The sequence below is a fragment of the Bombina bombina genome, chromosome 3, assembly GCF_027579735.1.
Source record: "Bombina bombina isolate aBomBom1 chromosome 3, aBomBom1.pri, whole genome shotgun sequence".
NCBI lineage: Eukaryota > Metazoa > Chordata > Amphibia > Anura > Bombinatoridae > Bombina > Bombina bombina.
The window spans coordinates 421,197,364-421,269,452 of record NC_069501.1 but is presented as its reverse complement, the minus strand read 5'-3'; positions in this window follow the sequence as shown (position 1 = coordinate 421,269,452).

Below are 72,089 nucleotides of genomic sequence, written 5' to 3'. Positions count from 1 at the left end.
ATATTAATTAAATACATCTAAATAATATAACTCTTATTAACTAAATTAATCCTATTTAAAACTAAATACTTACCTTTAAAATAAACCCTAATATAGCTACAATATAAATAATAATTATATTGTAGCTATCTTAGGATTTATTTTTATTTTACAGACAACTTTCAATTTATTTTAACTAGGTACAATAGCTATTAAATAGTTATTAACTATTTAATAGCTACCTAGCTAAAATAAAGATAAATTAACCTTTAAAATAAAAACTAACCTAAGTTACAATTACACCTAACACTACACTATACTTAAATACATTATTCCAATTTAATAACTATTTAATAACTATTCTAACTAGCTAAAATAAATACAAAGTTACCTGTAAAATAAATATAAATCCTAAGATAGCTACAATGTAATTATTAATTATATTGTAGCTATCTTAGGGTTTATTTTACAGGTAAGTATTTAGTTTTAAATAGGAATAATGTATTTAAGTATAGTGTAGTGTTAGGTGTAATTGTAACTTAGGTTAGTTTTTATTTTACAGGTACATTTCTCTTTATTTTAGCTAGGTAAGCTATTAAATAGTTAATAACTATTTAATAGCTATTGTACCTAGTTAAAATAAATTGAAAGTTGCCTGTAAAATAAAAATAAATCCTAAAATAGCTACAATATAATTATTATTTATATTGTAGCTATATTAGGGTTTATTTTAAAGGTAAGTATTTAGTTTTAAATAGGATTAATTTAGTTAATAAGAGTAATATTATTTAGATTTATTAAATTAATATTTAAGTTAGGGGGGCGTTAGGGTTAGTGTTAGACTTAGGTTTAGGGGTTAATAATTTTATTACAGTGGCGGCGGTGTAGTGGGGGGCAGGATAGGGGTTAATTAATTTATTATAGGTGACGACGGTGTAGGGGGGGCAGATTAGGGGTTAATAAATGTAATATAGGTTGCGGCGGGTTCAGGGAGCGGCGGTTTAGGGGTTAAACTATTTATTTAGTTGCGGCGAGGTGCGGGATCAGCAGGATAGGGGTTAATAATTGTATTATAGAGGGCGACGGTATAGGGGGGGCAGGATAGGGGTTACTAGGTATAATGTAGGTGGCAGCGGTGTCTGGGAGCGGCGGTTTAGGGGTTAATACATTTATAAGAGTTGCGGCAGAGTCTAGGAGCGGCGGTTTAGGGGTTAGCAACTTTATTGAGTTGCGGGAGGCTCCGGGGGCGCCGGTATAGGGATAGAACAGTGTAGTTTAGTGTGGGTGCTTAGTGACAGGCTAGCAATAAAGCTGGGAAAAAGCCGAAGAGCAGCGAGATCGGATGAGTGATAACTCTCACAGTCCGCTGCTCATCGCCCCGCGGCTTTTTGACAGCTTTATTTGATAACTTAGGCGAACGTATTCAAGGTCCGCGGGGGCGAAGGTAGGCGAGCTTAGGCGGGCGTATTGGGCCGGCGAAGGCAGAAAAGTAGACGGCTTGATAACTACCCCCCATAGACTATATTCACTTTTGTTCAGTTATATTGTTATATCTAATCATTCATGTGCTTGCTAGTTTTATTTTGCAAAACCCTGGTAATACTTATATAGCGCCTGCAGTCAAAAGAAAAAAAAAAGACCTCTTTTCTCTTTCTTTCTTTTTCTATCCTTTTTCCCCTCTTTTTTTACTTTCTTTCCCCTTTCACTCTGTGAAAATTCTCTCCACCTCTCCTTTTCCTTTCAGTACATATTATACATATATATCAAGTGAAGAAGATAAGTAAAATAGCAGGAAGTTTACCTAAATATAAAGGATAGTAATTAGTAACTATATATATCAGTTTTTTTCTTTTGCCTTATCTCTTTTACCCAGCTTATGTTATGTTGTCACCACAATTGTATTAAACATTTATTTGTTAACAATAAACATCATATATTCTCTATTTCTTTTCCTCTTCTTTTTTCTTCCCCACTCTCTTCATCTCTCTCTTCTTTTCTCTTTTCCCTTTTTCTTTTTATAGCAGACACAGTCTCTATGTCCCAGTGCTAACCAACTTTAAATAACAATTAGTCAAAAATGGTAAAGGACACCTTTATATTTACAAATAGTACCTGGCCCCAGTCCGTGGGGATATGTTGTGGTTTTAAATCAAAGGAGGATCACTGGTCACAGTGTAAACCCGGGACCCCCCCTCGCAGCATCGGTGGGGGGAGGAAACACCGGCAATGAGAAGTTAAGGTGATCCGTCCTCCAGCCTTCTTCTCTGGGTCCGGAGTGGCAAGCTGCCTAGGGCTATCTCACTGTTGACTCGCCCGGAATGAAGAATGCTTCCACGCCGTGACAATGATAGAGCTCTCAGGAGCCAGTGAGAGAAGAGGATCCGGTTCGCAGCTCACCACTCAGATTCGGCCCCACTGTGTGACCAGGAGTCTACAGTCGCGTCTTCCACCAATCGGCTGGGAAAGAAAAGAGGACCAGACGAGTTCCGCTCCTCCGCGCAGAGCCAGAGCAGTACGTAGGAGAGAAGGCAGCTTATGCCTCAGAGACCGGAACCACCCGATCAGGACTTCTCTCAGACCCGGTCACCACCGGTCCGCCTTGACCATTCTCAAAGAACTGCAGGGAAGTACCTCCAGGCACTCGCCTTCCGGCAGATGAAATCCAGGTGAGTTAGGTAGCCATCGTCTGTAACAGGCTTAATTCGTAAAGTCTCAGTTCCTGCTACTCACATAGCATTAGAAGTGCCGGTATACTATCGAAAGGGATATTAGACTGCAGAATGATGTGCAGTATCAGGCCAGTTCTCCTCTCGCCACGGCCCCGCAAGGAGTATGTTGTTTTTCCACAAAACCCTCGCCTTTACCCATGGATAGCATAAGGATAGAGTCTATATTGAGGCTGTTCCATTGAGGGTTATGTCGTGTCATCCGACCATGTACCCGTTTGCAAGTTTCAGTGTGTTGACTTGACACTATTCAGAGAACCGGTAGCCGGGTGTAAATTACTTGGATAAGCTGCCCAAGGTCTAGGGTGTTCAGCACACTTTCCCGCTGCCAATAGTTTGTCAAGGAATATGGAGCAGGTGTTCACCTGACCTTACACCTGCACTCCTCCCACCGGAACTCCTAGCATCTTTTCCCCTTTCTATTGTATATCAAGGTTAGTAAACAGTAAACAGTATTGTAAAGTTACCAAATTTGCAAACTCCAGTCTCTTCTAGTAATTGTGGGTGTATGATAAATAACTATTTCTATATGCAGAGCTAACTTTTTGGAGGTAACAAGAGATGTAGTGATCCAAATATATGTGTAAAGACTTTCCTCTTGTCACCACTCAACCAAAACTACAACTGCTCTGTCTCATATGTAACCCTTAGCGTATCTAAGATGGGGCTTTTCAAACCCATGAATTGTAGATTTATAATAGGAGCAGCCTAGACAATATGTATGTATATAGATACAAATCCATCATCCTAAATACTCAGGCTAAAAGTGGGTTAGCTTTACTGAAGGTAAATAACATTAGTAGAGTGCACAATTGACACTGAATTAAATGTATATATATCAGACAAATAACAGGCATAGTAGGTTGGACACCATTATCAAACTTGATCGTTCTCATTAAGGTGCCCTAATCTTAAAATCCTGCAAGATTAGTCCAGACTGCAATGACAAAGTCTAAGCACTGGGAATTCCTGTATTGGAAGAAAAATAAGATTACCCAACGCCTATTTTTATAGTGGTCGTAGGTATGTCTCTTATCACTTGTACTTGTGTAGGGACGTTAAGTTGCTGTCTAACAGACCCTGTTACTGCATCCTGGGGTTCTAGTGGTTGCCATGCGGTGCTTTCATCCATAATTCCGACAGTGAGCTGGTAGATTAGAGTACCCAATATGTCTCTGGGCTTAAGTGGCTGCGCGGGCGTTGCTGGTGTTGGAAGCGTAGTGAAGAGATCTAAATGTACCTTTCTCTGCTCTATCAGACTGGCCGCGTCTTCTGGAGGTAGAGTTATGAGAGATCTGAAGGTATTCACAGAAATGGGCTGCGTTGTGTCAGTGCATCTTGCGGTAAATGCTTGAACATCAGTATGTTGTGTTTCCTGAAGTCGCTCCACTGACGTCTCCTCTCGTGCGGTATGGGTGCAGAAGCTATCTGTACTTGTGCCTAGTGAACGTATACTGATTAATAGCTGGTTGTGTCTAAGATCCATTGACTGTCCCAGGCGTTTGAGAAGGACTGCTGCCATAACGAGATCTTCCTCTAAATTCTCCTGCTCGCAGTCTTTTAGGTTATGGCTTGATATTAGAGACATTGTGAGGGTCACTGATGTTCTCTCTTGTGGGTGTCAAAGCTGAATAGCCGAGTAGATTCACAGCCTCAGTTTTACCTAAGTAGCCGGGGTGAGGGTGATGCGGAGGTCCGTGTGTTAGGCCTCCATCAAATATCTAACTGTTTATAATCACTCCTCCGAATTGCAGCGCAGCAGTAAAAAAGTATATTTCTGTTGGGGGAAGTTTTAGAAGACAGATTATATGATTGTTCTGGGTGGATTGTAAATACTGTAGTTCCATAGATAATTGTTGGATTAGGGATTCATCCTTCTGATATAATATTAAGTCAAAAGCTTTCATTGTTTTATAGTAACTATCTTAACTATCTTGGGCATTATTCTTTTTTTTAGAAAATACTTAGCTGATAAAAAGCATTTATATATATATATATATATATATATATATATATATATATATATATATATATATATATTTCCACAAGCAACTAGGGACATCAGGGAAATGCAGGGGAAAATGTACAGATTTGGCAAACATTAAGGAAAAATCTTGGCATCCTTTGTGAAAGTTCTAAAAACAGTTAAAGGGACACTGAACCCAAAATTTTTCTTCCATGATTCAGATAGAGCATGCAATTTTAAGCAACTTTCTAATTTACTTCTATTATCAATTTTTCTTCATTCTCTTGCTATCTTTATTTGAAAAATAAGACATCTAAGCTAAGGAGCCAGCAAATGTTTGGTTCAGAACCATGGACAGCACTTGTTTATTGGTGCTGTCCAATAAGCAAAGAAAACCCAGGTTGTTCACCAAAAATGGGCCGGCATCTAAACTTACATTCTTGCTTTTCAAATAAACATACCAAGAGAATGAAGAAAATTTGATAATAGAAGTAAATTAGAAAGTTGCTTAAAATTGCATGCTCTATCTGAATCATGAAAGAAAAAAAAATTGGGTTCAGTGTCGCTTTAAACAAATTTTATTTTTAAATTAAAAAAGGGATAATTTCAAATAATAAGGAAATTGTTGAGGAGTTTATGAAGTATTACTCTCTTCTCTACTCTTCTGAAGTTAGTAATAATTCCTAAAAATAATATTTTCTTTCTTATCACTTCCCAAAATTACTCAGTCACACCAATCGGATCTAAATGTGGCAATTTCTGTAGATGAAGTGATTAAAACCATTTCTAGAATGATTATTTTAATGCACCTGGACCGGATGGCCTACCTATGGAATGGTATAAACTGTTACTGAATCAAACTGTTAAAATACTTACATAATTATACAGGGAGTGCAGAATTATTAGGCAAGTTGTATTTTTGAGGATTAATTTTATTATTGAACAACAACCATGTTCTCAATGAACCCAAAAAACTCATTAATATCAAAGCTGAATAGTTTTGGAAGTAGTTTTTAGTTTGTTTTTAGTTATAGCTATTTTAGGGGGATATCTGTGTGTGCAGGTGACTATTACTGTGCATAATTATTAAGCAACTTAACAAAAAAACAAATATATACCCATTTCAATTATTTATTTTTACCAGTGAAACCAATATAACATCTCAACATTCACAAATATACATTTCTGACATTCAAAAACAAAACAAAAACAAATCAGTGACCAATATAGCCACCTTTCTTTGCAAGGACACTCAAAAGCCTGCCATCCATGGATTCTGTCAGTGTTTTGATCTGTTCACCATCAACATTGCGTGCAGCAGCAACCACAGCCTCCCAGACACTGTTCAGAGAGGTGTACTGTTTTCCCTCCTTGTAAATCTCACATTTGATGATGGACCACAAGGAGGCCATGTCATTAGATTTTCTTCTTTTATACCCTTTCTTGCCAGCCACGCTGTGGAGTACTTGGACGCGTGTGATGGAGCATTGACCTGCATGAAAATCATGTTTTTCTTGAAGGATGCAGACTTCTTCCTGTACCACTGCTTGAAGAAGGTGTCTTCCAGAAACTGGCAGTAGGACTGGGAGTTGAGCTTGACTCCATCCTCAACCCGAAAAGGCCCCACAAGCTCATCTTTGATGATACCAGCCCAAACCAGTACTCCACCTCCACCTTGCTGGCGTCTGAGTCGGACTGGAGCTCTCTGCCCTTTACCATCCAGCCACGGGCCCATCCATCTGGCCCATAAAGACTCACTCTCATTTCATCAGTCCATAAAACCTTAGAAAAATCAGTCTTGAGATATTTCTTGCCCCAGTCTTGACGTTTCAGCTTGTGTGTCTTGTTCAGTGGTGGTCGTCTTTCAGCCTTTCTTACCTTGGCCATGTCTCTGAGTATTGCACACTTTGTGCTTTTGGGCACTCCAGTGATGTTGCAGCTCTGAAATATGGCCAAACTGGTGGCAAGTGGCATCTTGGCAGCTGCACGCTTGACCTTTCTCAGTTCATGTGCAGTTATTTTGCGCCTTGGTTTTTCCACACGCTTCTTGCGACCCTGTTGACTATTTTGAATGAAACGCTTGATTGTTCGATGATCACGCTTCAGAAGCTTTGCAATTTTAAGAGTGCTGCATCCCTCTGCAAGATATCTCACTATTTTTGACTTTTCTGAGCCTGTCAAGTCCTTCTTTTGACCCATTTTGCCAAAGGAAAGGAAGTTGCCTAATAATTATGCACACCTGATATAGGGTGTTGATGTCATTAGACCACACCCCTTCTCATTACAGAGATGCACATCACTTAATATGCTTAATTGGTAGTAGGCTTTCGAGCCTATACAGCTTGGAGCAAGACAACATGCATAAAGAGGATGATGTGGTCAAAATACTCATTTGCCTAATAATTCTGCACTCCCTGTATAATGCCTTATTATTTTAGATAAATCCCCCTTCACAGCCCTTTTTGGCAGAACTCATTATTGTCCTGCTCAAGGCTGGCAGTGATCATTTAAATGTTAAATCTTACCTTTACCTCTTTTTAATGAAGATTATAAGATTCTTGCCAAGATCGTATCATATAGGTAAAAGTGTATCTTCCTAACTTAATCCATAAGGACCAAGCAGGTTTTGTACATTCATGATCTTCTGTTAGAAATCTTTGTAAAGTTTTATATATGTTAATCATTTTTGGACTTTAAAGAAAAAGCAAGTTAGAGATTGTGATCTGTCAAATGCTTTACTTTTAGCACGTAATGCTGAGAAGGCCTTTAATAGGGTGGAATGGCCCTATTTACCATATTTTCACAATTGTATTAGTAGTATGTACTGTAATCCTTCTGCATTTTTGTCAGTTAATTGGGTAGACTAAACTTTTTTTATCTAGAAAGGAGAACAAGAGAGGGTTGCCCACTGTTGCAGCTTTTATTTAACATGGCTTTGGAGCCCCTAGCCATTAATCTTTATAAGGCATCCATTTGAATGGTATTAATTATCAACTCTCTCTCTCTCTATGCAGATCATATACTGTTGTTCATACAGGATCCAGAGATACATTTGAAAAACATTTTGGTTTGTTATCTGGATACAATGTGAACAGCAACAATTCAGAAGTGTTATGCTTAAAGGGCCATAATACCCAAATGTTTAAACACGTGAAAGTGATGCAACATAGCTGTAAAAAGCTGACTAGAAAATATCTCCTGAACATCTCTATGTAAAAAAGAAAGATATTTTACCTCAAAAGTTCCTCAGTAGCCACCTTCTATTGTAAAGGATTTCTAAGCAGCATTTTAGTGTGTCTGTCCTAGGACAGCTTAGGGGATGAGCCTCGTGAACAGGTAAATCAGGTAAAGGAAGCTTACTATGAAATCTCATGAGAGTTAAGTCAAATCTCATGAGATCACAGTAAGAGTTCATGACCTCAGCACTGCTGATGCTGATTGGCTGCTGTTCATTTCTTCATTTTATTTTTATTTTTACCTGCAGCTGGGAGCAGTTGAAGTATAACTTTTTACACAGAACTTACTCTGCTGAGCTGAGGAGATTGTGAGGTAAAATATCTTCCTTTTTTACATAGAGATGCTCAGGTGATATTTTCCTGACAGCTTTTTACAGTTATACTGCATCAGTTTCAAGTGATTTAGCATATGAGTATTATGTCCCTTTAATAAGAACAAAGGAAAAATAATCATTAATTTCTCCTATGTAGAAATAAGTAACTACTTGACTTATTTGGGTATAAATATTTTGACCAATCCAAATCTTGGTATAAACTGAATTCTGAACAGGTAATTAATTCTATAGAACAAGATCTTAAAGGGACACTCAAGTCAAAATAAACTTTTATGATTCAGAAAGAGCGTGAAGTTTTAAGACACTTTACTATTTACTTAATTTTGCACAATTTATTAATATTTACATTTACTGGGGAACAAGATCTTCCTGAGCATGTGCACAAGCTCACAGAGTATACACATATTAGTCTGTGATTGGTGCATTTCTGTCACATGATACAGGTGGGCCGGAAAATGGGAGAAAAAATAAATTTGTCAGAAAAAAATTCATTATTTTTTTTTAAATTCAGAGTAGGTGTTATTGCATTGTCTTTTTATTATGTATTTGTTAATTATGCAATTCTACTGCATTGAGTGGTTCTTTAAGCAATGTGCAAATCTTCCAGTTTCTTTGTTTCGCAAATCCCACCTTATTAAAATGATGGCCCTTTCCAAATTGCTATATTCCTTGAAAATGCTGCATGCTTTGAAGATATTAATCAAATAAACAAGTTGTCTAACTCCCTTATATGGTGGGAAAAAAGTTTGCATTAGCCTAATTAAATTAAATTCTACCTTTTTATAGAGGTGGAATTGGTATACCAGATATTCACTATTATAATCTTGAATCTCTAGCTAATTTTGCTATTGATTGGTTTTTTTTTGATTGATCCTTAGAAAATTTGTTATTGGTGAACCTATCCTTGTCATTTTTAGTTAAATTGAATTGGAAAGATATTCCACCCTCTTTTAGTAAAAATATTATGTATGAAGGTAGTTGAAAAGCCTGGAATGAGATACATAACATGTATGTTTTTTCCCATCAATACTCAATTTATTTGCCTATTATAAGGAAACCTAAGTCTCTTCCCAGGCTAACTACACAGACTTTTTAATATTGGGAATGTGTTAATTTAAAGAAAATAGGGGCCTTTATAAATCCTGTGTGAAGGTCTTTAAAGTCTATTTCATAAATTCAACATAAATACAAGATCCCAGATTCATTCTACTATTCATACTTACAGGTAATTCATTATATGACAGTTCTAAAAAAAATCTCCCTACCAGTGGGAGCCACATCCTCTTGATACATCCTTTTCTTTTTTTAGTAAATGGGAAATATATTTCTTCTGAAATTTATAAAGCTCTATTAGACAAGTTTTTCTAATGCTTTGACAAATATGGTGAAGGGATGGCAGAAGAAATCTGGGTAACTTCTAGAGAAGGAAGATATTGAGAAAGCCTTAAACTTGTTTGTTAGACTACATTTGTTTCTTATTTAAGGAATCTGAAATTAAATTGTTGGATAGATTCTGTGTTACCCCCAAAAGAGCTATAAAATGGTCTAATTGTGAAAATAAATTTAGTGTGTCATTTGATCAACCCTTCATTGAAACATTACTTTTAAACATGTCCCAAGGTTAATCAACTTTGGGCTAAAATTATTTTCGGGGTATCCAAAATAATAAAAACGAGAATTTATATTGAATTTCTTAATATCATTTACCTGGATTCTAATTAGATAGATAAGCAGAAGGCTTCATTTTTAGCTATGGTAATATTGGTATCTAGGAAATGTAATATGAGAGAATGGCTCACTCCATGGATTCCTGGGTTTCAAAGAAATCAGCTTAGTTATCTCTGATTGACTAATTAATTATAAGAGTCTGGATATTTCTACCCTCAAATAGATTATTTTGCCTGTATTAGGCTGTAATTAATTTCACTTACACTTGGGCCAAGAATTAGATATAAATCCTATCCTATAAAGAATGCAGGTTAATTGTTTTCTCTAATTTTATACTATATAGATTTTTTACTTTTTAATAATGAGATATTGATGAGATATGTGCAAGTGTAACTTATTTTCCTGTTTTTTGTATATGGAATTTCTAATAAATAAAATTAAAAAAAGAAAGAATTGTGAGAGACATTCAGACATACCCTGGGAACTCTCCTGTTCAGCCCTAGGAACTTCCCTGTCACTCCCACTTTCTGAAGCTGTCAGTTTTTGAGCAAATTCAAACCGCAATGATATTTGTAAAATATACACAGGAATATACAAAGTATGATCCTAATTTGTGATAGTAACACAGCAATTTCAAAAACAATCAACATTTGTAAAAACACTGCTGTATCTAAATCTAGCTCTAAATGTATTAAAATACAAAAGAGAAAGTTCAAAGCATAAATGTAATAATACTAAAAGGACATAATCTGAAGTGTAAAGTAATATAAAATACAAAGAACTAATAGTAAGTGTAACTAAATGCTCATGTCATGCAGTTCTAAATTGCACTAGGCTTGTCTCTCTAGACTCTTGTGAATGAACTCTCAGTGCTGAAGGATCATATTAGATCATCACATCTGAGTGGAGAGCTTTATTGCAGGTATCTCTCATCTCTTTGGGAATTCCAGGATCCGTCCTTTTTCTTATAGCATTCAGTGAGCCCCTGTGAAGTCTGCACTATAATTTCTCTCCAAGCAAGATAATCTTTTATCATCAGGCCCTAAAAGAGAGAGTGGTATTTCAAATTGCACATAAAAGCAATACTTAATCAACAAGTGACAAGCATAAACAGGAGCGCCAAATGGCCAAGCACAGTACGATCAGGTTTAATAGATAATAAAACATCAGTGAATGCACTCACATGATAAATTGCACCAAGACTGCACGGTGCAAATCGAGCAGGCTGAAATCTCATAGTCATCCAGCAGACTGGTCTCCCACAACACACAAAATGCGTGATTCGTAATCCTCCAGCACACTTGGCTATGTGATGAGAGATAACGATGAGCATATAGCAAGTCTAAATCAAACTTTCATTTATTAAAAACAATAAAATACAAGTGACGTGTTTCTCAGCGTGAACAGCTGTTTTATTAGATAAGCTTGACGAAACGGCCGTTCATGCTGAGAAATTCTTTCTTTGTATTTTATTGTTTTTAATAAATGAAAGTTTGATTTTAAGACTTGGTATATGCTCATTGATATCCCTCATCACATAGCCAAGTCTGTTGGAGGATCGCGGATCACGCAGTTGGTTTGTTTCAGGAAACCAGTCTGCTGGAGGACTGTGAAATTCCAGCCTGCTCGATTTGCACCATGCAGTCTTGGTGCAATTTAACATTTGAGTGCATTAACTGATGTTTTATTATCTACCAATCCTGTAATTAGCCACGTGGCGCCCTTTTTTCACACTCTGAATTAGGAAACATCTGATTGAGACAGTTATTGTCAAATTATTATTGCCATTATAGTTGATTTTTCATTTATTTTTTATGAGGGCGCCCCCTAGCTTGGTATGAGTTAATCAACAAATACAATGAGAGCAATAATACTGATCACCTTTGAAAGTATAGGACATGCTATATAGGTATCAGATGTATTTAAATGCTTTGGTGAGACATTTTAAGCAACAACTTCTAATATCTGACATAGGAGCTCTCTCACTAATAATAAAGACCTCACAGCTCTACTGGACTAAACTGACAACATGATCCATATGTATAAGAACAAATAATTAAAAATAATGTCGGCACAAGAAATAAAAACAAATGTAAAATGTATTATTTTTAATACAATACAGAAAAAATATACTTTGATGTCTGTAAGTAGACAATGCATTAATGCATTATTGCAACCTTTGTCAACATGGTATGTCTCCATTTATAGCATTACTGAGTAAAAATAATAATGTTGCTCTTGATTGAGCTACATTTTATTCAACTTTATATACACATTTGCATAAACAGCTGCAGACTAGTTTAAATAGAATATATGCAAATGAATATGATTGCAAAAGTAGTCACATTTAAACCTTATTTGATACACTTTACGCAAATTATGGCCAATTTAGCATATACAAAACAAAAGCCAAACTACATCTACAAAATCAAGGAACAATGTAATAATATCTAAGACAAGTAAAATCAAGTATTGATATTTTTATTCTTTCTGGTGAAAAAAAATACAAACCTATGAAAATAATTTATTTTGTTTTCCTAAGAGATATTTTTTATTTAACCTTTTCCTAACGTTGGGATTTAGCGCCGTTAGGACGGCATGGAACGTCCTAGCCGTTTGGCTGTACTGAAGTCAACCGTGCTTACTGAATGGGATCGGGTCATGGTAGGCACTTCTAGCATTGTAGGCTCGCCCCTCTGACCCAATTCCATCATTGAAATCTTGCGATCGCGTGATTTCATTTGTTTACATCGAACGTTGTTCCGATGTAGACATATTAAACCCGGCATGAAAGGTTTAAGGGGCATGTCACCCATATACTAAATCATTTGACAATGATAAAGCATATCAATAAAATGCTGACTCGAATATATCACATAAACATCTCTATGTAAATGTGAGTTTCTTCAGCTCACCAGAGAGAGTGCTCTGTGTGCTCTTTTCATTCGGTACGGATGTGCAGGGAAGAAATTTTCATTTCAAATGAAAATTTCATAATGAATATTTGAGAACATTTGTGGCCTAAATATTCGTTCACTGCACTATTCATTTTTCATTTTGTTTAAAACAAAATGAAAATTGAATTTTTGTTAAACATTTACATTATTTTTTTCGCTAAAACAAATGTAAATGTTTCGAGGCTACAGGTGACAAGTTAACCTGTAGCTACATACTTACTTTTAAAGTATAAAATACTTACCTTAACTTCCTCTGGAGAGAGCGCTAACCCAATCCTCTTCTTGCCAGAGCCCTGGGCACACTAACCGTATTCAGATACTGGGTGCCAAGCACACTAATCCTGCTGTTAATGTGTTAGCAATTTAAAGGAAACAAAACAATACTGGCAAATTTCATAAGTAGTTTTTTAATTTTCTTTAAATTTTGTTGCATTAATTATGATGTTCATTTTCCAATTTTTGTTACGAATACACTTTCGTCAATGAATTCACATTCCTACCATTCAGCTACCTGCTTTACTGTGATCTTGTAAAAGTTTACAATAATATGCAAGATTTTATAGTAAACTTACTTAAACTGAAAAGGGAACTCAATTGACTGTGCCTGCACATGCCAGATGCACACTATCTTGTAAGTCCTGGGAATAGCATCCTGATTGGATGATTTTATTTCCTTTACAACTAGATGTGGCTATGTAGAAAGAAACTTTAGAATTAAAACACCTTTCTTATTTTTGTTAATGTTAGTTTGTAGTCAGATTTTTATGCATATGCCACACAAATTTAAAGGGATTCATCATTTGGGTAAGTATTGAATAATATACCTAATTTTTAATTATAAATTTAAATTTAGTCTACATAAATATATATATATATATATATATATATATATATAGAGAGAGAGAGAGATAGATAGATAGATAGATAGATGATAGATAGATAGATAGATAGATAGATAGATATAGATATTGTATATATAGTGATTAACCACTACCTTATAAGGTCACTCCAGCCCCAAAATACCAGGCAATCCCTCTCTGACCATGGAACATTGCAAACCCAGATGCTCATTTCAGTCTTAATTGAGTTTCATCAGTGAGGTGCAGCCATATTCCTGTAAGCACATAGGGCAAAGAGTCCATATCTGGTTTGCCCTTTTCCCCTTAAAGTGAATGTAAAGTTTGATGATAAAGTGCCCAGTTTTTAAAAATTCGATTAAAAACAAGGGCACTTTATTTAATCAAAATTTACATTTCACTGGTGTTGTGAAAATACTTACCTTTTAAATTTGACAGCCGCTCCAGCATCCCCCGGTTGTTGCAAGCCTCTTCCAAAGTCAGAAATGATGGATCGGTCATCCTCCAATCACGACTCCCCCCCCGGGGAATCAGTGTATGATTCAACGCCGAGATTGGAGGAAGCCAGATTCCTCATTTTAGACCAAGGAAGAGGCTTTGCGACGGGCGAAGGAAGCTAGAGCGGCTGTCAAGTTTAAAAGGTAAGTATTTTCACAACACGAGTTAAACGTAAAATTTGATGAATTAAAGTGCCCCTGTTTTTAATCGAATTTTTAAAAATGTTTGTTCCTGAGAATGTGCTTCTTTTTCTGTATGTATTTAGTCTCCTTAAAGTGAATGTAAATTTTGATGAACCAGTGCCTGGATTTAAAAATCCTATTAAAAACAGGAGCACTTTCATTCATCAAACTTTACATTTTACTGGTTTTGTTAAAATACTTACCTTTTCTTCTTGAAAGCCGCTTGTCTATGAACCATACACTTATCAGTAACATACTTCTATACCTCAATACTCTAATTCTCAGACAAACCACAAATCAGAATAACAATTTCCCTTTCCTCAATCACTCTACCCACTTTCCTACTATTACACCACACATTTACTGGCAAAGATAATAAATCATACTTCAAAATACACTTCACCTCACATAAAACCATGGCACCACAAACCTCACAGGCTTGCTATTATCTCTCACACATATCTTGTACCACCTTAAAACATTCTCAGCAGCATAAAAAAAAATCATATATCCAGCCAGATTATTCTTCATACTCATTTTCGCACACATACTCATACAGTGAGGGAAAAAATATTTGACCCCCTGCTGATTTTGTACGTTTGCCCACTGCCAAAAAAATGATCAGTTTAAAATTGTAATGGTAGGTTTTTTTGAACAGTGATAGAATAACAACAACAAAAATCAAGAAAAACGCATTAAATTGATTTGCATTTTAATAAGTGGAATAAGTATTTGATCCCCTATTGATCAGCAATATTTCTGGCTCCCAGGTGTCTTTTATACAGGTAACAAGCTGAGATTTGGAGCACTCTCTTAAAGGGAGTGCCCCTAATATCAGGTTGTTACCTGTATAAAAGACACCTGTCCACAGAAGCAATCAATCAAATAGATTCCAAACTCTCCACCATGGCCAAGACCAAAGAGCTGTCTAAGGATGTCAGGGACAAGATTGTAGACCTACACAAGGCTGGAATAGGCTACAAGACCATCACCAATCAGCTTGGTGAGAAGGCGACAACAGTTGGTGGTGAAATTATTCACAAAGGGAAGAAACACAAAATAAATGTCAATCTCCCTTGGTCTGGGGCTCCATGCAAGATCTCACCTCATGGAGTTTCAATGATCATGAGAATAGTGAGGAATCAGCCCAGAACTACACAAGAGAATCTTGTCAATGATCTCAAAGCAGCTGGGACCATAGTCACCAAGAAAACAATTGGCAACACACTGAGCCATGAAGGACTAAAATCCTGCAGTGCCCACAAGGTCCCCCTGCTCAAGAAAGCACATGTACAGGCCCGTCTGAAGTTTGCCAATGAACATCTGAATGATTCACAGGAGAACTGGGTGAAAGTGTTGTGGTCAGATGAGACAAAAATTGAGCTCTTTGGCATTAACTCAACTCACCATGTTTGGAGGAGGAGATATGCTGCCTATGACCCCAAGAATACCATCCCCACCATCAAACATGGAGGTAAAAACATTATACTTTGGAGGTGTTTTTCTGCTAAGGGACAGAACAACTGCACCACATCAAAGAGACTATGGATGGGGCCATGTACCATCAAATATTTGGTGAGAACCTCCTTGCCTCAGCCAGGGCATTGAAAATGGGTCGTGGATGGGTATTCCAGTATGACAATGACCCAAAACACACGGCCAAGGCAACAAAGGAGTGGCTCAAGAAGAAGCACATTAAGGTCCTGGATTGGCCTTGCCATTCTCCAGACCTTAATTCCATAGAAAATCTGTGGAGGGAGCTGAAGGTTCAAGTTGCCAAACGTCAGCCTCGAAACCTTAAAGACTTGGAGAGGATCTGCAAAGAGGAGTGAGACAAAATCCCTCCTTAAATGTGTGCAAACCTGGTGACCAACTACAAAAAACATCTGACCTCTGTGATTGCCAACAAGGGTTTAGCCACCAAGTACTAAGTCATGTTTTGCAAAGGGGTCAAATATTTATTTCACTTATTAAAATGCAAATCAATTTATATGCATTTTTCTGGATTTTTTTTGTTATTCTGTCTCTCACTGTTCAAATAACCCTACCATTAAAATAATAGAATGATAATTTCTTTGTCAGTGGGCACAGATAAAAAAGATTCAAACTCTGTTTAATTCCTTCCATCTTTTTCTCTTACTTTCACAACTTTCACACAACTCGGTTTTTCTTATACGTCAACTCCAAAAAAATACAAAAACCATATGCACAATCTTCTTCAAATAGAACACAGGCACAGGAAAAATATAATTCAAATAAAGCAGAAATTTTAATCAAAACAGCCTTTATAATAAAACTATTCTACTCTATACGAAGTGTCCTAAGAGATCAGAAATTAAACTTAACTCCCCAAACCGCAATCCTTTCCTACTTAACAGCCCACCCTCACAGTTCTTTCCCTATCCACTCTTCAAAAAATTACATGGAAATTTATCCCAATTGACATGAAAAACTCTTGCCATACAAAACCCCTCAATATGTACTTTCACTCTTCTCATGCTTTCCTGTGTCTTACAAACAATCGTTACATCATCAATACATCCTAACACTTTCACATTCCTTCTACCACTATCAGGTACATCCATTCCTCTAATCACCTTATCCATTCTCAAACTCTGCAACAATGGTTTCACACAGAAAAAAACAAAAAGGGGCAGTGGGCAACCCTGCCTAACACCAGCTGCAATCTCAATCTCTGCAGTCAAAAAGCCATTCATAACAACTTTACTTGCAATTTACTTACAATATATAAACATTTTATCCATCTAACAGGCAATCCCAATCTTGTCAACACACCAAACATAAATTCATGTGCTGTTGGGTAGCGGATCTGACGTCAGCAGCCCTGACGTGCGCGCCTGACGTGCGTGTGCAGTGAGTGTGGTGTGTAGGCTCACGAGCCTCCAGGAGTTCAACACAGCGTAGCTTGCCAGTGCCAGCAGCCCACTGGGTCAGCTTCTACACGGCAGGAGGAGCACCCAGCCGGGCGGAAGTTTTACAGCGCTGTCACGACCCAAGCATCTCTGGCCGGCTCACCCCTGCACTTCAGTTCAGCGAGGACGACGCAGCTCGTGGCGGCCTGGTCTCGCCTGAGTGAGTCCGCGGGAGTAAGGAGTGGAGAAGCGGCGAGGTAGTCGTTCAAAGCACACTGCCGTGTGCTTGATCCGGTAACTCTAAATTGGCCTTGAACAAGTCCCCTGGCCAAGGACAGTTTTTTTTACTGACTGCTAAACAGGACCCTTGTTTCTTAAACATATTAATGACCCTCCTGCAAGTAGTGACTGCCAGTATGCTGTAGCACAGGATCTGGGTTAAGAAGGTTATAAAGCACTTAGGAGGACTTTCTCTATACCAGTAAATGTGCATTTTGGGGAATAACTTTTTTTCTTATCCTATGCAACATCCAATAATTTATGTTCCCCTGGTGTGTAAATCTGGGTGTGTAAGAGGGTAGGTGAAGATTGTTTGCATTGCCTTAAAAAAATCGGCAAGAACAAGAAAAAGAAAAAAGGAGAGAGGAAATAAGGGAAGGATAAAATTTATAACATAACAACTTTATAACCTGGGAATAGATTAACTGTGTTATTACTAAGCCCTACCCCAAAAGTCTACACATCCCAGTGAAGTCAGTAAGGATATCCAGGACTTTGCTGATTGTGTCTTAACAGCCACCTAATAAAATTCACATTCCTTCCCCCACCTGGCATTCCACAGTAGTAAAAGTGGGTTTCTATTCCTTCCCTGCATGACATAAGAGGCTAATCGAGTCTGGGCCCTAGAGAAGGTGGGTGAAGGTAATTGGTCATCTTCGTATATTTATATACAAATCAACCGCACATTAAAGGCTCTTGACCTGGTTCAGGAAGTCAGGAAGCGGTAAGAACTTATGGACTTAAGTCCCCCCTCAGGGAAAATGTCACCCCAGTGAAGCTAGCCTTAAACCAGCAGGTGTGCTTTTGAATAAAAGAAGATAGGGGGAAGGAATGGTTTTTGTACTGGACAAATGGTTGCTCAAAGCAGTGCTTCAGCTATTGTATTTATTTTTTTTTCTGTTGCAGTAATGATCAAAATGTAATATTTGCCATCTGAAATTGAATGAGTTTCAAAGTTATGACGTTCTATATTTTACCTGTCCAAATTATTGTAAAATATTTTGTGTGAAATAAGGGCTGACAGCTACACAGAAAATATTGCTACTGGTCATACAAATATTGATTTAGGTCACCCACCTTGGTGGGTATACCCAGAGTTATCTTTCTTATGTGGAGGATGTATTACTACTCTGTTAAAGGCAGACATAGATACATCTCATTTGATATTTCTTTTGATTAATCCTAGGCTGTCTTTCATATTAAGATTGAGTGTGTGCTAAAACCCTGAAGCCAGGAAAAAGTTAACTAGTTAATTAGTTGGTGCTGTTTTTTTTTTTTTTTTTTTGTTTTCTATGTTTTTTAAGGTAATGTCTGTATATTCTGTGAACACTCTTATTTACAAAAAGAAGTCTTTCTAATAACGTTAAATTTTTACTCTAGTTTGGGGATCATAGAAATTTAGGTCACTAAAATTGTGTCCCTCTGACTATCAAATTTTCTAGTTGGGTGATTGTATTAACTAAGATCCTCTTGAGTTAAAGAGACTAGCTAACGTCCTAGAGCTGATATTTAAAGTAAATTGCTAATCTCCTACATATACACTCTGGTTCAGGCTATAGAATACTGAGGCGAGGGAGGAAGAAGGAAATAAAAAGGGAACGAGATAACTAATTAAAGGTAGAATTTTTTCTGTCTAGTTTAGTTTACAGAGTTTTTTTTCTCACATCACATATACATTCTTATAAATGCACTAATTCCCACTTGAGGATCGTCCTTAATTTGCACCTCACATCTACACTTCTTAAATTCACCCTTCCCCTTTTTTTTTTTTTTTTTTAATTTCCCCTTATCACCCTCAAACAAGACACAGCTTATACTGCACATAATAACTTTTTTTTTTTTTTTTAATCTTTTACACTTCCCCATATTCTTCACCCCCTTAGCACTTTTTTTTGCACTTTACATGGAGAAATTCGTACATATAGCTAAAAATAAATCACCCATGATGCCACCAAAAAAAGACAAACTCAAAGCTAAATCCCAGACCTCGCTATCTCAAGATAGTATAACAGAGGAACATGTTACTCTCCAGACAAATCTAGATGTTCAACAGTTGGTAGAACAGTTTTCACTATCAATGTTACCCCACCTAGAGTTGATCAGACAAGATGTAGCAGCACTGTCACTGGAAGTAAGGCAGTTCAATAATAGGTTAGATGAAGCAGAGGCTAGAATCTCTGAAATTGAAGACAGACTGAACACACGAGAGCAAGACTCGAAGCATTATGATTATACAATTAAAAAACGACAGGATAGACTGGACGATCTAGAAGATCGTTCCAGACGCAACAATTTGAGAATAGTAGGTGTTCCTGAAACCCAAGAATTTGCTGACCTCAATAATTTTATGGATGAAATATTACCAAATCTATTAGAGATGCCTACTAGTCGAACTAAAATACTGATTGAAAGAATCCATAGAATAGGCCCCGAAAAAAAAAGACCAGATGGCACCATACTAAATAGATCCATAATCGTGAAATTTTCGCATTTTCAAGATAAAGTTGCCATTATGAGTTACTATAGGAAAAAGAAAGCTACAGTTCTTGTAAATGATAAAAAAATCTTTCTTTTTCAAGATTATTCAACTGAGACTTCTAATCGCAGAAAGGAAATGGCTCCGTTTTGTTCTAAATTAATAGAAAAAGGTTTTAATGCTTTTCTTTTATATCCAGCTAAGATCAAAGTGTTGAAGTCTGGAGAATGGCATGTTTTGTCCAACAGGGCGGAAGCTAATTCCTTTCTGGATAATATCTAGGAGAAACTAGAGATAATTGAATAGGAATTAACTATATTTGATCTTAGATAAATTCTCTGATGTAAGAAATGGCAACACCGAAAAGTCATAACGATTGGGTCTTAAAAAGTTTTTTTATTCGAAATAAATGAGGGCTTATCCTCTTTTCCATTCTTATTCCCTTTTTTTTTTTTTTTTTTTTTCTCCCCCTTTTTTTTCCTCCTCTTCCTAGCCTTTCCCACATCTTTTTTTGAAAAGCCGGTGGTTAAAATATGAGTGAGACAGTGATTAATTTGGTTTCATGGAACGTTCGCGGAATAACAACACCCATTAAGCGAAAAGCTATTTTGAAACACCTAAAGGGGTGCAGGGCGCAAATTGCTTTTTTACAAGAAACATATGTGGTAGCCAATGAAGCTCTTAAACTTAAGTCAGGCTGGGTTGGTGAAGTAGTGGCGACTTCGGGTATCAAAAGAAAGAGGGGAGTAGCAATATTGTTCCATAAAAATTTAGACTACAAAATAACACATAAATTTATTGACGAAGAAGGTAGACTGATTATAGTACAGGTAGTTATAGCCAATCATAAATATACGCTATGTAATATCTACGCTCCAAACAACGGAGACAAAGAATTCTGGCAGAACTTAACAAGGAGATTAACAAACTATTTAGATGATGGTCTGATTATAGCAGGTGATTTAAATCTAATTACACAATACCCCCTGGATCGCTCACAAAATAATAATAAAAATAAAAGTTATAAGGCTGAGACAAAAATTTAAAAAAACTTTGAATCTGGTGGACATCTGGAGATTGCAAAATCCCGATGTAAAAGAATACACTTGTGAATCTAAAACCCACAAAACTTTCTCACGTATTGATTACTTTTTAATAGACAAAAAATTAGCAGGCAGGACACCAAGGGCAGAAATTTCTGCAATCATTTTGTCAGACCACGCCCCTATTATATTACAATTACAAACTGACTTGATAAAAAGATCTTATCTTTCGTTTAGCTTCCCAAAATATCTTACTAATAACTCTAAATTCAAAATTTGGCTAAATGAAAAATGGAAAGAATATATTTATATTAACCAAAACTCGGTTCAAAACCCTGAAATTGTATGGCAAGCTTCTAAAGCGGTGTTGCGGGGAGAAGTAAAGGCATATTTGTGCCATATAAAAAAAAAGAATAGTGAGCGCAACACACAACTTGCTAACCAATTAGTTAACGCATACAATGCTTACTTAAGGGATCTGTCAAGTGGAGGATGGAGTGCATACCAGCAAGCAAAGAGGGAAAGGGAAATTTTTTTACATCAGAACGCAGCCTCAGAAGTTGTAAAAACAAATGCAAAATATTATAGACATGGGGGGAAAATGGGCAAATGACTTTCTAACTTGGTTAAAGCAACTAAGGGTTCGAGAACTATTTTGTCAATAAAAAGTGATAAGAAAAGACTAACCCAACTTAATGATATTAGCGCGGAATTCTTAAAATACTATAAGCAAATCTTTTCATCCTCCGTAAGTAATGAGGATAATAAGATAAAGTTCTGGGAAGCATGTAATCTACCAAACCTTGGGGAGGAAGAGTTAACAGAACTAAATAATCCAATTTCGCAGGAGGAAGTTGAGAAAACAATCAATAATCTAGCCTGGAATAAAGCTGCAGGGCCGGATGCGCTCCCAAACGAATATTATAAAATCTTACAAAATAATATTGTAAAATATTTGGTTGACCTATTTAATTACTTTTATATTAAAGGTGCAGCTCCATCTAAAGAATTTACTAGGTCAACAATTATTTTAATCCCCAAAAAAGGTAAAGATCCCGAATCTCTGGACGCTTACCGCCCAATTTCATTGCTCAATTCCGATTACAAGATATTAACAGCAATTATAGCAGCAAGACTCCAGAAATTACTACCAAGGTTAATACACAGTGACCAAACTGGATTTATAAAGGGTAGGTCCTCATTTACCAACTTAAGGAAATTGCTCCTGACAGTAGACTACTATAATGCTCAGGCTAAGGATAACACATATCAGCGGGATGATAAGGCAGTGATTGCCATAGACGCCGAAAAAGCTTTCGACGCGATAGAGTGGCAGCACCTCTTTAACTCGTTAGCTAGCTTTGGCCTAATAGGTAATTTCCTCAAATTTATTTTTAAACTTTATGATAACCCATTCTCAGCCTTAGTGGTAAATGGCCTATTATCCGAGAATTTCCAATTGAACAGAGGGACCAGGCAAGGATGTCCGTTATCACCCCTGCTGTTTAATTTATGTATAGAACCATTAGCAACAGTGTTGAGGAATAACCTGCAAGGTATTAAAGTGGGCTCTAAAGAGTTTAGAATATCCCTCTACGCGGACGACCTACTAGTCTTCATCAGTAAAGCAGATGAAAATATCCCAAAACTCATGAAAATTCTTGACAGTTTTAGTACGTTTTCTGGATGCAAGGTAAATTCACAAAAATCGGAAATATTATGGATTCAAAAGTCAGGTAACTGTAAAAGTGAATGTCCATTTAAGGAAGTTGAGAGTTTGAGGTATTTAGGGATTAATGTTAATATCTCACCAGAAAAATGGTATGAGGAAAATTTTGTAGGGCTTATTATCAAAGTGGAAAACGACTTATCCAGATGGTTAAACTTCCCGCTTACATTGGCAGGAAAAATAAACCTGGTTAAAATGACTATTCTCCCTAAATTCCTATATATAATGCAAAATATGCCTTTGTTTATAAAATCTTGTGATCTGAAAAGAATGAACAAAGCCTTTAAGATCTTTTTGTGGGGGAAAGAAAAAGTTAAATTATCCTTAAATAAACTTGTCCTTGAGAGAGACTCGGCGGGATTTGGCTTTCCCTGTCTCCAAAAATATAATTGGGCTTGCCTGGTTAAAATTATTCCAGACTGGCTAGTAGACGTGGGACACTTTCAAATAAAGGAGTTAGAACAGGACTTTTTCTTGCCCTTTTCCCTCAAAGCGCTCATCCATTTAAACATGTCTAAATTACCTACTATGATGAAAAAAATGTGTACCTTTAAAAACCCTATTATTGCATGGCATAAGATATGTAAATTTATAAAAGCTGATCACAGCTATTCTAAATATCTACCCATCATAGGTAATCCTGAATTCACAGAAGGTATAAACAATAAGATCTTTAAAAACTGGCAGGTTAAGGGTCTGATCCACTTTGATCAATGTATTAACCGGGAGTTTGGAAATCTTTTTTCATTTGAAAATATAAAAACTAAATTTCAAATTGATAATAAAGACTTTTTTGGATACCTACAAGTCAGACACTTTCTGAATACTAAGAAAACTAGTTTTGATGATGAAGGCTGGGAAGGCTTGCATACAGGGATTGCCCTCTTCCGTGCTGGTGTGCACTCCATCTCCTACTGGTATAAACTGCTACTGCAGAAAGAAGGAGAGAAGCATCTTACTGGCCTGGCACAAAGGTGGTCAGCTGACATACCAGGGATTGACACTGAAGCAATTAGTAAAAGTTTTTTGAGGGCTTGGCAAGCTACCCCGTTACTAGCTTGGAGAGAGGCACAATTAAAATTGATTAATCGCACATATGTAACGCCCCACGCATTAAATCTTTGGAATAAAAATCAACGCTATGCCTGCTGGAGATGTAACTTCCCAATGGCCAATTTGATCCACTGTATCTGGAGCTGTCCAAAGGTTGCATCCTTTTGGGCTAAAATCTCATTTTGGCTCTCAAAAATTTTCAGGCACCAGTTTCACCTTAAACTAGATGATATTATTCTGTTATATGATAAGTCACTTTTAATACCCAATTTGAACATAATGTTTGTAAATTTCACAATTCTGTGTGCTAGGAACACTATTTTTGCTTCTTGGAAATCAAAGAGTTCTCCTAGCTTTGTGCAATTTATAAATAATATGCACTTGAAACTAACCATTGAACAATACGATACTTCGATCGATTCAGAACAGGAGATTAAAAAATTTCTCAATAAATGGAATAATTTCCTACAAAGTTTACCTACGGGCATACAAAAACAATATATATTTCCGTTCCGTAATTCAGTTCCTGTTCTGGAAGCTTGCCTTAGAGGCAAACTTTCTATTTGAGGTTATGTACTGTATTGGAGCTGTGGGAGGGGGCCGGGAGGAGGAGGAGGAAGTGTGTGCCTTCCTTTTTTTTCCCTTTTTTTTTTTTTTTTTTTTTCTTTCTTTTTATTGTATACCATGTGTGGTACTTCTTGTGATTGTAACTATGTTTCAATAAAAAATAAAAATGATGTTAAAAAAGAGGAGAGGAGGGGAGGAAAAGAAGAAAAAGCTAGAGTAGAGGAAAGGTGATTCAAGCTAAGATAATGGCTCAGTAGTAGAATGGGCTTTTGTATTATTATTTTTTATCTCGTTGATGCGGAGCTGCGTCTCCATGAGAGTTATAATATGTTTCGGAGCTGTGCCTCCACAATCTATGCTCACATATGTGTTGATTATTTTGTTTTGTTTGATTTGTTTTTGTTCTTTTTATGTATTGTCGGAAAAACTAATAAATAAATATTTAAAAAAAAAATAAAAAAATTCATGTGCTACCCAATCAGAATAATTTTCAAAATCTAATTTAGCCACTGCTATTGACTGTTTACACTCACCAGCATACAACAACATATCCCTCAAAAATTCTTATTTATCTGCAATAACTCTCCAAGGCACAAATTCCTATACCCCACACATTTTCTGATTAAAATAAAAATAAAAGGGCCCTAAGACAATTTAGCTTTAGAGAAGGGCTCAGGAAGTCCACACTCCTGCACATATATGAAGTCTTTCTTTAGGGCACTGAGATGCTGAAATATGCTGTCTCTCCTTTCCATACATTTAATACTACGGACATTCAAAGAAGCCAATCTCAGGTACAAAAAAGAACAAAGCATATACAAAGGACACAAGAAACAAAGTCTCAAGCCACATCTGTTCTACCACTCACCTTACACTTTGTGAAGGAAGTGCTCCCAAGTTATGCTGTTTGTCAGAAGATGAGGTCAAGGAAACTCCCAAAACTTCCTGAAGATTAGTGATATCCTCAACATAAAAAAAATAAGCTAAGGAAGGAGAAATAAAATCTTTAGATACAAAGTCCTCCAAATTAGAATCTTCAGCACTTCAGCAAAAAATAAGATGAAAAATCAAAGTGAAAAATGAAAAATGAAAAAGACAAGGTGATAAAGTGTACTATTAAAAAGAGCAAGCCCCTGAAGTAACTGGGCAGTGAAAATAGTAGATTTATGACTCCATACTTCTTGAAAAATAAATACAATTAGACCCAAAACAGAACAAGTGTACAAACAATATTGATGAGTTAGTAAAACACAGCTGAATAACGATCCTCCTGTGAAAAAATAAAGATAGAGAAGAATATGTAGAAAATTTACAGGTAGTAACAACAATTGAAATAAGGCTTACCAGATCAAGGTCTACGCATTTCGGCCTATGCAAGGCCTTTATCAAGACTTGTCAAGACTAGTCTTTCACTGCCCAGTTACTTCAGGGGCTTGCTCTTTTTAATAGTACACTTTATCACCTTGTCTTTTTCATTTTTCATTTTTCACTTTGATTTTTCATCTTATTTTTTCATCATTTTTTCACCTGTTTGTCATTTTTTGTCATTTTTTGAGCATTTAATTTAGACACTCTCATCACAGGATATTTACCACAGAATCTGCATTATAGGATTTTTTCCACAGGATCATTTTTTCACAGGATCACTTTTTATTTAGTTTAATAGTTTTTATTGAGCATAAAGGAAAATTACAACATACAATAAAGGATAATACAGAGGCCCAGACTGTTTCATGTTTACACTTATTATACATTACAATCAGCGTTGTTATATTGAGTTAGTGGTCTGTATCTTTTTGTCCTTTCTGGTTTTTCCAAAGCTCATTTTTCAATTTTTATTGTGAACATTAACATAATAATAAGTTATAACTTAACAGGTTAACTATTCATTAGTTGTTCATATAACAATTCTTAGATAACTATTTTGATAAGTCTTCTATAGGTACAAAATGTTAATATCAAGAAAAAAGTATCAGTAAAGGTATATATGTGGGAGGAGGGAGATAGAGAGGAAGAAGATGGGATTGGGGGGGGAAAGAGGAGGAAAGGAATGGAGTAGGAGGGTCGAGGAGGAGGAGGAGGAGAGAAGGGAGGGGAAGGGGGGGAGGAGAAAAAAAAAAACAAAAAAAAACAAAAAAAAAAAACGGGGAATTGGGGTAGAAAATTATTCCGTCTAAGGGGGTATAGGTTGTTTAACCATGGCAGGTGGCTATAGATGGATTCCATAGTTCCATCATTGCCTCATGTAGTTCCATTGTACCGTTTTTCATATGTTGATATCTTTCTATCTGAAGCATGGAGGAGACCTGCTCTTTCCAGTGCTCAAGTGAAGGAACTACATTTGATTTCCATCTTTGTGGTATAAGGAGTTTAGCGCTATTTAACATAATATATAGTAGGAGTTTTTTAGGTTTACTACGAATTTTAGGGATGTCTAGATAGATAAGGGTGCCTGGGTCTTTTTGTAATTGGATGTTGAGTTTGGTGTCTATTTCGGAGAATATCCCAGACCAGAAACTCTCCATTTCCCTACATGACCACCAAATATGTACTAAGTCTGCCTCTTCCCCACAGCCCCTCCAACATCTGCCGCTACTCTTTTTGTATATATGACGTATTCTGGCTGGTGTAAGGTACCACCTCGCCAGTAATTTAAAATTCATTTCCATTATGTTAGAGGAAATTGTGGCTTCTTTATTGCATTGTAGGGCATGATCCCATGCCTCTTGGCTGATATCTCTTTCTAGGTCTTTAGCCCATTTGTGGGTGAAGGAAGGATATGCTTTGCCGCTGTTGGTCAGGAGCATGTTGTACAATTTAGATATAGTATGTCTGGGTTGGATTTGTTGGGAACATAAATTTTCGAATCTGGTTAGGGGGCGGTTGAATTCTTCTCTTTTCTTATGTGTTTGAACAAAGTGTGCTAATTGTGTATAAGCGAACCATGGTGGGGGAGGACCCCCTCCAGAGCTCGCCAAGTTTTCCCTTTGTATCAGTTTGCCTCCTTCTAGTATACTTTTTAGGGTGAGTTCTTGTATGTGTGGGGAGGGGTTGATCGGGGGGGGAAAGCCTATGGTCGGTAAGTCAGGGTTGTTCCTGTATGGCGTCATTGGGGAGAGCGTGGTGGAGAGGTGGTTGGACGTTTTAAGGAGTTTGTCCCATAATAGGAACAGCTCGCTCCACAGCGGGTATTTTGAGATTTCTAAGGGTCTTAGTTTTGGAGTGATCCAAGCCCATATTCCCATATTTTCTGAGTTTAGAATTGTTCTATCAAGTTGGATCCACCATTTATCTGTTGAGTTATAACACCACTCCACCAGGCGTTGCAGAATTGTTGCGTGTCTGTAGGTTTCTATGTTTGGTACCCCTAGTCCCCCTCTGTGTCTAGGGAGGAACATAGTAGCTTTTGGGATGCGAGGCCTAATTTTTTGCCAAATGTATTGTCCTATGATCTCTTGAAGGTTTGGTATGTAGTGTCTGGGTAATGGAGAAGGTAGTGTTTGTAATACATACAGAATGCGAGGTAAGATGGTCATTTTTACTACTTGAACTCTACCCAACCATGAGATCTGTTTGTTGCTCCAGCTGGATAAATCAGCTGTGATTTGTTCTTGTAGTGGTTTGTAGTTGTGTGTGAATAGGTCTTTTGGGTCTGCCGTCAGATGTATGCCGAGGTATTTCATTTTGTGAGGTTGGACGACCAGGGGACTGTTAGATTTTATTTTGAGTATAGTTTCCAAGGGTGCATTAATGTTTAAAATTTCCGATTTGGAAGCATTTAGATGGAAATTAGAGAATCTACCATATACGCTAAATTCGTCAAGTAGTGTTGTCAAAGAGGTCTCTGGGTTAGTTAGCATAAACAAAATATCGTCGGCGTATAATGCCATTTTATGTTCTGAGTCATTAATTTTGATGCCACTAATCTGGGGGTTTTGCCTAACTTTATGAGCTAATGCTTCCACGGAAAGGGCGAATAGGATTGGGGACAAAGGGCACCCCTGCCTTGTTCCGTTGGTGATCTGGAAGGGATCTGACAGGATGTCGTTAACTCTCACCTTGGCTGTGGGATTAGAGTACAGTGCGAATATCTTGGAAATAAATTTGCTGCTAATGTTCATATGTTTTAGAACAGAGCCGAGAAAGCCCCAATTGACCCTGTCAAAGGCCTTCTCGGCATCTGTGGAGACCAAAATCGTAGGGATCTGTTTGTTTCGTGCATATGAGATTAGTTGGAGTATCCTTAACGTGTTGTCTTTTGCTTCGCGACCTGGTACAAAGCCTACTTGATCAGGGTTCACTAGCTTGGGGAGTATCCTATTAAGTCTGTCCGCAAGTATTTTAGCATAAATTTTTACGTCCGCGTTAAGTAGGGAGATTGGTCTAAAATTTTCAGGTTTTGTGGGCGGTTTACCCGGTTTGGGCAAGACCGTGATGTATGCTTCAAGCATATGCTTGGAGAAGCCGCCCACTTCATCAATGACATTAAATAATTGTGTGAGATGGGGTGTTAGGTCAGCAGAGTACATTCTGTAATATTTACTGCCGAAGCCATCAGGTCCGGGACTCTTTCCTACTGGGGTGTGTTTTATTGCTAGTAAGACTTCCTCGCATGTGATAGGGTGGTCAAGCGATGCAGAATCTGTTGAGTCTAAGTGGGGAAGTTCCAAGTCAGAGACATATTTATGTACATCGGGAGATCCCTGATACCTATGGTCTTGATTCCTAACATCTGAAGGTCTGGCAATGTTGTATAGAGTTTCATAATATTTTCTAAAGGTTTCTGCTATACTAAAGCTGTCAGTCTTAGTGTGTCCTTTTTGTCTGTTAAAGTGAGGATATATGATTTTAAGTGTTTACGCTTGAGGGATCTAGCGAGTAAGCGGCCTGCTTTGTTCCCATATGTATAAAAGTGCTGTTTAAGTGCTAGAGATTGCTTTTGCTGGTCTAGATGTAGAAAGTCCCTAACCTTTGTGCGGGCTTGTGATAATAGGTCTAGAAGGGTTGTATCCTCCGGTTTCTGTTTATGAGCTCTTTCTGCCTCTGATAGACTGTGTAGCAAATCATTATATTTTTCTCTGTGTAATTTGCGTATTCTGGCTTTGTGTTTAATCAGAATCCCCCTGATCACACATTTGTGTGCTTCCCACCTGTTCACTTCTGAGGTCACGTTAATTTTGTTAATTTGGAAATATTCTGGGATGGCTTTTTCTAGGTCTATTCTGACCAGAGGGTCGTCCAATAAATGATCATCTAGTCGCCATTGGAATGGGGCAAGAGGTGTTTCTGGCCATTCTACCACGCACAAGACTGGTGCGTGGTCTGACCAGGTGATAGGTAGAATTTTAGACATTTTTATTGTGGATAATATTAGTGGGTCCGCAGAGAAATAATCTAATCGGGAGTACACCCCATGGGGGTGAGAAAAAAAGGTGTAGTCTTTTCTAGTCGGGTTAGATAGCCTCCATACGTCATGGACAGCCAAGTCTCTGAGGAGATGGTTAATGCACTTGAGGTCTCTTTTAGGTATAGTAGAACTGCCCCCTGATGTATCTAGTTTAGGGTCCATAGGAGTGTTAAAGTCCCCACCCATAATGAGTGGGCCTTTCTTCTGGTCCATTATGTGATTAGTTAGGTGTCTCATGAATGTCTTTTGGTCTTTGTTAGGAAAATAGGTGTTTACAATTGTGATAGGGCGTCCGTATAGTAGCCCATGGATAATAATAAATCTGCCCTCCTGGTCTTTGTCTGTGTGTATCAATTGAAATGGTATAGATCTTTTAATTAAAATACCTACACCGTTCTTTTTATTAGGGCCAGAGGCAAAGAAGGCAGTGGGGTAGTCTTTGTTGTGCCACTTTGGTTCGTGGCCTTTCCTAAAATGGGATTCTTGCAAAAGGACAATATCCCCACCTACTCTATTGAGGTCTTTCAATACAATGTTACGTTTCGTGGGGCTATTTAAACCCTTAGCATTAATGGTTATGAATTTAATGGTTTTACATGCCATTATTGGGGGAAAAAAAAAAAAAAAGAGAAAAAAAGGGGGAGAGGGAGGAAGAAGTGGTTGAGGAAAGGTGGGTGTGGGGGGTAGGAGAGGTTAAATGTAAGTTAGTGTGGTGGAAAAATGAATAGGTGGTAGAAGGGGTATCTGAGAGAGAGAGTAAGAGGGGAAAAGTTTCTATAGGTTTAGTAGTAAAGAGTGTTTCTCGTAACCTTCCTACTGAGAGGTGAGTGCGGTTACTAGTGAAAAGGGAGAGGAAAGAGCCTTGTCTCCTAGGGGTCGTTGAGGGGTATATATCTTGTGTTATAAACAGTATAGTTCCCGGTCTATGGGGTCCATATAGAAAAGGTCAATCTGATTTGAAATGGTTCTTTTTGGTTTGTAGCATAGAGAGCCAGCCGGTTGTTTAGCATGTTAGTCTAGGGGTGTAGTTTTCTAAGTGTCATGATATTTCTGGCGTTGTGTGGAAGCATAAATTGTTGGTTGTGTGTTATCAGAAATGGTTAAATCGATGTCTAGTATTGTTCTAGAGGTTAGCAGGATGAAGATGAGGATATATTACAGAGAGAAAAAGATGGCAAACCTAATTAAACCGATTAACTTGTCATAAGTAAACAAACAATAAGTATGATAATATATTATATAGAATCATATGCTATCATCGACAGAAGATGGAAAGGTGAATTGTTAAACAACTCTGGTATGCTTGAGATTAGATATAAGGTTGGTACATTCTGTATGCACAGTGCGTATATGCTGTTCCATTAGCTAGTTATGCAATATGTGCATATCTTATTATTCCATTACCAACATAATCCCAGCTGCCTTTTAAGATGGGATGAAATATCAATTCAAACTGGTGAACAAATCAAATCATCAACGGTTACAAATAAAATATTACAATTTAGAAAACCAACAACTCATGAATCTAATAAGAGTTGACATCGTTATGTGACTGTGAAGAATACCTATATATCATGAGTGAGTAAACATTGCTATCTAAAACAGATTAAGTTAGTAACATAAACATAGTTATTTTGGTAGACTACTTTTAATCTGGAATGAGTTTAAGTAATCTAAGGCCTACACAGTGCATGTAAACTGACATTTACTATTTTGTGACAATTATTGAAAGGAAAAAGTCCAGTTTGGGGTGATACGAGTAAGCCCCGATGTCCTTTAAAGAAAACACAAAGTTTCACATTCTAGTCTCTATCTTTTATACAGCCACCTAAGGCATGAGCTGTTAAGTCTTTTCCAAAGGAGGTAGTGGATGTTAAAGTGGTTATTTAAACAGTATACGATACCTCATCTAGGCGGGGGAGCAGAAGGTTGGTTATCATCTGATTGAGAGGAGAGAGTGTTTCTAGAGTCGTCTGCTTCTGTATCTGGGAAAGAGATCTTTAGGCCAAATTTTTCATTAAGCCTATGAAGGTCATCTGGGCCACGATAAATTGTCGTTTCCCCATTTTTTGTGGTAATTAAACTTACTGGGAACCCCCAGCGGTATTGAATACCTTCTGCTCGGAGAGTATCTGTAATAAATCTCAGGTCTCGGCGTTTCTGAAGGGTGGCAGGGCTTATGTCAGAGAATATTTGAATCTTGATGCCTGCATATGTAACAGGGGATTTAACTCTTGCGCTCTTCAGTACTTCTTCTTTGTCAAGGAAATTCAGGAAGCGGACTATGATGTCTCTTGGTGGAGCTTTCCCCGCTGGTTTAGGCCTAAGGGCCCTATGCGCCCTTTCTAGGATCATATCTGGTGCAGATGGAGTGCCCTTAATGGTACAAAATAAATCTTGCAGACAGCCAGATATGGCAGATGGGATGATGGATTCAGGGATCCCCCTGACTCTCAAATTGTTTCGTCTGTTTCTGTTGTCGAGGTCTTCGATTTTGTCTAATAAAAAGTTAATATTTTCTTCATGGTTGTGTATTTGTTTTGTAGATTGTTGTACATCATCACATAACAAAGTCTGTATATTTTCCAATTTGGCGACTTTTTGTTTTATTTGAGAGATGTCTTTTCGCAGTTCACCAAACAAGCCCCTGACCTCCTTCAGCACTTCTTTAATATCATCCTTGGATGATAGGTTTTTAAGATCTTCTTTTGTTATAAAGGGGCTATTATTGTGTGATGTGTCCTGCATTGAGGCCTGAGCTTGTGCCTCAGAGGAATCAGGACCTTTTTCAGTTTGAGGTTCCACTGTTTTTAAATATTGATTAAGGGTGGTATTTTTCAGTGGTTTTTCCATTCTAGGTGCCCGTTTACAGGGCATTCCAAATCACCCCTGTTTTGACCGGAGATCCCCTGTTTTAAGAGTCAAAGCAGGTTTAGGGTGCTTCAGCTTAAAGTGTACGTGCCGCACCAAATATAGGCTGTGTCTGATGTGAGACAAAGTTTGGTTTAATGTTCATAAAGCCTATCTTTGCGCCTTATTCTATTTTTGTAGGGCTGTGAGTGTTAATAGAAGGTGGGAGCTGTATGTACTTTACCTCCGGCCTCCTTGTATTCTTGTCTTGCCTTTAATTTGATAGATTGCTGGCCCCCACCGGAGTAGTACTCACTTTCTGAATCAAGGGCCCAGTGTGTCGAGAGGCTGCCGCTTTGAATTCGTATGCTGCAGGTCAAATCAATGCTTTGATGTTTGTCCGGTCGGGTGATAGTCCACAACCGGAGCTACGCAGTAACTGCGTAGTAGGTCTTGCTGCTTAGATCTGGGCCTGCATCGTAATGGCGTCTGCCGGTTCCGGGTCTTATTGCGGTAAGCTTTTATACAGTCGAGTTCAATTAGTGTGTCGGCTGACAGCTCAGTCGGGTAATAGTCCTTATCACAAGCGATGGCAGGATCACATGAGGGTTATGTGATCTAAGGCAGCTGCGTGTAGAGTAGATGATCTGGGCCGTTACAAATGCCTCCTTGCTCGCATCTCGCACGCTGTTGTCTAAATTCCGAATCAGATCTATCTCTGATACTCAGGGATGTTCTAGATGGTATGAGAGCAATTTAAGTTACCGGGAACTTGGTGTTTAATCCCCTTTAGGAGAAACTTGGCTACGGAGCCTAGTTAGTGTGCGGCCATTTCCCTGCTTGGCCAGGCTCCGCCCCGCCACAGGATCACTTTTTATCTATTTATTGTTCACTAAAGGTTTTTTGATATCACCGATTTGGATTATTTATAAATGGACTGTTGAATCTATATATGGACTGTTGAATTTATTTTTGGACTCACTTTATTGGACTTGTACACCCATTCTCTTACTCACACTGTTTGAGTACTGTGTATTCCACTGTATATAGTATAAATCAGACTTACCCATTGTAATTTATTTTTATTATTGTGCATTTTTAACCTATTGTGTCCTTTATTGTGTACATGGATCCATGATTTTTTAATTTATGTATTAATATTTGATTTTATGTATTAAATATAATTATTTATTTTACTTCTTAGCAGTCTCAATACCTTAGCATCCATAGGATTGGCGCCTAGGTCTTACCCATACAGAGGTAAAAAGTATATTTATATAACAGTGTTGATTATGCAAAACTGGGGAATGGTAAATAAAGGGATGATCTATTTTTTTTGAACAATAACATTTTTGGTGTTTACTATCCCTTTAACAAATTATTCAAATCTATTTTGTGACCTTCAAGTTTGATAGAAGACTTGCACATCTAAGTTACTTTGTGTGACATAACAATAACAGCAGTGAACACAGCTTTTGTATAGTTATTAATATGATCTATGAAAATAACTACAGGACCTAGTGAAGTATGTTACATATTAATTAAAAAAGAAATTGACATTTTATTTAACATATATACAGACAAAAAAAGTTATCATAGATTGGATCAATAAAGAAATGGGTATATAACTTCCATTCCTAATTAGTCATTATGTTTGGATCCAACTAAAAATAAAAACAATAAGGCTACAAACGGGGCTGTGTGCCCTGGATAGAGTCCTGCAAGGATAGGGAGAAATCTCAGGAGTAAAAGGGGGATAAGGTGTAAGCAGTCATGCAGTATACACAGACTATGCACTCAAAGGCGTCCTCCTGCCTGCGTACTGCTGGGATTTAACATACAAGTATACACAGTATCACCAAATCTCCTCTTTATCTTTAATCATATAATAAAGAATATGACTCTGTAGCAATAGATCCCTATTCCTCAATCAAATGATGATTTGTTTGTTAATATGTGGTACAATATATGACAATGTATCACACCGTGAGTGGCTGTCTATGTAATAGTCCTCATATATTCCATACAGATAGAACGTAAGGGGTAGAACTCTGAACACTCCTTATCTATATTTATGGCTAATGTATCTGGACATACAGGCCATACCCTTTATACACACACACACACACACAAAATAATATGTAAAATTCAATTAGAAAACAAGCCGTTCATAGTTCCCACAATGTAGGACCCTTCTCTCAGGCCATGCCACCGATGCATTTCGTCACTCGTACGTGATTTCGTCAAGTCATAGAGCCGACCCAGCCATTCAGTCCGCTTGATATATTCTTTGGTTACCATGGTAATAACCTAGTATACCGAAGTGGTAACCGTGTACTCTTTATGGCGATCATATTTGTAGGAACATGTTCTAAATTATTATGAGGCATTATCACATATTTATTTTCACAGGTTTACAGTAAAACATGTTGCATTCTCAGAACGACTATGTCAAGATATATTTGTTATTTTTCAAAAGCACTGAGTAGAAAACCCTTGAGCCCAGAACACAACACAGAACCATCTAAAAAATAATTTAGATTGGAAAGAATGGTATTCGGGGTCCCAAAATCCATATATATTTAAACTAATGCTTATACAATGACATTCTATAAAATGCCCCATAAGAAAAGTTGAAAAAGGTCGGATACACAGTATTTCAAATTCATTACCTGAAACACCTGCCTTAGGGCAATGCTCTTTTAACATTACTAAATGGACATATTCAAGATATACAATAAAAGTCCATTTGGGTACTAGCGTATATAATTCACTTGACTAATATCAAAGTTAATCAAATTCCAAATAAATATCTGCAGGAGCACCATAATTAACTTTTTTCTAAGAGTACTTTAGTATCCATTTGTATATATAAGAAAGGGAGGGTAGGGGACGCTCCCTGAACATACATTGGACAGATTATCTGATATCAGGATCCATAGGGGACCATTTTAATATAATATTGTGCATACACCCTACAAATTCCCTGACTGTTTTTTTGTTAATATCAAAGTACATTAGTGTATATTTTGACCAATAGCGGTATGTGTTTACATATTCCCCTATCATCCCCAGTATATATATTGGCTTCAATATAGCCTTTGTCAAATCTGATGCTTAAGGTGTATATTTAAATATTACTATATGTATATTTCATGAATAAATGTTATTTATTTTGTATTTCAAAGTATTATCTATATTATCACTACCTCTGTTTCATTATACTTATATATAAATATCGTAATATAAGTTTAGGGTATTATATATATATATAGATATATATATATATATATATATATATATATATATATATATATATATAATCTCTCATTCACAATATATTAAGAATTATTTATGAGTTGTAATCATCCTTATATTTAGTACTGTTATGTCACCTAAACATTCCAAATTAAATTAAATTAGATACTGCAGGGATTGTTTGCCACATCGTAAATAGTAAGGGGGTACTGTATTTATTAGTATAAAAAAAGATAGATTATTAGACAATAAAATTTATGTTGAAACATACCAGCCACTGATAGTATATGGTGGTTGTAATGCTTAAATTTGTAGAGAAAGCTCTTATAGGAAATTGCTTCATTTAGACCTTTTGGGGATGCAGACTGTAGTTCATGTATCCATCTGCATTCTTTTTGCAAAAGCATTTTATTATGTCCCCCCTTCTACCTTTCAATTTTAGTTGTTCAATTGCAAAAAAATACACTTCATATTTGTTATCTTTATGTACTGTGTTCATATGTTTTGCCACTGGTACATTTCGGTTCCATTTAATGTCACCCATGTGTTCAAGTACTCTTGTACGTAGTTCTCTAGACGTTTCGCCCACATAGATCAGGGGACATTTACACATGGCAACATATATAACTCTCTTAGTTCTACAGTTCATAAAGTCAGTTATTTGGTATCGATTGTTTTTGGATGTTCAAAATATTTTTGAGGGGACATATTCTTACATGCCTGACAACGTCCACATTTGTGGAAACCTTTTGTTTCCTGCAGCCAAGTCCTTGGCTTTATTTGGGAAAACATTACTTTTTGTCAGGATATCTTTTAGATTCTGGGATCTCCCGTTTGTTATCGTGGGTTTGTCTGTAATTACTGCTATAAGATCCGACTCCTCTTGTAATACGTGGCAATGTTTTTGGAAGATGTTACGAATTACACTATTTTTCTCGTCAAAAGTACCTATGATTCTGATTTTATTTGGGGTAGTTAGTCTATCATCATCTTTTCTTTCTTGTAACAAGACTGGTCTCTCTAATATTTTGGCTCATTGATAAACCTTTTTAAGACACCAATTCGCATAACCTCTTTCTTTAAATCTCTTACATAGTTCTTTTGCTTCAGACTCAAAATCTTCTTCAGTACTACAGTCACGTCTTGCTCTCAGGTACTGTCCAAAAGGCATACCCATCCTCTGGCTTTTTGGATGGTAGCTGTCCCAATTAAGGAGACTATTTGTTGATGGCTCTTTTTTGAACAACTTCGTGTTTAGGGACCCATCTAACTCTTTTCTTATTTCAAGATCTAGAAATGAGATACTAATCTCTTCAATAGTAGAAGTATAGTGCATTCCATGGGCGTTATCATTAAGCCAACATAGTTTGTGAAGTCCTCTTTCGTGCCTGTCCAAAGGATTAGTACATCATTGATGTAGTGAATGTATAAATCCATGAATCTCATAAATGGATTTATATCTTGATTAAGGATAAAAGTATGTTCGATCCACCCCAAGAACAAATTTGCATATGTAGGGGCACAGCATGTGCCCGTTGCTGTGCCCTTCTTTTGCAAATATACTTTATTATCAAACCAAAAATAATTGTGCCTTAGCACAAAATCAAGTAGGTCTATGATAAAATCATCCTGTTCACTCCCTATTTACAGTTTGTTGAAAAAATTGTACAGCCTGTCTCCCCAATGTGTGAGAGATATTAGAGTATAGGCTTTCAAGTATGTTACAACCAAGAGCAACGTTGATGTCTCCTACACTGCCAGACATGACAGCTCTTCGGCGCCAGATACGTTGTCCCCCACTTGATTAAAAATGTCATTGTAACTAGGGTTACCATGTTGCCGCTTTAAGGGAGGGCACATGAAAAATACATTATTTTTATTATTATTATGATAATTTTTTTTGTTTAGCACCTCAGTGTCCGGGGCTGTTTACAGAAAAGTTTAAATAATGTTCCATTATTCGAATCCTAACATCTGTATTTTTTATATGTGTCCTCCCTTAAAGCGGTAATATGGTAACCCTAATTGTAACCAATGGAGCAAATAGTGCATAGACAACAGCACACACAGAAAACATATCTACATTTGTTATATGCACTTAGCAGTACAATACAAGACAGAAATAACAAATAACATTAACTATAGCATAAAAGGGCACAATTTCACATATTTATTTATCCAAATTTTATATAGTTCTCACATGAAGCTACAAATTTGAGACAATATACAAATTGTTATGGCTTTCACACATTTAAAATGATTTTTATAAGGTTTTACAGATTTTTTAACTGGTAGCAATTGTTGTTAAATATACTTTCGTAGTATTAAAATAGTAAATGCTGTGTAATAACGTTCTCTTTTAATTACTGCCCAGCTGCAGGTAAAAAAAAAAAGGAAGAAATGAACAGTAGCCAATCAGCATCAGCAGTGCTCAGGTCATGAACTATTTTACTATGATCTCATTAAATTTTATTTAACTCTCATGAGATTTCATAGTAAACTTCCTTAAAGTGAATAGGGAAACATGAGAGTGCATGAGGCATGCTCCCTTGCAGGTCCCGGGACAGGCATACTGATTTGCTGCTTAAGTCCTTTACAATGGGGTATGAATACTTAGGACATTTTGAGGTAAAATATCTTCCTTTTTTACTTAGAGATGTTCAGGTAAAGTTATCTAGTAAGCTTTTTACAGCTATGCTGCATCACTTTCCCTTTCAAGTGTTTCAACATTTTGGTATCATGGCCCTTTTAAATAGCATATTCTTTCTGAATAATGAAAAAAATGTGACTCTACTATCTCTTTAAATATTTTTTTTTTATTGTGTAAATTATGTTCATCATTCATTTTCACAAATATGTCCCTGGACTAAATGTGCCATTTGCTAAATGGACTCCATCTATAATTTTGTAATAGTATTTCTAATGCTTTCTTTAAATATAATATTCGAATTATGCAATATTCGAAATAAAAACGTTCAAATTGATATATTTGTATCTTTTATGTATCAATTTACTAAATTCCCTACCACATGAACTATTGAACTTCTGAATAGTATTTGTTAATTTGAATTTTACATTCAAAATTTCATATGTGGACATTCAATCTAATTATGAACATTCAAAATCGAATAGCATTTGATTATAAAAAATGTAAGAATATTCGTTCTTGTAAATCGAATTTCTACAATAACATTAGTTCTAACATTCAAATTTGAATAACATATTTGACCGTCTCTAGCCACAACAAATACCTACAGCTTTATTTTACTTTTTTTGGGCCAATGAGATAGATTCATAGATGTTCATGTGGCAGCCAAGAGACCATTTTTAACTGCGATAGTGTTAATTGAGCCTCGCTTTACCTATCTTTTTGAGCATGGTTTAAACAATTCAAGACCATGCTTGAAACAAAATAAATTCAAATGTTTATGAGTGCAGAATATTTAAGAATTTTTGCCTAAACCTTGACCCAGCATGGGGAATTCATAAAGACTCTCCCTTGTGTCACAGATGTGCTTTGGTATTTTGAAAACTCACTATGTTATGGTGTTTCTATTTGTTTTTTCCATTTTGCTTTTTACTTATTAAAAGTTTTCTTTTATACATATTTTAGAGAGGACTTTTTCCCATTTTATTGAATTTGTTGTTTAATGTTTTAAAGGCATATTTGTGCTGCAAGTATCCTTCATACTGGAACATTTTCTATGTGACAGGAAGTGAATGTAGAGCGATAGATGGGGCTCCGTTGATTATAATGGAGCAGAACACAAAATTTGTGAATGTGATGAGGGACCAGTTAGAAACCTCTTTTAGTTGAGCAACTTTTTAATTATAATATTTCAGAAATTCTTTCCTCTATATATTAGTTTAACAAATGGGTTTTATTGAATCTAGGCCGATAACTGGTTAATTAGAACACATGGGTCTTCAAGCTATGATTTTTGATCCCACAAGCCTGTATTATTTATCTATATAGCTCACTGACTGGGATAAACTAAATATAAAACTACTCTGTAATTCTATATTTAATACAATAGTTCATAATCAAGGTCCTAGATGAAATCAATTAAACTATTGCTCAAGCCTCAGATATTGATTATCTTGCAAATCATTTTGATAATCTTGTACCCAGGCACCATTACTGTTACTCCTTTCTGGGATAAAAGTCCCTGTTATGTTGCTTTATAATGTCTCCCTAGAGATGCATCATATTTTTGTTTGGTTTAAAGGATGAAACATCATTTTGAATATCACCCCAAAGATCAGGAAACTAGATCTTGGTGGGTCCACTTCCTCTTAAATATGTATTCTCAAACACACATATGGTTACAATATGAAGCAGGATCAAGGCTCTCCACATAGGTATAAGCTATCTAGTGAAATTAATTAGTTATAAACTACAGTAAGCATAATAAAAAGGACTTATAATTATGATTGTATTTAACCCCTGCAACCAAATTTTAAACAAAATGGAAAAAAAATTTCCTTGCTGATAAACCGTGGCCTCTCTTGGACCACCATCCCATTATATTGTTAACAGGGGGAATTACAGAGAATTGGTTCAAAAAGTGCCACCGTTGGACTATTAATCAAAGATAAATCTAATCTATATATATTGCTCCTGTGTTTATTTTAATACAAGGCCTAAATATAGATACCTTCTGAGATATGGTTTACTTTTTAATATTTGATGTGAGCTCCAAGAATGTCCTTTCCAAAATGACAGAGGATTTATTTGTGGATGAGAGGTCTGTTAAGTTTCAATTACAATATCTATATTTCTTTTGTATGTTTCATAAAATTTCAATAGAAATGGGGGGCGGAGTCGGCCACAACCAAGATGGTAGTTTAAGCCCGGAGCTCCGTTCAGAGGAAACAGCCTATGCGAAAAGTCTACAGCTTTGGATGTCAATTCGATGCTTATAATAAGCCAGGACAATTACATACCAACCACGGCCTCGGATGTTTTTGTGGAGGTAAATGCAGACACATCATTATTATCAGATCACCGCCCTGGGCCTATTCCCCACACGACGACTGACTCAATACTACGCAGCACGAACACGCAGACGGGCTTCCTCTCCGCTTGCTCGCATAAGTGTTAGCCGATATTATCAGGTACAGACCCCCTAGGCTTTTCACACAGTTTCTACACTGAGCTAGGAATAAGACCACAAATAAAAGGATGAGTTGGCAGTACGAGGCTGAAAAACGACGCCCCGTGCAATCATAAAAGTGCCTTATAACATCAATGTGTCGTTCGTTTTTATGATACATGAATAGTTAAGGGACTGAAAATTAAAAACTGACACTATCTGGGGATTTACCCGCAAAACTTGCTGAACTCTTTAATCTGTATTAATAACATGTGGGCATATAACGTATGGAACCCTAATGGCCTCTGTGATGGCATCAAAAAGAAACATTAGGATAAATAAAAATAATAAAATGGAGACATACAAGAATAACCCAGTGAGCTCATACTTTAACCCCTCAGAAACTCAAACACGAGACTCAACAAGTCCTACCAATAAGGAGAAGAATGCTCAAACACCTGTATCAGCAGAACCCACTGTGACTGATATGACACAGATACCCTCACATATACTATCAGCTCTTGCTCCAACTAAGGATATTGCAGACACCATTAGAGCATGCTTGAGGGAAGAGGTAGCTGAGTTAAAACAGGATGTCCACACCCTGGGGTTCAGGGTGGAATTCCTGGAGAATCAGGGTGAGCTGGTCACTGACGAGATCTCCTGTATGCATAATCTTATAGATCAGCAATCTGAACTCATATCCTCTCTCCAAGACAAAATGGAGGATATTGAAAATCGAAGTCGAAGAAAGAATATCAGGATCCGCGGGGTCCCTGAAACAGTATTGCCCAAAGAATACCCAGTGTACCTACCTGCCCTGTTTGTTCATCTAATAGGATCTACCAATGCTGAAAACATGAAATGATCTACCAATGCTGAAAACATGAAATGGGATTGGGAACACTGTGCATTGAGACCACGACCTCCAGAGAGTGCTACGCCAAGGGACATAATAATAATAAAGTTTAAAAACGTTCTTGAAAAAGAGGAACTTATGGCGGCTGCAAGAAAAAATCAACCCATCAGATTTAGAGGTACAGTCCTACAATTTTATGCTGACCTTTCTCTACGTACCCTACAAAGGCGAAAGGAACTGACACCCTTGACAACACTATTAAGGAATAAAAAAAATTCATACAGATGGGGTTTCCCATTCCACCTAGCTATCATTCATGAACACAGACAACTCTTCTGTTAAAACATTGCTGAAATAGGCTCCTTGTGTGAAGCCTTAGGCCTAGAGATGCCAGAACTACTGATTACATCAGAACATACACAGACGGCTACCAAGAATAACTTAGAAAAGTCCAAAAGAACATGGGAATCGATCCCCCCAAGGAAAAAAGGGAAAGCAACTCCCACAAATGAAAGAGTGAACAATAGTATACAGAATAAAACTGCTTCCTCACAGAAGCAGATGCCTCAAAATGGTTCACCATCTACTGGACATTAAAATGGACGCTTGGGTAATGTACTAGAATTGATTATGTCGGGTATATGCAGCCTTAAAACACAAACTTTGCATGTAAGTATTTATCCTATTTATATGTTTAATCCTTATCCTCCATAGGGTCAACATAGTTTCCTAAGCTATTTAGATGGACTTTGAATTTTTAGTACTTGGTCTTGAATGTAATATATCAAACAAACTGACTTTGATAGCCAAACAATTTATCAGAGTTCTTAAATATGTTTCCTCCCCTCCGTTAACAGTGTTATTAAAGATACTTATTACAGCATTGTCCCCCCACATATTGCTGTTGTGAAAGTAGTGAATTGTTAAATAAAGTGTATAATCTATAGCAATAGTATCTTATCTTGCACATACTCGAAGATTATAATACTGATAGGTAATTTGTTGTATTGTATTAGTTGTACTTTTATTCTTTGTTTTTAAAGTGAGTGTTCTTTATATTCTACTCCTCTACACAAACGCTTATTGGGAACACAATGCTTACTTCAAATGCCCAGTCAATCACTATTACCCAAAATGTTAAGGGATTTAATTCCCCACAGAAAAGAAGGGCGGCCCTTCTCGACTTGACGAATAAGAAAGCAGATATTTTATTACTACAGGAGACACATTTTAGACCACAGAAGGAACCCAGATACTTGTCCCCAACATTCCAGACACATTGTCATAGCTCTCTCAATTCTAGACAAAATGGGGTAAGTATACTATTTAGGAAGGGGGTTCCATTTCAAGAGATAGGAACAGATAGAGATAAAGAGGGAAGATACTTAGCGGTTCAAGGTTTACTGTACAGTAGCTTGGTTACCATAATAAACATTTATGCGCCTACTCCGACACAAAAGCTCTTTTTCAAAAATCTACATAATAGAATACTGGACTTTGCTAAAGGAATGGTTTTTGTGGGGGGTTATTTTAACCTTCCCCTTAATCCAGTTGTAGACTCATCCTCATCCCAAATACCACACAAAACCCTCAAATATATATGTTAAAGCTTAGCAGACCTACATTTACACGATACGTGGCAATATTTACATCCTAATGTAAGAGACTATTAATTTTTTTCAAACCCATACAGGTCATACTCTCATTTAGATTATCTCCTCACAGATCAGTCAGGATTACAGCACATTACCAAATCATCAATATCCCATACAGCATGGTCAGACCATTCTGCTGTGGTCCTGACCTTGAACTCGCCAACTAAACCGAACTCTTCCACTTTCTTTGGAGGTTGGACGAGATGCTATTAAATGACCCTGCCGTAGTTCAATCCATAACAGAATCACTGACTGAATTTTTTGTTCTCAATAAGACCCCTGATGTTAGTCAATTTTCGATATGGGAGGCACATAAATGTTTTGCCAGAGGTCACTTGATAAAGCTGAAATCCCAAAAAGTCAAAAAGAGGAAGGAAAAATACAACCTTTTAACTGATTCACTTTCTAGAGTAGAACATCTACATAAATTGCATCCTAATGATGACAAACTCCTGGCACAACTTACAGACATCAGGACATCCTTACAAGACCTTTTAAACCAGAAAGCACAACAAACAATTAAATTTAAACCTAAATAGGACATTTTTTCTAGAAAGTAACAAAGCAGGAAAACTACTAGCTAGAGCCCTTAAGAAATATTCATTATCTTCCTATATACAAAAACTAAAACTTCCTAATGGGGTAGAGGCCCGCTTCACAGAAGAAATTGCCAGAACCCTAACCGATTACTATACAAATTTGTATAATATACCTAATAAATCCTCTGATACCAAATTTGGAGAGCAGTGTAGGAACTATATTCAGGAGGCAGACCTTCCGTCCCTTTCCCAGGAAATGAGAGATCAATTAGATATGCCCTTTACAGGAGAAGAAATTAAAGAAGCTATAAAACAGCTGAAAAATGGGAAAAGTCCCGGCCCAGGCGGCTTTTCAGCGAAATACTATAAAATATTTGGAAATATCCTAGGCCCCCAACTTCTATCCATTTTTGAACAAATAGATAATGGCCAATCATTTCCCTCCACCTTGTTAGAGGCACGAATCACAGTTCTCCCTAAGCAAGGTAAAAATCCGGAAGACCCAGCAAGCTATCGCCCAATATCTCTTTTAAATTTAGATATCAAAATTTACGCCAAGATTCTAGCCACGAGACTTAATAAATATTTACCACAATTAATACACTTGAACCAAACAGGCTTCATCCCAGGGAGGGAGGCACGTGATAATATGAATAAAGTTATACAATTAATCGAATTTGCAAAACACACCAATACCAAGGCTATAATCATGGCCATGGATGCTGAAAAAATCTTTGATAGGTTAGATTGGCATTTTATAAGGAACACACTGCACTCATTTGGCTTTAGTCAACTGTACATTCAACGCATCTTTGCCCTATACTCTAACTCTTCAGCAAATATTAAATTTAATAACTCAATTTCCCCAAAATGTTTTATTCATAATGGTATGAGGCAGGGGTGTCCCCTCTCACTGCTACTGTTTGCTCTGGCAATAGAAGTCTTAGCCGCCCACATTTGGATGAACCCCTTGATTAAAGGCCTTCATATAGATAAAGAACAATATAAAATATAATTATATGCAGATGACGTCTTGTTTTCCATCACCTCTCCATCTCAATCGATCCCCATAATTATGCAAGACTTGGCAAGGTATGGCCTCTACTCCAATTTTACTATTAACCACTCTAAATCAGAAATCCTAGGATTAGGAATAGACCAGCAGACCCTCAACTGTTTACATAGTAAATATACATTAACCATTCAAAAAGACTCCATCAAATATCTGGGTACCTATCTCTCTCCTGACCGTACTATACTTCAAAAACACAACTATGATAGACTCTTATCAGAGACTAAAACTGAACTGGCTAGATGGAGCCACAAGTCACTCTCATGGCTTGGAAGGATTTCAGCAATAAAAATTACCATTCTCCCTAGGATATTATATATATTTAACACTCTTCCAATCCCTCTACCCCAAACCTATTTCAATAATCTGCAAAATACACTGAACAGTTATATTTGGGCTGGGAAACATCCAAGAGTAGCAAGATCAACTATATATCGCTCTAAACGCAGTGGGGGCCTGGGAGTACCCTGCTTGGCTAAGTACAGAACAGCATTGATTCTCCATAGAATCAAAGACTGGAGTTGTAGCGCCCAAATAAAAGAATGGGTTCAACTGGGACATGAGATCTTACAAGTACCCCAATTAGGAGCATCATGTTGGTTACCCAGAAATAGTTGGCCTGGAACAAAAAATTCCTAACCCATAAGACTTAGTCTTCCAAACATGGTTGAAAACTCTTAGTCTCAAAGAACGGATCTCTACATCGCCCTCCCCTCTCACCTCAGTCATCTTAGACCAATCGCTTCCTTTCAGTGACAGTACAAAACACTTGGCAATATCAACTCTCAGAGATACTATACCCTACTTCCTGATAACTAATGATAATTCTCTAAAGGACATAAAAGATCTACTTGATTACGATTAGGGAATATTCGCGCAATGGTTTAGCTATTTACAACTACACCACATCCTTTCCACACATCCCCAAAAGAGAAATTTAACTTGACAACGTACGGCCTTTGAGTCCCTATGCACAGGCTTGTCCAACATCAAGGGATCACTCTCCTTAATCTATACAATTTTAATCTCACCCACACCTAATCAATTGCCACAATACACTAAGAGCTGGGGAAACGATTTATTATCCCCACCCTCTGCTAAAGATTGGGATGCAATATTTCAGAAGACTGCTGGGGCTTCTATCTCAGCAAACATATTAGAAACAAACTACAAGCTACTTATGAGATGGTACTTGACCCCCCACAGGTTGGGGTCAATATACTCTAATACCTCAGACAGATGTTGGAGGGGGTGTGGCGTAAAGGGAAGTTTGATTCATGTATGGTGGTCATGCCCCCTATTGGTTCCATTTTGGACAAAGGTAATACTACAAATTAATAGAATAATATATATAAATATTGCACTTGATCCTGCAATAGTCTTGCTTTATAAACCCATTCCCAAACTTACCAAAACACAACAAAATAAACTGTTGATACTATTAAATAGTGCTAAACAGGTAATCCCCAGACACTGGAAATCAAAAGACATTCATTCAATAGCTGAATGGCAAAGACAAATCAGATCCACCTTCTCTCTAGAAAAACTTTACTATCAGATGATAGATCAATTAGATATATATTTCAGCATGGCAGAAATGATAGGCATTGCAATATAATCTGTTTGCATGAGTGAGATCATTGAGGAGAATTAATGCCCTACACAGATAGGAGGAGTTTACACTTTGTAACATATGACTTTTTGACACTAAAGGACACTGGGCATTGTAAATATAGGACACTCACATGTTTAATAGCTTCTTGTTACTGACATTTATTGTAAAAACTCAGAAGATGGTTCAGACATAGTATTGTGTATTAATGAATCTGATTTTCTCTTCAAGTTCTTAGTTGAAAAAATCAATGAACAGTCATGGTACGACATCATTGCCTTATATTATATGACCCACAATATGTGGGATACTGATTGCTATTTTGTTTTTCTTTCTATGATGTCTTGTACTTGTATGATTATCAATAAATAAAAAAATAAAAACATTTAAAAAAAACTATATTTAACTCCTGCCTCTTTAGAATATTTTATAAAATGTAAATATACAATTTAATTACAGTCAAACTAAAAAGTTCCTTAAATCATACCATCATCCTAACATCCAGCTATATATATGTGTAGAGAGGATTTTTTTGTTTCTTAAAACAGTCATTGAAACAAACAGTATATGGATTGTAAAGCCCTGCACGTTTTTACTTATTACTTAAAATGTTCCATTAGACCACTAAGTGCTATCAAAACTTCCTACAGAGAAGAACCATGAAAAAAATTGGATTTTTTAAGATAACTATGCACAATGAATCCTAAACGTAACTGAATTTTCTACTTTGTACCTTGCAGGCCCTGCTTCTCCTATCATTTTATCATTGTTACTAAATGAACTGTGAGGTTTCTGCAAAAAGCAAATACAAAACATTTATACTGCTCATGTAGTTGCCATTGAGAGTTATAGATAAGAGATTTCTTTATGATTGCAAATACCAGTGCAGCAAGCTGATACATTCTCAGTAAGATTATTGCATCCAAGTGATATGGAACAGAAACTTCATTTACTAAGACTAAAAATAATTTCAGCTTCTGACATTGTAAATGAAAATTGAATGTGTGAATATTGCCTCTCAGCACACATTTCTACTTTCAAATTGACTGCAGGTTCATATCATCAAATGAACCACATTTCCTTCTATTCAATAGATCACAGGTTTAAAAGAATTTGACTTTATATTTTGAAATAAATGTTTTGGCCACTTTGAAACACAAATTTTCCTGTGTATTTTTCACCCTTATAATTTTGTGTTTTGTAAGATTATTGACTAACTTAAAATATCAAAAGATGTCCTTCAGAAAAGTTAAGGGTTCAGGAATAAGTGGGTACAATTTTATAGAGATTAGCAACAAAAATATTCATTCCATTCTATATTACCTGTTTCTGTGCTCTATATAAATATTCGAGTTATAGATTAGATATCAGGCTGTAGCAAAGTGGCTTATTTAAGTACCATTTTTCTATCAACATTACAATGCTGCCATATGCCTGTGGTGATGTACAAGTAGTATATCACTGTGCTTGTTATGGTCCAAAAATATCAGGCGGGGATGCGAGAAACTGAAAACCTTTTGGCTAGAGGTGTTAAAGAAAATAGAAACTAAACTGAACGTATCTATTCCTAACTCAACAGACATTTTAATTTTCCACAACCTCCCAAAGATCAAGGATAAAGGCAAACAACATCTGTTATTTCTGATGCTAAATGGTGCTAAAGTTTGAATCCACAGAAAGTGGAAATCTGACAAAGTTTCTACTATACTGGAATGGGAAAACCAGGTGAACTGGATTCTCTAGATGGAAAGATACCGCTTCATGCAGGAAAACAGGATAGCAATGCACGGATATAGCCTTGAACTCTGGAAATCAGATAGTGACTGAGGTCTCCTTAAAGCACACATCAATGATATCTGTTTTTTTTTTTGTTGTTTTTTCTTCTCTCTCTCCCCCTCCCGCCCCCTATCCTTCCTTTCTCAAGCAACTGGTTAATAGCTCTCCCATGTCGCCCACACATAAGACACAATGCATCAAGGTTTTTTATTATGAATACAGTTTAAGATGTTTTATTATTGTTTTTTGTTTACAATGTTAAGAAAACGAAAAGATAAGAGAAATTTGTTGAGTCAAGTCTTAGGAGAAAGACTGTATAAAGATAATGTCGATCTTGATTTACTCTATATCAGCATTTGGACTAAGAACTCCGATGGAGCAAAATAATACATTTCAATGTAAAATTATTTGTATGTCCATTCTCCATTTTGTTATTTGAATATATTAATAAAGCTCATTTAAAAAGGAAAAAAATAAATAAATAGGCCCAAGTAACAAAAAACAAGAATTTGCGAAGCACTGTAAAAGTCAAAGCATCCTTTATTAGTATATGGAAGAAAATAATATAAAAACACCACTAGCAAGTGGATAAACCAGGTAACATACCACGCCACTGGCAAAATTCACATCTCTGGATGCTCACCCAGCATTTCCAGATGCTTGGTTTACATCCAATGATTCAGGCATTGTGATTGGCTGATTGAAAGCCGTCATGTATGGCTGTAAGTGTGGGATTCAGGCATTAAGCAGCCTTTATGTGGCTCCTTGGCCTATCACTATTTGACCAAATGCTGTAACTAACTTTTCATTTTCTGCTTTTAATCTAAATGTATGTGTCTGAGTGAGTGCTGACAATGGTGCATCTTTGTGCGTGACGCTATCTATATATATTTATGATTATGTGATATATATGTGGGAATATAGCTGCATCACAACCAACCCATTATTGCATTTTTACCACCATTGCATGAACCCCAACATTTTCTTGCCAAATAAAATCACCAACACCAATTAACAAGATCTGCAGGAAATGCAGGAAAACAGAAATAATGCCCATGACATGTAGAAATGACCTTTAGCAATCTCACTCTTAAAATATTTATTTTTATTTAATACTTGCATTTTCATGATTTTAAGTTACAGTAATTTCATCTTAAAGGGACAGTCTACTTGAAAATGTTTTTTGTTTAAAAAGATAGATAATCCCTTTATTAACCATTCCACAGTTTTGCACAGCCAAAATGGTTATATTAATACACTTTTTACCTCTGTGATTACCTTTTATCTAAGCCTCTTCAGATTGTCCCCTTATCTCAGTTCTTTTGACAGACTTGCATTTTAGTCAATCAGGGTTGACTTATAAATACTTTACAGGAGTGAGCATAAAGTTATCTATATGGGTTACATGAACTACACTGTCTAACTGTGAAAAACTAAAAATGCATGGTAAGAGGCAGCCTTCAAGGACTTAGAAATCAGCATATGAGCCTACCTAGGTTTAGCTTTCAAAAAAAAAAAATACAAAGACCTCAAAGAAAATTTGATGATAAAAGAAAATTGGAAAGTTGTTTAAAATTGCATGTCCTATCTGAATCATGAAAGTTTAATTTTGACTAGTCTGTCCCTTAAATAAATGGGATTTCTATCAGCAGTTGTATGTTTGGGATAAGGATTTAACAATGTGCTCTTCCGCCTTGTTTATTGGTAATTAAGATCTATTGCACGGTTTTAACATTAAACAGTAATCACAAAAATCGAGTTTTTAAAAAACCTAATTTACATTAAAACTAGGCATGAGCATTATTTTCATTAGAAATGCAGATTTGTAACAGAAATACATATATTAATTTCCTTTTCACGGATGTCTGAACAAATGCATGAACTAATTTGTTAGTATATATTTGTTTCCTTTAAATTAGCTTTAAAAGGTAAAATACCTATAGCGGGCTGGGGAGCTGCAATAATCCCGACCCTTCTTCACCGTGCGGATAGGACGCTTAGCGCAGTGGATCCCAGAGTGCGGCCCTGGGCTCTGTAAAGAAGGGTCGGGATTAGCACGGTTTTCCCAGTGTGCAATAGGTAAATATAAAACTACAGGTGACACTTTTTCACCTACAGAAAAGGAACATTTGCATGCATTTTTAAAAAAAAATATGTAAATGTTACTAATTATCCAGTATTTGTTTCGTTTTATACTAATAACGAATAGTCTAATAGACAAATATTCTAACAAACTCTTGTTCTATACAGTAAAGTTTGAACTTTTGGCAACATTTGCAATCTTGTCACTTAGCGGTTTTACAATTTACATTGTGGGAATAGTTAAAATCACATTTTAGAAGTTAAGTGGCAGCCACTTTAATTTTATGGAAATTAAAGGGACAGTCAAGTTAAAAAAAAATATATCATGATTTAAATAGGGCATGTCATTTTAAACAACTTTCCAATTTACTTTTATTACACATTTTGCTTTGTTCTCTTGGTATTCTTAGTTGAAAGCTAAGCCTAGGAGGTTCATATGCTCATTTCTTAGACCTTGAAGGCCGCCTCTAATATAAAAGCATTTTGAAAGTTTTTCACCATAAAGGGCGTTAGTTCATGTGTTTCATATAGATAACATTGAGCTCAGGCACTTGAAGCTCTTCCACACTGATTGGCTAAAAATGCAAGTCTGTCAAAAGAACTGAAATAAGGGGGCAGTTTGCAGAGGCATAGATACAAGGTAATAACAGAGGTAAAAAGAATATTATTATAACTGTGTTGGTTATGCAAAACTGGGGAATGGGTAATAAAGGGATTATCTACCTTTTTAAACAACAACAATTCTGGTGTTTACTGTCCCTTTAATATACAGCAATGTTCTTTCTTAATATTTTATGGAAATTGTCACATTCTTCTGATACTTATGTTTATCTTTTAGAAATCACTCCCCTTTTTTCTCCTATGCTTTTTAAGGCATTACCGGCCCATTAACAGGTGCTGTGTTAATTAATTGTGTATGTTGCCTTGTGTTGCAAGAAATATGTCTTTGCTAATAGGGTGCGTGGTGATATATGTGCAGAACTCAACTGGGCAGCCCCTAATTCTGATATGCTCCCAGTATCAGAAAGTGTAGAAATCTAAAACAAATGGGGGAGGGGTGCGCTCAAATCAGAGCTGTGAGTGGGACTATCTATAGCTGATAGCTAAAAATGTGGTATCTATTCGTGAAATGTAAATATTTAATATATATTTAAAGGCTCATTACTGGTAGCCTATAATGTGTGTGGTTTTCCGTGATTTTGACAATATATATTGTGGGAGATTCCTCAGTAGGATATGTATCAAATTGGTGTACAATGTGATGTGATACAAATTGGTGTATGTATACACTGTGATACAAGATAGCAATGCTATAATAAAGCAATATTCAAATAGCGGAGAAAAGCGATGTGTAATGTGCAGAAAAAAACAGGTGCGTATAATGAGTAAAATATATTTTTACTACAAATAGATAATAAATCTGTTGTACAGATGCATCCAGGTTAGTTTAAAACAAATATGCAAACAAATAAAATGAACAATTATATAAATCAAATCAAATAATGCACTGTGCCATTAAAATTGCTTGTCAGCATAGACAGAAAGGACGCACTAGGCTGGCTGATATGTTATGGACACTCTTGTCCGTACAAATTGAGTCCTTGACAAATTATGTCCTTGAAAAGATATCACAATTGCAGTTCAGCATGACATATAAAAGATTAAAAGTTTAAAAGTTGTGGCCACAACTATTTGTAGGGATCCAAGGAGCTGACTTCCTGTTTACGTAGCTTATAGTATCCCGTTAATGAAATAAAATATGCAAAGTTCTTATTATGCTCACCCCTACCGGACTACCGATATCCCTTACCTCCTCTTCCAATTCCGTGGGTTATGGGAAGGTTGTTATTGACCCGGGATGGCGTCTCCGTTCGGCATGTTGCCGTGTAGCTGTGATAATTTGTGAGCGTCTCACCTTTGAATTTCCCGGTCAGTCCTTCCTACCCTGATGTTTACACAAAGTCGTCACGTGGTTCTCGGAGGTCCAATCGGATAGCCGGGTCGTTGGGGGAGTGGTGCAATAGCGGTTTGTGTGGTTTTCTTGCTGGAGCCAAATTCGATCACACTAGATTATAAAATCTACGCGTTTCAGCGCTGGGTATGTCTTGATAAAGGCGCATACCCAGCGCTGAAACGCATAGATTTTATAATCTAGTGTGATCGAATTTGGCTCCAGCAAGAAAACCACACAAACCGCTATTGCACCACTCCCCCAACGACCCGGCTATCCGATTGGACCTCCGAGAACCACGTGATGACTTTGTGTAAACGTCAGGGTAGGAAGGACTGACCGGGAAATTCAAAGGTGAGACGCTCACAAATTATCACAGCTACACGGCAACACGCCGAATGGAGATGCCATCCCGGGTCAATAACAACCTTCCCATAACCCACGGAATTGGAAGAGGAGGTAAGGGATATCGGTAGTCCGGTAGGGGTGAGCATCATAAGAACTTTGCATATTTTATTTCATTAACGGGATACTATAAGCTACGTAAACAGGAAGTCAGCTCCTTGGATCCCTACAAATAGTTGTGGCCACAACTTTTAAACTTTTAATCTTTTATATGTCATGCTGAACTGCAATTGTGATATCTTTTCAAGGACATAATTTGTCAAGGACTCAATTTGTACGGACAAGAGTGTCCATAACATATCAGCCAGTCTAGTGCGTCCTTTCTGTCTATGCTGACAAGCAATTTTAATGGCACAGTGCATTATTTGATTTGATTTATATAATTGTTCATTATATTTGTTTGCATATTTGTTTTAAACTAACCTGGATGTATCTGTACAACAGATTTATTATCTATTTGTAGTAAAATATATTTTACTCATTATACGCACCTGTTTTTTTCTGCACATTACACATCGCTTTTCTCCGCTATTTGAATATTGCTTTATTATAGCATTGCTATCTTGTATCACAGTGTATACATACACCAATTTGTATCACATCACATTGTACACCAATTTGATACATATCCTACAGAGGAATCTACCACAATATATATTGTCAAAATCACGGAAAACCACACACATTATAGGCTACCAGTAATGAGCCTTTAAATATATATTAAATATTTACATTTCACGAATAGATACCACATTTTTAGCTATCAGCTATAGATAGTCCCACTCACAGCTCTGATTTGAGCGCACCCCTCCCCCATTTGTTTTAAGAAATATGTCTTTCCCTGCTGAAAACCAACTGCATATTAAACCTGTGTCTGTTGACAGATTTTTATAAAAAAAACAGGACTTGCACTAATACTTCCAACTTATCTTGAATGTTGGATTACCTCCTTTGTGTGAATCTATCCTAGTATTTTATTCATGCTGAAAACATCAGGACTACTGTTTGGGATCTAACGTGGATGCTGCATCTGCTCTCTGTTTTTAAATACACTTTACATTTTCTTAAAGCATCAAGTCTGCTGTTTGTGATCTGATTTGCAAAGTGGGGCTACTCTTTTGGATTTAAAGACACTTTATGCATGTTTACCGAGAGCATCAAGATTACTCATCGGGATCTGACTAAAAGAGACAGGAAATCCCCAAATTTTCTTTCATGATTTGAAAAGAACATACAATTTTAATGAACTTTCTAATTTACTTCTATTATCAAATGTGCTTAATTTTCTTGTTATCCTTTGTTGAAGGAACAACATTGCACTACTCAGATCTAGCCAAACACATCTAGTTAGCCAATCACAAGAGACAAATGTGTACAGGCACCAATCAGCAACTAGTTACCACTAGTGTAGGATATGTTTATATTCTTTTTAACAAGGGATACCAAGAGAACAAAGCACATTTGAAAATAGAAGTAAATTTAAAAGTGTCTTAGAATGACATGCTCTATCTGAATCATGCAAGTTATATTTTGACTTTCCTATCCCTTTAAGTACTATTTTGTTTACTTCATGATATACCCTGTCTAATAAAGAAATTAGATAAGAACTTTGTTACTAAGTCTAAGAGGAAAAAATACTGTTTATGTTTTTGTTGAGCTTGGATTCAGTTTGGTCTTTTTTCCTCATTACAAAATATCCTATAATATAAAAGGCCAAGTGTGTTTGTCCGAAGCTGTCATGCACAGTAGAGACTGTGCGAGGACAAACACACCTGGCCTTCAACAGAGTAACCTCCTGTCATCTGGGGCCGGCCGGGCGTGGCAGGGACGGGGCCAGATGTGATGTGGGCGGGTTCGGACGTGACACGGATGGGGCGGGCCAGACGGCTGTGAATGAGAGAGCTCAAAAGAAGGAGGTTAGAGAGAGAGAGAGCAAAAGAGGGTGAATAGAGAGCAAAAGAGGGGGGATAGAGAGAGTGCAAAAGAGAGGGAGAGAGACAGTAAAATAGAGGGGGAGAGAGAGAGCAAAAGAGGGGGGAGAGACAGCAAAAGAGAGGGAGAGAAACAGCAAAGGAGAGGGGGAAAGAGAGCAAAAGAAAGGGGAGAAAGAGAGAGAGAGAGCAAAAAAGAGCGGGAGAGAGACAGCAAAAGAGAGGGAGAGAAACAGCAAAAGAGAGGGTGGAAGAGAGCAAAAGAAAGGGGAGAGAGAGCAAAAGAGGGGGGATAGAGAGAGCAAAAGAGGGCTGAGATAGAGAGCAAAAGAGAGGGGGAGAGAGAGAGCAAAAGATAGGGGATAGAGAGAGAAAAAGAGAGGGGGAGAGAGGGAGAGAAACAGCAAAAGAGAGGAGGAAATAGAGCAAAATAAAGGGGAGAGAGAGAGCAAAAGAGGGGGATAGCGAAAGCTAAAGAGGGGGGATAGAGAGAGCAATAGAGGGGGAGAGAGACAGCAAAAGTGAGAGGGGAGAGAGCAAAAGAGGGCGGAGAGAGAGAGCAAAAGAGGGGGGATAGAGAGAGCAAAAGAAGGGGATAGAGAGAGCAAAAGAGGGGGGATAGAGAGAGCAAAAAAGAGTTGGGAGAGAGAGAGCAAAAGATGGGGGATAGAGAGAAAAAAAGAGACAGGGGATAGAGAGAACAAAAGAGAGGGGGGGTTGAGAGAACAAAAGAGAGGGGAGGATAGAGAGAACAAAAGAGAGGGGGGAGAGAGAGCAAAAGAGAGGGGGAGAGAGAGCAATAGAGAGGAGGAGAGAGAGAGAGCAACAAAAGAGGGGGGATAGAGAGAGCAAAAGAAGGGGGATAGAGAAAGCAAAAGAGAGGAAGAGATACAGCAAAAGAGAGAGGGGAGAAAGCAAAAAAGGGGGGGGGAGAGAGTAAAAGAGAGAGCAAAAGAGAGGGGGAGAAAAAGAGCAAAAGAGAGGTGGAGAGAGACAGCAAAAGAGAGGGAGAGAAACAGCAAAAAAGAGGGGGGGAAGAGATCAAAAGAAAGGGGAGAGAGAGCAAAAGAGGGGGAGAGAGACAGCAAAACAGAGGGGGGGAGATAGCAAAAAAAGGGAGGAGAGAGAGAGCAAAAGAGGGGGATAGAGAGAGCAAAAGAGAGGAAGAGAGACAGAAAAAGAGAGGGGGAGAGAGAGCAAAAGAGAGGGGGAGAGAGAAAAAGATATGGGGGAGAGCACAAAAGAGAGGGGGAGAGAGAGCGCAAAAGAGAGGGAGGAAAGAGGGGAGAGAGAGAGCAAAAGAGAGAGAGATCAAAAGAGAGGGGGAAAGAGAGAGCAAAATAGAGAGAGGGGGAAAACTGCATAAAAAGAGAGAGAGAGAGAGAGAGAGAGAGAGAGAGAGAGCAAAATAGAGAGAGGGGGAGAGAGAGAGCAGAATAGAGGGGTGAGAGAGAGAGCAAAAGAGAGGGGGCAGAGAGAGCAAAATAGAGGGGGGGGGGATTGAGAGAAAGCAAGCGGTGGAACCGCTGTACTGCAAAAACTGGCCCTTGTACACAGGCTTTAGGTCTAGTAGGTGAATAATACAGTGAGAATCCTGTGCAAACTTCTCCTTTAAAAGGAATTGTGTTTACTCTAATTTAAAGGGACAGTCTAGGCCAAAATAAACTTTCATGATTCAGATAGAGCATGTAATTTTAAACAATTGTCCAATTTACTTTTATAACCAATTTTGCTTTGTTCTCTTGGTATTCTTAGTTGAAAGCTTAACCTAGGAGGTTCATATGCTAATTTCTTAGACCTTGAAGCCCACCTCTTTTCAGATTGCATTTTAACAGTTTTTCACCACTAGAGGGTGTTAGTTCACGTATTTCATATAGATAACACTGTGCTCGTGCATGTGAAGTTATCTGGGAGCAGGCACTGATTGGCTAGACTGCAAGTCTGTCAAAAGAACTGAAAAAAGGGCCAGTTTGCAGAGGCTTAGATACAAGATAATCACAGAGGTTAAAAGTATATTATTATAACTGTGTTGGTTATGCAAAACTGGAGAATGGGTAATAAAGGGATTATCTATCTTTTAAAACAATAAAAATTCTGGTGTAGACTGTCTCTTTAATCTAGTACAGTACTAAGTTTTCAGTATCTAAAGAAGTGACTCTGTTAAAGGGACAATGTAGCACAGAAATCTTCCCAAAATAGAAAACTAGGTTTTCTTTATAAATTAAAAATGAATTTAAAAAAACTTTCAATATATTACAAATTTGACTAACATCATTGATCAAGCATGTGCTGTATACCCATCATGACTATATGCAAATATCATTCATATTATTTAACACTTTAATGCATAAATACCACTCTATCATACGGCAAAACACACACGGTTTCCATTAACCCCATAAACTTAGTTCTAATCACTGTTGGATCAAATCTAGTTTGAGTTAACAATTTTGGCTGTGTTTGAAAGCTTGTGATCACTTTATTAATGGCAAAAAAAGTCTGTTCCCATTTTTCCAACATAAGGAACAAAGGGAAACATTGTAATTGACTCCTATGTGTTCAGTTCTTCAAAAGGGGTTAAAGTCAGCTCCAGAGAAGCAATAAACTACTGGGAACTATCAGAATAAATATTTTGAGCCAATGACAAGAAGCATATGTGCATAGCCACAAGTCACCAACTAGCTGCCAGTAATGCATTGCAGCTTCTCAGCATACCCAGTACCTAGGAATAGCTATGTTTTTAAAAGATGATACCAAGAGAACAAGGTCAATTTGATAATAGAGCTATATTTAAAAATGTATTCAAATTGAAAGTTCTATCTGAAGAATGAAGGTTTAGTTTTGACTCCCATGTTCTTTTAAGCAATATATAAATCCAGAAGAGGTCTTCATTTATAAAATCACTTATCCAGGTAGCAGTTTAGATATTTTTTTAGTTTTTCACAGCAAAAATATTTCACTTATATGACTATGGGCTAGATTACAAGTGGAGCTCAAGCGATAGCACAAGGTGTGTTATAATTTGCGCTACTTTGCACAAAGAATAGTGAACAATTAGGTATTACAAGTGGATGGTAAAAAAGAACGTTAACTCGGCTGACATATCTTGTTGTGCATCCTATACAATGAATGGATAGAGCAAGGTGTGCTATTACCTGTAAAATAAATCCTAACCTAAGTTACAATTAAACCTAACACTACACTATCAATAAATAAATTAAATAAATTACCTACAAGTACCTACAATTAAATAAACTAAACTAAATTACAAAAAAACCAAAAAACACTAAATTACAAAAAATAAAAAAAGATTACAAGAATTTAAAGCTAATTACACCTACTCTAACCCCCCTAATAAAATAACAAAGCCCCACAAAATAAAAAAAATTCCCTACCCTAATATAAATTACAAATGTTAACAGCTCTATTACCAGCCCTTAAAAGGGCTTTTTGCAGGGCATGCCCCAAAGTAATCAGCTCTTTTGCCTGTAAAAAAAAAAAAAAACACAATACCACCCCCCAAACATTAAAACCCACCACCCACATACCCCTACTCTAACCCAAACCCCCCATAAATAAACCTAACACTACCCCCCTGAAGATCTTCCTACCTTGAGACGTCTTCACCCAACCGGGCCGAAGTCTTCATCCGATGGGGCAGAAGAGGACATCCAGACCGGAAGAAGTCTTCATCCTATCCGGGCAGAAGAGGACATCCGGACCGGCAGACATCTTCATCCATCCGACGAGGAGCGGCTCCATCTTCAAGACCTCCGGCGCGGAACATTCTCCTTCCCCGACGACTACCCGACGAATGAAGGTTCCTTTAAGTGACGTCATCCAAGATGACGTCCCTCGAATTCCGAATGGCTGATAGGATTCTATCAGCCAATCGGAATTAAGGTAGGAAAAATCTGATTGGCTAATTGAATCAGCCAATCAGATTCAAGTTCAATCCGATTGGCTGATTGGATCAGCCAATCAGATTGAGCTCGCATTCTATTGGCTGATCGGAACAGCCAATAGAATGCAAGCTCAATCTGATTGGCTGATTGGATCAGCCAATCGGATTGAACTTGAATCTGATTGGCTGATTCAATCAGCCAATCAGATTTTTCCTACCTTAATTATGATTGGCTGATAGAATCCTATCAGTCAATCGGAATTTGAAGGACACCATCTTGGATAACGTCACTTAAAGGAACCTTTTTTTATTTTTTGTAATTTAGTGGGGTTTTTTTTTTGTAATTTAGTTTAGTTTATTTAATTGTAGGTAATTGTAAGTAATTTATTTAATTTATTTATTGATAGTGTAGTGTTAGGTTTAATTGTAACTTAGGTTAGGATTTATTTTACAGGTAATTTTGTAATGATTTTAACTAGGTAGCTATTAAATAGTAAATAACTATTTAATAGCTATTGTACCTAGTTAAAATAAATACAAAGTTGCCTGTAAAATAAATATCAATCCTAAAATAGCTACAATATAATTATTCGTTATATTGTAGCTATATTAGGGTTTATTTTACAGGTAAGTATTTAGTTTTAAATAGGAATACTTTAGTTAATAAGATTTAATTTATTTTGTTAGATTAAAATTATATTTAATTTAGGGGGGTGTTAGCGTTAGTGTTAGACTTAGCTTTAGGGGTTACTACATTTATTAGAGTAGCGGCGAGGTCTGGTCGGCAGATTAGGGGTTAATACTTGAAGTTAGGTGGCAGCAATGTTAGGGAGGGCAGATTAGGGGTTAATACTATTTATTATAGGGTTTGTGAGGCGGGAGTGCGGCTGTTTAGGGGTTAATAACTTTATTAGAGTAGCGGCGAGGTCCGGTCGGCAGATTAGAGGTTAATAAGTGTAGGTAAGGTAGCGGCGACATTGGGGGGGGCAGATTAGGGGTTAATAAATATAAATATAATATAGGTGTCGGCGATGTTAGAGGCAGCAGATTAGGGGTACATAGGTATAATGTAGATTGCCGTGGTGTCCGGAGTGGCAGATTAGGGGTTAATTGTGTAATGCAGGTGTCAGCGATAGCGGGCGGCAGATTAGGGGTTAATAAGTGTAAGGTTAGGGGTGTTTAGACTCGGGGTTCATGTTAGGGTGTTAGGTGCAGACTTAGAAAGTGTTTCCCCATAGGAAACAATGGGGCTGCTTTTTTGCAGGTGTTAGGTTTTTTTTCAGCCCAAACTGCCCCATTGTTTCCTATGGAGGAATTGTGCACAAGCATGTTTCCCAGCTAGCCGCTACCATAAGCAACGCTGGTATTGAGGGTTGAAGTGGCGGTAAATATACCTTTATGCTTCCTTTTTGGAGCCTAACGCAGACCTTCAGAGAACTCTAAATACCAGCGTTGTTTAGAAGCAGCGCTAGAAAAAAAAGACGCGTAGCTAATACACCCCTTCGGCCGCAAAACTCTAAATCTAGGCGAATGAAATGTATATACGTAAAATTAATATTTATTCCTTAGTTCATTTATTAGTTAGCTTTATAGACACATTGAATTATATTTATGTAGAAACTATATTATGAATCAATTATGCACACTTATTCCGTTATAATATTCTATACAACAGATCATAAAAAAATATATCTCCAAAATTAACCTTACTCACAATGAATTGCATTAAAATACCCCAAATAAGAATTCCAACACAGTCTATAATTAGCCAATGACACTAATTAAATGCCCAATATGGATTACAAACTTACTCTGTTTAATTTATCACAAATAGAGAAGTTTATATATAATTTGTAAGAGATTCCACAATAATAAGCCTGACTTAGAGATATGAAATACAAAGACCTTTATAGCAAATAAAATTAATGTCACTAGTTCTAGACTAAACAGGACTATGAATATAAACTTAAAACACTAAATATGTTCTTTAAATTACCAGCTGCAATCTAACTATAGCTTTAGAATACCTTTGATTGAAATATTATATATATTTGACAATTGCATATACTTTACCAAATAACCAGTTGAGTGTTTAGCTTCCAGAATTTCTTGTGGGTCATATAAGAAGAATTGAGTCCACTATTGCAAGGATACAGGCCTCAAAATTGTTATCTTTCTATTCTCAAGGAAGTGTCCCAAAATGGCAGAGAAGATACTTGGCACAAAATCTGTGTGTTTCTCTCTCAAAAAGTTATGCTTCTTTGAGTCAGTCCCTTTGTCTAATGTGTGTGAGTTCATATTCAAGATACAAAAAAACCCCTCCTTTTCTTTAATCATTCCCACAAGAGTTTGATGGACCCTTACCGAATCTTGTCTCTTTTATAGTCCCTTAACAGAGCTTGTCCCTGATTGGCCCTCGGATCTGAACATCTCATAGGCTATTTGGGAAATGCCTCCCTGAGCAGTCAAATACCTTTTGGTTTCAATACCATTTTTTTAACTATTGGTGGCAGCAGACAACCAGAAATGCAGTCTCATTATCAATACTGCTAACAGTAAACACAGATTCTTATATATATTTTTATCAAATGCCTATTTTTATACATTTATAGTCTCCTAGTTTTAATAAATTATGTGTTACATACATGGCCATCTAGTCTGACCGAGCACGTAATTATAAGTCCAAACATGAGTATTCAACCTATAATATTTCTACAAATATATATACTGTATATTTAGACTTCCTATACATTCAGTTATCAGGTCTATGCATAACCTTACATCTATATAATACACCTATCTGATGTATACTTCCATACAATTATACTTATAATATTTCAAGAGATGCATTAAAACTTACATTTTTATGAGGGGATTCAAACGAATTTTAATACCCTCAGCATGAATTTGATTAATATATCAATTTATATTCTGATATAACATTGTTTTGAATATATGAAATACGATTAAGGTATAATTCATTTAGCAACTTATTGTATGTGTATCTTTTCACATTGGGAATTCTCTGTTTAATCCAAAGCCTGCAATAAAAGAAATAGGGTTTTTATTCTGAGATTTTTGGAACACATTTTAAAGGTATTAATGTAGCTAATCATTCAATACAGCAGATATTTATTCAATATAGTATTATATATATATATATATATATATATATATATATATATATATATATATATATATATTTTAATATGATCTGAGTATTTTAAATTATTATGAAGATTAGGCACAATTCCTTTATCTGAGATCTAGTTTCCCATGTCATACAGAGACTTAAAATGCCAGCTTATCTGGGTGCCCAGCATGGGACAATTTAGCACCCAGATGATATGAGCCACATCCTTTGAGAATGTTTGTATATTTCATTATCCTTGCAGACTAAGCGACTGTTGTCTGCAGGGGGTCTGTAACTATGTTACCCATCATGGGCAGGAAATCCATATATGGGCGTTCAAACTTGAGAGTGTCATTCTAAGATTTTACAGATGTGAGTTCCTTTGTTATCAGATGTTCTGTAATCAGGAAAAGGAGGTTGGTCTGTTGTGAATATAGCCCATACAACTCATGTCAAGGGAGATCTTAGCTGACATAAAATATCAAAATTCATTTGATATATATGTAGTTTATTTAATGCTATTTACAAGTACCCTGACATATTTCCCCCAATTTTAAATAGATGTAGGACACATGTATTTGAATTGGCTTACAGTCAGTGGTACTTGATGAGTGTATTGACGGTATCCATCATAGACAATCTTATTATGAAGAGAGTCCGTTATTTTTGAGTCCTCATGCTTGTTAGCTAGGCATCTTTAAAATACAATACTTCTTTAGTGCATTTGGGGATATGACACTTCATTCTCGCTCTATGACTTGTAGTTGGGATCTAGGATGGCATGCTCGCAACTGATTAATATGGATCCATTTATCCATAAAGGTATCATTTTTAGGGATCCTTATTTTATAGGCAACTGGAGATATTTTGTCAGTAATGACAAAAGGACCCTTCCATGACGGAAGGAATTCCTTCTCCTTAACCTGATCTCTTCCCTAGTTATAAAGATAAACTTTATAATTTATTTCATATTCCTTTTTGGATGTTTTGAGATCATAATAGGTTTTAGCTGCAGTTGCTGACTTTTCTATGTTCCTTTGAGCAAATGCAAAGGCATATTGCAGGTGCTTCCTTAGGTTCTCCACATATTGATGCATATTGGCAGCATTTATCAAGTTCTTTTCTGAAGTATGGTACAATAGATGTTGAGGTAGAACCATTCTTCTACCCATCATCAATTCAAAAGGTGACATCTTAGTAGCACTATTTGGAGTTGCTCTTAGTGCCATTAGGACTAGAGGTAATTTTACATCCCAGTCTTTACCTGTTTCACTCACAAACCGTTTGAGGATTTTCACAATGGACTGGTTGTAATGCTCTACACCACCACTAGAGGCAGCTCTATATGCAATATGAAGTTTTCTTTTGACTCCTAGTATTTTCCACATTTTTGTCATCACTTCGCTAGTGAACTGGGTTCCCCGATTGGAATCGATTCTCTGGGGTAAACCAAATCTGGAAAACATGTGGTTGATGAGCAATGCTGCACATGTTTTAGCACTATTATTAGGTGCACTGATGCACTCTACCCATTTAGTGAACATGCATGTTACTGTCATCAGGTATCTGTTACCTCTTGATGACCTAGTTACTGGACCAATAAAATCAATTTGTATAGCTGACCATGGCATTACCATCCCCCTTTTCTGCAATGGCGCTCTATGCGTTGGAACGGTGGACAGATTAAACAAACTTGACAGTAGGTTTGAACATCTTTCAACATGGGCAGCCAAAAGGCCTAGTCACGCAATATTTCATATGTTAATTTGGCACCACGATGGCCAGATGTGGGAGCATCATGGGCATGTTGAAGCATGAGACCTCTGAACTTTGTAGGTACCACCCATTGTTGGATACCAGTTTTGAAGGTTCTTATTAACAAACCATCCTGTAACTTGAATTGTGATCTGGATTTCATTAAGATTCTAAGATCTTCCTTGCCAATACCATCCTCTTTTGAGATGGGGTTGCTTTCAGGATCTTCTATGTGTTTATAGAAGTTGCCTACAATGGGTTCTTTTTGACTAGATATCAGGTCCTCACTAGGAGAATCCTGACTCCATTGTACCAGGTTAGGCTCACTTTGTTGTTTAGACTGGTTTCTGGTAATGGATTCTACCTGAATTGCACCCATTAAGTGGTCAATATTGAGGAGCTCTCCAGTTATGGCTCCTTGTTTGGCTAATTAATCCACAAGATCATTGCCTTCCTTATCAGGACCTTGAATTCTGGAATGACCCTTGGTATTTTTCCACTGTATGGTTAACCCATTGGATACCACCAGATTATCCATCTTGCAGAATAACTTGCCATGTTTGACTAGTTTGTTGTTAGTTTTCTGCATGCCATTTCTTTTCCAAGTTGTCAGGTATTCAACAAAACTGACATGCACATAATTTGAGTCAGAAATGATCACAAATTCATGAATACCGTGTTCAATAGCCATTTCAATGGTTTTTAGAACAGCAGTTAGTTCTGCTACTTGACTGGATCTTGGTCCAATGTTGAAACCTACAGAAATATTTGGGAATTAATTTGCCCAAGTTAAACCAATGCCAGTGACTAATCTGCGCTCATTTTCAATGGTGACATGGTAAGAACAAAAAGCCAAAGTAGTTCAGCACCAGTATCTGGAAAGGGCTTGCTGCAGGGTTCACACTCAAGCCCTCAAAATAGTACAAAGTCCAAGAAGCAGCCGTATAATACAGTGAATTAGAAACTGAAATCATTTTGAAACTCTTAAAAATTATTCTGTACTACAATTTGTTTCTGTTTCAGGATCAATATTTTTTGCAATTGCAAGGAACAGCTATGGGTTCCAACGTCACCTCTACATATGCCAATATATTCATTAATATTTTTGAAGAACATTATGTTTATGAAAATCCATTATTTATTCAATATGGCGCCACCTGGTAGCGCTATATAGATGATATATTTGGTATATGGATGGGCGACGTTGGGACCCTATTAGACTTTGTGTCTTCTCTCAATCATGCTACTAAACATATCAAATTCACTATAGAATACAGTGAAGAAAGGATCAACTTTTTAGACACTACAGTGTACAAAACTAATGGCAATCTTCAAACAGACCTCTATAGGAAGGGAATTGATCATAATAATTTACTACACTATGATAGTGCCCACCCTAGAGCTCTAAAAAACTAATTACCTAGGAGTCAACTCCTAAGAGTGAAGAGGATTGTTACTGATAAGAGTATGGTCAGCAACAGACTGGAAGAGATGTCTAATTTATTTAGAGCAAGAGAATACCCTGAAGATTTAATTGAGAAAGTGAAGGAACACATTACACAGATGTCTGATATTGTGTCTAATAAGAATGAAAAAGCTAACAAAGACAGGATAGTTTTTGTTACCCAATTCAATAGACAAAGTAACAAAATTTCACATATAATTCATAAACATTGGAATATCTTGAAACACAGTAATCCAGAAATAGTGGAATTTAACTAAAACCCCATGATTGCCTTTAGGAGGCCTAAAAATATCAGGGATCAACTGATTAAATCTGATTTGGGCCCCCAAAAAAGAAGCAGACAAACATTGATAGGTACCAACAAAAATTGATGTTTTCCCTGTTTGGGATGTAGTAATTGTAACAACTTAATAAAAGGTTCTGACTTTTATCATCCCCATACAGGCAAGAAATTTTCTATCAATGGCTTTTTTACATGCAACACAAATTTTATAATTTATATTCTAAAATGTCCGTGTGCGAGATTTTACGTAGGCAAAACTATTAGGCGTGTCCGTGATAGAATCACGGAACACAAGTCAAATATTAGAACAGCCTCCGCTAAATCACCTGTTGCATGTCACTTCAAGGAGGCTGGACACACAGTGAGCCAACTTAGATATCAGATTATTGAACAAGTACCAGTTGATAGACGAGGGGGTGACAGGGTTAAAAAGCTTAAGCAGAGAGAGACATTCTGGATCTATCATTTAGAGACCAGAATGCCACAAGGAATGAACATAGATTGGGATCTCTCTGTATTTTTATAGATAGCTTTATAGATATTTCTATAGACCTCTATTTTTACAATCCTGTATATTAATTAATCTGGATGTATATACTGATGCTTTTTATGTGTATATTTGTCTTCTGATAATTGAGTTTCTATAGTATTTATGATTTATGAAATGTTTCAGTGATATAAGAAATGTCTGCTGTAATATTACTGTTTGTATTTAACACATAATAACATTGCTGCTATTGTTGTAGGCAATATAACTTTAATTAGCATTCACCTGTGGGGATCCCACTCGGACCTACCAATCCCAATTCCCAATTGGCCTCCCTTATAGATCATGGGGGGGAGTTTGGTTTATTGACCCTGATACAAAGAACTATCTACTTGTATTCAATCCCACCATCGCTACTTTTAATCATCTACCTAAAGTTCATAAGACGGTAGAAAATGTACAGGGGAGGCCAATTGGGAGCGGTATTGGTTCGTTACTTGAACATCTGTCCGAATGGTTGGACAATATCCTGCAGCCCATAGTGAGCACCTTGTGGAGTCATTTGGCAGATACTAAACATGTAATAAACCTGCTTAGTGTTATAACTTGGAGAACGAACTACAGATGGCTCACTGTGGATGTCAAATCCCTCTACACCTCCATCCCGCACACAAAAGGCTTAGAAGCCATTGGATTCTTTTTGAACAAACATTTTGGTGGGGACACTAACTTTGTGGACTTTGTGGTGGAGGTTACAAGGTTCCTCCTTACACACAAATATTTTGAGTTCAGGGGGAGCTTCTATCTCCAGAGACATGGGACAGCGATGGGGGCCAAATTTGCCCCCTCCTATGCCAACCTGTTTATGGGTTGGTGGGAGCTGTCCCACGTCTTTGGGGATGAGAACCAATACAGTCAGGATATTGTCTGGTACGGTCGCTTTATTGACGACCTGATCTTTATCTGGGGAGGGACGGATGCACATCTGATGGATTTCATTGCTAATCTAGATAACAATACCATGGGTATAGGTTTTACATCTGAAGTACAAAAATCACATATAAACTTTCTAGATATCACACTGGAGGGCTTACATGGACAGGAAATTAAAACAGAGGTGTTTCACAAACCTATAGCAGGAAACTCACTCCTTCATGCCTCCAGCTGCCATCCACAAAGGGTCTTTAGAAGTGTAGCCAAGAGCCAATTCATCTGTCTAAAAAGGAATTGTACCATTTCATCTGTGTATGAAAAACAGGCGGATGAATTGGCACTCAGACTAAAGGAAAGAGGCTACAGCTCCCAGACAATTAGTAAGGCGAGAAAGGCAGTGGAGAGAATTCCCAGAGAAAAGTTATTGATTCAGAATAGAAAGGAACAGGGTGAATTCAATGCAAATGATAATCTCAATACTAGGGTCACCTTCATTACTTAGTATTCTAGACAATATGGTGAAATTTGCCAAATAGTAGGCAAACATTTCAAACTTCTGGCAGCGGACGATGGCTTGATTGATGTAATAGACCAAGGGGTTAGGCTTGCTTACAGTAAGAACAGGACGATTGGTAACATTATAGCACCCACTAGGATTGGGTCTGAAATTCCTGTTGTATCCTCTCGGCTTAGTTGTGTAGGAGTATTTAGATGCCACCACCATACTTGTGTGGCATGTGAAAGGGTAAATGTAGGAGATACCTTCAGCTCATCTGCAACTGGGGAAAGATTTAGGATTAAATTTTGTTTGAATTGTAGACAAACCTATATCATCTACCTAGTCACTTGCAATATATGTTTCCTTCAATACGTAGGACTCACAACAAGAGAGGCCAGAACATGTATTAAGGAACATATGTCATATATTAGAGCAGGTACCATGACAACCCCTTTAGTCAGGTACTTCACTGAGTAGCATCAGAAGTCATTCGGGTCCTTTACGTGGACCATCTTTGACAAGGTTCCTCTGAGGAAGGGACTAACTGTTAGAACACACAAACTGGGAGAGAGAGAGGCCTTCTGGATATTTAAATTGAAAACAAGAGTTCCAGAAGGCCTTAACTCTGAATTTGACTTGATCAATTTTTGGTCAGTCTAGGTTCTTATATCTAGTCAGAGATCAAGGAGATGTGCTTGGATGCATTATATGGCACTGTATTATGGGCCTTTACTTTGACCCTTAATAACTTACCAGTGAGACCCTGTGTTTGATCTCTCCCCTTACATGCAATTATTCATATATTTTGTAATTATGTTTAGTTTAGTTTAGTTTAATTTTATTAATATTTGTAGTATTAATTGCTCTATAGAAGGTATAATAACTTGGACAAACTGTGGGTTCCACTTGCTAATATGCAAAGTTTAGGAATGTTTATTTATCTAGTCCCATATTTTGCATAGTCTCAACTTCCAACCAAACATGCAGCTCCACTACGGACATTTCTTAGTTCGTTAGACTAAATCAACCTATGTATGAAGCTGAAGAGGTTAATGTAATCAGAACTGTCTTTTTAGTATTCACAAACAGTTTTCCGGATTTTGCCAATACCCTAAGGTTATGCTTCACTATAAAGTGCAGTTTTAAAAACGCTAGACACCAAATAATTTACTACATTTTTTTACTTAGATTCAGAGAGGTTGTATAATGTACGGACTGAAGTGGGCGTGTAACAGGTACTGCTTACGCAAACAGAGGGGGCGTGTGACATCAACACACTGGATTGGTTGCTGTAATAGGAGGGTGTGAATTCCCGGTGACCAAGCGCTGTGAGGGCTATGGTTTTTAAACCACACTAGGTTTACATTTATTTTATCTTGGCTATGAGTAAGGCTCACGCCGAAACGCGTTAGCCGATGTTTCTGCTAGCTCTCTAAGTTGACAATTTTTTCTCTGTATTTTTACCCGAGGGCAGGGGCCCTCCAACACTGTGTTTGTAAAATTTGCTTGGATATCCTGTCCAATAAATGTGTTAACCAGCCGTGCCTCCGTGCTTCTCAAAAATTCTTGCTTCATTCACCTGTGTTACCTTGATGATGTCATAGGGGAGGAGTTTTTTGATAGAATATAAGGCTGAGCCCAGTAGGCTTTTGTGTGTGCATGATTAAGAATCTATGTGGTTCGAAACGTTGCATTTTTATGCTTTTTTACTCACCTAATAAAGTATAATTTATATGGTGTTGCTGCTTCTTGGACTTTGTACATGGTAAGAACAACCATCAACATATACCCAAGGTAATGTTTGACAATGGTCCTCATTGTATATTTTATATGGAAAATCATCTTCTATTAACTTTTCCCCATGATCCTTAGCAGTATAGTCATGGAGCTCAGCAAGCCCCTGTGTAACTGGGTTCCTTTTGTTTTGCTTATAGCGAATTTCTAAAGGCCAGTCTTGTAAGGAAAGAGTCCAAGATGTTATGCGGCTATTAGACAGGTTCCCATCTCTTATTCTCTCACTTTGCAGATATAGCAAAGGATGGTGGGCCGTTTCTACAATATTTTTCTCGCCCTATATATAGCTGTGGAAATTTTGTAGAGCCCCTACAGTAGATAGGAGGGCTTTTTCGCAATCACTAAATTTTATTTCTACTGGGGATAATGTTTTGCTCACATAAGCAATAACTTTGCTTAAATTATCATGTTTTATATCTGTGTAACCTGTCTCTAAGTAAAAAGGTTTACCCCCTTCAGGGTATGCTAAGCAAGGTGCTTGAGTGAGTTTTCTCTTCAGCTCTCTGATGGCTTTCTCTTGAGCTTCACTCCAGTGTTATTTCACATCCTTCTTTAGAAGAAGTAGCAGTGGTTTAGCTAATTCTGTATAATTATCAATACATTTGCGAGAATAATTTGTCATACCCAGGAATGATCTAAATTCCTTTAAGTTAGTTGGGTTCTGCATCTGTGCTAGGCACTGGTCAATATATGGCACAGGCCAGCCAGACATGTACACTTGTTTGTTTATCTGTCTTAAGTCAGCACACAAACGCCATTTTCCATTGGGCTTAAGAACACCTAGAATAGGATTGTTATAAGAGCTGTGCACCTGTCTGATGATACCCCGTCCATCCAGGTTCCTTATGATTTCTGCAAGAGAAACATATGAGGCTATATGATTCTATTTGGATTCTTGCAATGTGCAAGTCTGTAGTCCCACAGTCATAAGATTCCCTAGCAAAAATATCCTTGTACTCCATCAGGAGTTCTCGTAGCTGTCGGCGTTCATCATCACTGGAACAGCCATTAGATAAGGAGATTTGCTCTTCGACTATTTGCTGAAATCCTTGAAAGATTTCAGGCTGTCCTATCTCATAGGCTTCTTCCAACCTAGAGGTGAGATCCCCTTGATTATAATTTACACTGCCCCCATAATACTTGGGTATTGGGGTATTCTTGCTCTTTGATCGGCTGATCAAATACTAGGGAGGCTTCTTCAATTTTACAGATGTGTTCCTCTGAGCTGAAGGGATAAATAGACTGAATTGTAAAAAAAATCCCTCTGGCATAGATGCAAATGATTGTTCTATTAACTGTTCTTCAGTTAAGTATCTTTCAGTTATTAGCCCGATTACATTATTCTGGAATCCAAAAGTATAGTAACTGGATTCTAGAGCATATACTATGGTAGTTCCCTTGGACAAGGTGATATCTTGTGGGGTCATGTTATGCACAATAACATGTATTGGAATATTTCCAATATTTACCATAGGAGTATGGGTCATTGTTATACCCAGATTTTTCATTCTATGGGAGATGCATATTAGTGTTTCAGAAGTTTTTAATTTCTGACCTCTTTTTACCTGTGTAAGGATAAGAGGATTTTATCAGCCCCAGCAGGGATTACAACATCATTAGACACATGCATATTCACAACATATGGCAATTGCTGGTTTGATTTCAGGGCTGCATTTTCATCCTGAAATACTTTGAGATCCCCCTTTAACCTGCTCCAGAGGCAAAGGTTAATCATATTTATTTGTATGGCATATCTATGTAAGAGATCATTGCCAATGTATATTTGAGGGAGTATTTAAAACTAAAAACAGGTGCTTCACTGATTTATTACCTATGGAGATAGATAATAAACACTTAGCTGTGATGTTATAGCTTTCACACTTGTCATCCAGGTCATGGACACAGTGGTCTTGGGGAGAAAGGTATTTAATCAATTTAGGTTCAGCGATTTGCGCTAATAAACCTTTGCTTATGTAGCTAGCTTCCTGTTTTAAGTTTAATTTAGCATACTTGATTTTTCCAAGGTCATGTGGAGAGATATGGTTCCGTCTAAGGAAATATCAGCTATCTTTCCAGGCGAAATTTTAAAAACATTACCATCAGAGCTGCTTAGGGGAGTCTCATCATCTATTTGTAGGATAGTGATATCAAGTACAGAGTTATTCCTAAAATGAATCTCAACAGCAGCTGGTTTCTCTTCCACCATGTGACAATTATGTCTGATATGAGACATGCTGGACCGCTCATAATTAATAGGTCTTTTTATTTGTGACAAAATTACATAATTTATGCAATCAATTGTGGTGCTTAACCGTTTCGGGAGATCGCTATCAATTATTAAACGATCAGTTGGCAGATTCACTTTAATGACAGGGTGTCTTATTACCCTGTTCCCTAGCTTTAGCTTTAACCATGCAGTACCGTAGACTTTGAGAGTGTCACCCCCAACACCTATTAGTGAACCATCAAATTCTTTTATTTTAGGCTTGTGGGGTGTTGTGGGGTGTTAGCTCATTTAGCTGTGTGTAGTACCTGTGGGATAAAAAAGTTGCCTGGGATCCAGTATCAATTAATCCCATGATAGGGTTGGAAACTGAATCCTGGAGCTCAGCTAATACATAATATCTCCCTGCAGTTTCTACCATTTCACACATAAAATTAGCATGATTACATAATCGTGGGCTTCGCCACATGTTACCTGAATCTGCCACGTTACCTGATGCAGAAGAATTTTCATTCTTACCAGTCTTTTTCTCTATAATAGGGCTAACAGGGTTTCCTGTGTACTGAATCTGTGGGAATAAGGTTAGAGGAAAACTGCAAATGAAGAGGTTTGTTAGAGCTTCCCGGCTGAGGTTGTTTGTCATCACAGCTAAAACATATTCCGTTTCTGGGCTGCAAAGAGAGATCATGATTAGT